This window comes from Parasteatoda tepidariorum, chromosome 10 (assembly GCF_982258835.1).
Source record: "Parasteatoda tepidariorum strain Cologne lab strain chromosome 10, Ptep-v5.0, whole genome shotgun sequence".
Taxonomy (NCBI): domain Eukaryota; kingdom Metazoa; phylum Arthropoda; class Arachnida; order Araneae; family Theridiidae; genus Parasteatoda; species Parasteatoda tepidariorum.
The window spans coordinates 6,826,252-6,890,725 of NC_141764.1; the positions used below are offsets into that span (position 1 = coordinate 6,826,252).

The 64,474-nt window shown below is 28.9% G+C and overlaps 1 protein-coding gene and 3 long non-coding RNA genes across 4 annotated transcripts; all 4 read right to left on the reverse strand.

Annotated features, from left to right (window-relative positions):
- Window positions 1–8,393: 8,393 nt before the first annotated feature.
- On the reverse strand, window positions 8,394–19,242 carry LOC147802113 (uncharacterized). Its single transcript, XR_015429959.1, has 3 exons — window positions 19,217–19,242; window positions 16,672–16,764; window positions 8,394–8,528 (listed from the first exon to the last, which is right to left on the reverse strand). It is a non-coding gene; the product is annotated as an uncharacterized LOC147802113 (long non-coding RNA).
- A 4,594-nt stretch (window positions 19,243–23,836) lies between these two features.
- LOC147802114 (uncharacterized) lies at window positions 23,837–29,713 on the reverse strand. Its single transcript, XR_015429958.1, has 5 exons — window positions 29,534–29,713; window positions 27,718–27,789; window positions 26,508–26,669; window positions 26,358–26,428; window positions 23,837–23,976 (listed from the first exon to the last, which is right to left on the reverse strand). It is a non-coding gene; the product is annotated as an uncharacterized LOC147802114 (long non-coding RNA).
- A 4,083-nt stretch (window positions 29,714–33,796) lies between these two features.
- Window positions 33,797–36,986, reverse strand: LOC147802115 (uncharacterized). Its single transcript, XR_015429960.1, has 2 exons — window positions 36,897–36,986; window positions 33,797–33,950 (listed from the first exon to the last, which is right to left on the reverse strand). It is a non-coding gene; the product is annotated as an uncharacterized LOC147802115 (long non-coding RNA).
- A 406-nt stretch (window positions 36,987–37,392) lies between these two features.
- LOC147802116 (uncharacterized) lies at window positions 37,393–40,956 on the reverse strand. Its single transcript, XM_087153991.1, has 3 exons — window positions 40,916–40,956; window positions 39,524–40,535; window positions 37,393–37,512 (listed from the first exon to the last, which is right to left on the reverse strand). Exon 2 carries the CDS (start codon window positions 40,506–40,508, stop codon window positions 39,579–39,581), a length of 930 nt encoding a protein of 309 aa, XP_087010117.1. The 5' UTR covers window positions 40,509–40,535; window positions 40,916–40,956; the 3' UTR covers window positions 37,393–37,512; window positions 39,524–39,578.
- Between the last annotated feature and the right edge of the window lie 23,518 nt (window positions 40,957–64,474).

A 64,474-nucleotide genomic window follows, 5' to 3' on the forward strand; every position in this document is an offset into this window, starting at 1 on the left:
AAATCAAACTCTTATTTTTGATAAAATTTTTTAACCTCATAATTAATCGTATTATTAGAATTAAACCCAAACAACCATTTTACAAATTCCAAATGAGGTATGAAAAAAAAACGTTTGTTAAATATATAAGGAATAATTTGACTATAATTTTATTGTCTTCGAATGAGGGTAATAGCAAACTCCTTGGGGATAATTTAAGTATGTGCAAGATAGCTCACCATCATCAGAAGAATCATAAGCTCACCAGACAAAAAATTAGTCAACCTAGTGCGTGAGCACCGATGAATCGTTAAATTTCGTTTGGTGACGCAGTGGTCAAGTGACGTGCTCAACTGCCCGCACACTGCTTCAACGTGATCAAAGGCAAGTAGCTATCGGTGTGATATTTTTGTTTGAAAAGGAAATTGTGTGTAAATATGGATAAGTGTAAGGATGTCATAGAGTGGCAAAAACTGGCAATTTGTTTGGTCATGCCCATGGTCATACTGTGAATGAAGTTGCTGGATTTATTGGTATTTCGATGCGGTCAACAATAACGGCCGACAAATATAGAATTATCTATAGGGTGTCTCAGAAAGTGTGCTATAGATTATGGTCTTTGCACGTGAAAGACTCGTTAATGAGTGATTTATGGTCTTTGGTATATATTGGTACTTTAGACCCCATTGAGAACGCAAAAAAAAGTTCAGAATATTCTAGGGTCTAGGAAGAGTTAAAAAATAGTATAAAAATTCTTCCAGGTGGTAGATACGATTTCTGTTTGCCATTTAAGTCAACAATAACGGCCGACAAATATAGAATTATCTATAGGGTGTCTCAGAAAGATATGCTATATATTATGGTCTTTGCACGTGAACGACTCGTTAATGAGTGATTTATGGTCTTTGGTATCTATTGGTATTTTAGACCCCATTGAGAACGCAAAAAAAAAGTTCAGAATATTCTAGGGTCTAGGAAGAGTTAAAAAATAGTATAAAAATTCTTCCAGGTGGTAGATACGAACTCAGTTTGCCATTTAAGTCAACAATAACGGCCGACAAATATAGAATTATCTAAAGGGTGTCTCAGAAAGATGTGCTTTAGATTATGGTCTTTGCACGTGAAAGACTCGGTAATGAGTGATTTATGGTCTTTGGTATCTATTGGTACTTTAGACCCCATTAAGAACGCAAAAAAAAGTTCAGAATATTCTAGGGTCTAAGAAGAGTTAAAAAAAAGTATAAAAATTCTTCCAGGTGGTAGATACTAACTCTGTTTGCCATTTAAGTCAACAATAACGGTCGACAAATATAGAATTATCTATAGGGTATCTCAGAAAGATGTGCTATATATTATGGTCTTTGCACGTGTACGACTCGTTAATGAGTGATTTATGGTCTTTGGTATATATTGGTACTTTAGACCCCATTGAGAACGCAAAAAAAAGTTCAGAATATTCTAGGGTCTAGGAAGAGTTAAAAAATAGTATAAAAATTCTTCCAGGTGGTAGATACGAACTCTGTTTGCCATTTAAGTCAACAATAACGGCCGACAAATATAGAATTATCTATAGGGTGTCTCAGAAAGATGTGCTATAGATTATGGTATTTGCTCGTGAAAGACTCGTTAATGAGTGATTTATGGTCTTTGGTATCTATTGGTACTTTAGACCCCATTGAGAACGCAAAAAAAAGTTCAGAATATTCTAGGGTCTAGGAAGAGTTAAAGAATAGTATAAAAATTCTTCCAGGTGGTAGATACGAACTCTGTTTGCCATTTAAGTCAACAATAACGGCCGACAAATATAGAATTATCTATAGGGTGTCTCAGAAAGTGTGCTATAGATTATGGTCTTTGCACGTGAAAGACTCGTTAATGAGTGATTTATGGTCTTTGGTATCTATTGGTACTTTAGACCCCATTGAGAACGCAAAAAAAAGTTCAGAATATTCTAGGGTCTAGGAAGAGTTAAAAAATAGTATAAAAATTCTTCCAGGTGGTAGATACGAACTCAGTTTGCCATTTAAGTCAACAATAACGGCCGACAAATATAGAATTATCTATAGGGTGTCTCAGAAAGATGTGCTTTAGATTATGGTCTTTGCACGTGAAAGACTCGGTAATGAGTGATTTATGGTCTTTGGTATCTATTGGTACTTTAGACCCCATTGAGAACGCAAAAAAAAGTTCAGAATATTCTAGGGTCTAAGAAGAGTTAAAAAATAGTATAAAAATTATTCCAGGTGGTAGATACTAACTCTGTTTGCCATTTAAGTCAACAATAACGGTCGACAAATATAGAATTATCTATAGGGTATCTCAGAAAGATGTGCTATATATTATGGTCTTTGCACGTGTACGACTCGTTAATGAGTGATTTATGGTCTTTGGTATCTATTGGTACTTTAGACCCCATTGAGAACGCAAAAAAAAGTTCAGAATATTCTAGGGTCTAGGAAAAGTTAAAAAATAGTATAAAAATTCTTCCAGGTGGTAGATACGAACTCTGTTTGCCATTTAAGTCAACAATAACGGCCGTCAAATATAGAATTATCTATAGGGTGTCTCAGAAAGATGTGCTATAGATTATGGTCTTTGCTCGTGAAAGACTCGTTAATGAATGATTTATGGTCTTTGGTATCTATTGGTACTTTAGACCCCATTGAGAACGCAAAAAAAAGTTCAGAATATTCTAGGGTCTAGGAAGAGTTAAAGAATAGTATAAAAATTCTTCCAGGTGGTAGATACGAACTCTGTTTGCCATTTAAGTCAACAATAACGGCCGACAAATATAGAATTATCTATAGGGTGTCTCAGAAAGTGTGCTATAGATTATGGTCTTTGTACGTGAAAGACTCGTTAATCAGTGATTTATGGTCTTTGGTATCTATTGGTACTTTAGACCCCATTGGGAACGCAAAAAAAAGTTCAGAATATTCTAGGGTTTAGGAAGAGTTAAAAAATAGTATAAAAATTCTTCCAGGTGGTAGATACGAACTCTGTTTGCCATATAAGTCAACAATAACGGTCGACAAATATAGAATTATCTATAGGGTGTCTCAGAAAGATGTGCTATATATTATGGTCTTTGCACGTGAACGACTCGTTAATGAGTGATTTATGGTCTTTGGTATCTATTGGTATTTTAGACCCCATTGAGAACGCAAAAAAGTTCAGAATATTCTAGGGTCTAGGAAGAGTTAAAAAATAGTATAAAAATTCTTCCAGGTGGTAGATACGAACTCTGTTTGCCATTTAAGTCAACAATAACGGCCGACAAATATAGAATTATCTATAGGGTGTCTCAGAAAGATGTGCTATAGATTATGGTCTTTGCACGTGAAAGACTCGTTAATGAGTGATTTATGGTCTTTGGTATCTATAGGTATTTTAGACCCATTGAGAACGCAAAAAAAAGTTCAGAATATTCTAGGGTCTAGGAAGAGTTAAAAAATAGTATAAAAATTCTTCCAGGTGGTAGATACGAACTCTTTTTGCCATTTAAGTCAACAATAACGGCCGACAAATATAGAATTATCTATAGGGTGTCTCGGAAAGATGTGCTATAGATTATGGTCTTTGCACGTGAAAGACTCGTTAATGAGTGATTTATGGTCTTTGGTATCTATTGGTATTTTAGACCCTATTGAGAAATCAAAAAAAAGTTCAGAATATTCTAGGGTCTAGGAAGAGTTAAAAAATAGTATAAAAATTCTTCCAGGTGGTATATACGAACTCTGTTTGCCATTTAAGTCAACAATAACGGCCGACAAATATAGAATTATATATAGGGTGTCTCAGAAAGATGTGCTATAGATTATGGTCTTTGCACGTGAAAGACTCGTTAATGAGTGATTTATGGTCTTTGGTATCTATTGGTACTTTAGACCCCATTGAGAACGCAAACAAAAGTTCAGAATATTCTAGGGTCTAGGAAGAGTTAAAAAATAGTATAAAAATTCTTCCAGGTGGTAGATACGAACTCTGTTTGCCATATAAGTCAACAATAACGGCCGACAAATATAGAATTATCTATAGGGTGTCTCAGAAAGATGTGCTATATATTATGGTCTTTGCACGTGAACGACTCGTTAATGAGTGATTTATGGTCATTGGTATCTATTGGTATTTTAGACCCCATTGAGAACGCAAAAAAAAGTTCAGAATATTCTAGGGTCTAGGAAGAGTTAAAAAATAGTATAAAAATTCTTCCAGGTGGTAGATACGAACTCTGTTTGCCATATAAGTCAACAATAACGGCCGACAAATATAGAATTATCTATAGGGTGTCTCAGAAAGATGTGCTATATATTATGGTCTTTGCACGTGAACGACTCGTTAATGAGTGATTTATGGTCATTGGTATCTATTGGTATTTTAGACCCCATTGAGAACGCAAAAAAAAGTTCAGAATATTCTAGGGTCTAGGAAGAGTTAAAAAATAGTATAAAAATTCTTCCAGGTGGTAGATACGAACTCTGTTTGCCATTTAAGTCAACAATAACGGCCGACAAATATAGAATTATCTATAGGGTGTCTCAGAAAGAAGTGCTATAGATTTTGGTCTTTGCACGTGAAAGACTCGTTAATGAGTGATTTATGGTCTTTGGTGGTATCTATTGGTACTTTAGACCCCATTGAGAACGCAAAAAAAAGTTCAGAATATTCTAGGGTCTAGGAAGAGTTAAAAAATAGTATAAAAATTCTTCCAGGTGGTAGATACGAACTCTTTTTGCCATTTAAGTCAACAATAACGGCCGACAAATATAGAATTATCTATAGGGTGTCTCAGAAAGATGTGCTTTAGATTATGGTCTTTGCACGTGAAAGACTCGGTAATGAGTGATTTATGGTCTTTGGTATCTATTGGTATTTTAGACCCTATTGAGAAATCAAAAAAAAGTTCAGAATATTCTAGGGTCTAGGAAGAGTTAAAAAATAGTATAAAAATTCTTCCAGGTGGTATATACGAACTCTGTTTGCCATTTAAGTCAACAATAACGGCCGACAAATATAGAATTATCTATAGGGTGTCTCAGAAAGATGTGCTATATATTATGGTCTTTGCACGTGAAAGACTCGTTAATGAGTGATTTATGGTATTTTGTATCTATAGGTATTTTAGACCCATTGAGAACGCAAAAAAAAAGTTGTAGATTTAATTGATGGGAGAGATGGAAAAGTGAAAGCTGTCAGATTAAAGACCAATATATTAATATATATAATAACCGAATTTATCCATTAAAACTTTGGGAAGAAATTTTACCAACTCATGCTCATGAGAAGGCTCCAGTGTCCACTGCTGACTTACCATCTGTACCACAACAGCCAGCAACATCGCCTCAACTAAAAAGAACTTAGTGATCTCTAAAAGTGCCAAATAGACTTGGCATGTTGTAAATATTTTGAGTTACTGTCCAGCATCTCAAAAGGGAGGAGTTTGTGGATTTATTTTTCACTCAGAGTTATATGTGTAGGCATTAGCCTTGAACCGGCAGATGGTTTTATGATTTCAGAGAGTGAAGAAATCTCGGAGTTTTGTCTGTTAACCTTCCGTTAGACGCGCACACCTTACAGGTGCATCTTTACTGCACCCCCACCTCCTTTGCCGTCAATAGATGTTTCCGGGGGATGAGCCTAATGTTATCTTCCTATCTTTGGATTACTCAAAGGTCCGTGTACTCCCGACCATCGAACATGTCGATGGAGAGTTTCAGCAACTCAAATTACCCCACAGGTGCAGCGGGACCATTGACGCAAGTTTTATAGATATAATATTTTTATGATTTAAATATATATATTTTATCTTATTTTCTGCCCTACTCAACGTAGCAGGTATAAATGATCAAGTTATATACACAAAAAATGGTTGCGAAGTGAAAAACCTCAGAATCTTCTTGCGTCAATTGGTTAAACATCTTGTGATGGATGAAATGATCCGACTCAGGTGCAAGAAAAATTTATCGTCAGTACTTCGCCTTCGATTGGCAGAAACAAACTTCTCAAGCCGCAGAAAATTCACTGTTTGAAAATCAAGCCAAGAAAAGAAAATTGTGCGAGCCATGTCAAAAAAGTAAACAATGAAAAAATAGAAAGTATACTTGTGCTACTTGAGGAAAATACTTATGTTTTAGTCATGTAACAACAATTTGTAAAGACCTCTTGCAAAAATTCTTGTTCGCATGAAGATAGTTCTGCATCAGACAGCCTCTCTAAGATATTATTTTTATACTAACATGTGATATTGAAATAAGTATACAAAATATACAAAACTATCGATATACAAAATTATCGATATACAAAATTATCGATATACAAAACTCTCCATGTTATTTTACAATTTTACTTCTCTTTGTTTTTCTTTATGTTGTGCAATTATTTGTGATACAGTTTTTTAATATATTTTACTAATTAAATAAGTTTTTTAATACTTTATCTACCTAAAGAATCTTAACTAGGTAACAATTAACTATTTGAACTAGAATAAATGTCACTTGACTTAAAAAAAAAACAAAAACACCTTACAGGTGCAACGCGATTCGGAACAAGTGCGCGTCTAACAGAAGGTTAATTTGATTGTCCATGTTTCTTTGTATTTGAGTCTTCCTTATTAAATGTGTTTGTGAATATTGTTACTGGTTTTCCTTTTGTATTGAAGTTCTTTTTGTTGCTTGTGGCCAGTTCTCAATTTATCTTAATGACTAAACATCTACCCGATGTTTTCATAAACAAAATTGTTTTACAATTAAATTAACTACCTGCTACAATTAAATTTTTTAAAAATTCAAAAACACATAATTGGTATCAAATAAAGACAAAAAGTAACAAACTTGTTCATCCCAAATAATGGAACTGCATCCCAAATAATGGAAAACCCTGAAAAAAGAAAATATTTTTAGTTATAATAAAAGAAGTTCGAGACATAAATTTTAAAGTACTTAAAGGATTATAAACGATCTTTTCAAATAATAGTATGTGACTTTTCATTATGTTTATTTAAACATTTCTTGAGAAGACGAGAGATCAAAACTACAATTTTTTCCTCAATGCATAACTGTTTATTATTCAAGCTAGACTAAATCCACAGGACCGTAAAATGACAACAAAAAAATTTGAACACTTCTTTGAAATTCTCAACCAGTGACCACTTTTAAACTTTTTAATTACTTGTATAGATTTACATTTTAATGTTTTACTATAAAAACTTATTGCTATTTTAATTTACCTATATATTACTATTTTTAGTTTTAAAAAACTACCATTCCAGTTTTTAAAAAAAATCCAACAAGGTTTCCATTACATCAAGTCTAATATTAATCTCCTAATTGTAATCTGTTGTAAAAAACTTAATAGTAATCAAATATTTTTTTAATGATTTTTAAAAAGAAAAGTCGCAGATTAAAAAATTTACAATGCATTTTAATATGTGAACCACAATTTTCGAATCTATTTCGAGCTAAAAAGTAGTTTATATAGATTTTAGAGATTATCTTTGCTATATCTGACGTTTCATCGAATTAGAGTGTTAAAAAATCACCCAAATTTATTAATCTTTCCAATATTTTTAAATTCATTCAAACATTAACCTTTAAGAAACTTAAGACTTATACCACTTTCAAAAATAATGACACATGCAATCTTTACAAGTTTTTAAATTGATTATTATTTTTTAAATGTAATATATTATAAGCTTATTGCTTTGTTAATAAATTTCAATTAATATTCTTGTATTGGTACTTGCAGCAGTATTGAAATGTCATTTAAAAATATAATAATTCATTTAGATTTTTCAGAATACAAATAAAGGAAGTGAAAATTTAATGTAGTCTCTCTTAGATATACATCGTCTGCAAAGAATAGTTATTTAATATGGACTATTTTTTTTCTTCAGTAAACCTGATAATTAGGCACATACTATTTTTTCCTAGCTCTGAAATACAATCTTCCAAACCATATTTTATTGCAAATATATTAAAATGAAATTTTATAAGGAAATAATCCTATTATGATTTAAAAAACAGGTGCTTAAAATTGTTCACGTATTTTTTTTTCTCATTTTCTGACTTTCTTTAGTAGGTAAGTTATTCCACAATGAAATATTTAAAATTCTGCAATTAAGATATAAATGCTAAAACTATATTGTTAGTTCAAAGAAAAATTTTTTTTACATTATTAATGATTGAAGATGAACTTTGTTAATAAACAGACAACAGTTATCAGTAGTGAATTTTTAATAATAACAAGTTAATATGATAAATTTCAGAAATTACTCACTTTAGCCAACATATTTATCATTTAAGGTTTAGTTTGTACAGGAATTTTTCACAATTAAAATATACGTGTTATTAAAAAAGCTTAATCATAAATATATGACCACATGCAGCGCGTATAATATTAAGGTAACGAATACAAACCTGGCATGTTTTTATTTGGACAAGCAGTTCTTTCTTGATGCCAGAAATTGGCACGAGGATTCTAGGGTTGTAGGTAGACATGCTAGTTTGTATTCATTCCAGCCACAATAAGGATCCATAACAGTCGGACATTCTCTGTAAATTTTTTGGAAAAACAGAACATATATTAACTTTGTAAATGAGTGGTTGTTTATTAACACAAAAAAAACAACAAAGTAAAACATCAAAAGCTGAAAAAAAATTTAGCATGGCATGTGACATTCATAATAGGAGCAGTAATAGCTTCATAATGTTAAAATATTTAACATTTTATCACGTTTATGTTCATCATAAATATACCTAATAATATAAAATTTTGATATCTTATAATAAAAAATTACTCAAATGTGGAGAAAAAAATTCTTTGTGTTTTTGCTATGCAGATTATACACAATATATTAAGAGGAAACACAACAACTAATGTTCTCTTGCGCCAGTTATATTTAGCTAACTATACTAATTTCAGATGAGGGAAAAGCTTGAAAGAAAAAAGGAGCAGCTGAACATATTTAAAGGATGCTATAGTAAATGAAATAGTTTAGTATAATTGAAATATCATCCTTAAATATCCCATATATTACGCTTTGAGTGATCACCATTTTTTAAAAGTCCGTAATAAGAAACAAAATTCCCTGTATTTTCTGAGTTTGTAAAGAAAGAAAAAAAAAAAAAAATATATATATATATATATATATATATATATATATATATATATATATAATATATATATATATATATATATATATAATATATATATATATATATAATATATATATAATATATATATATATATATAATATATATATATATATATAATATATATATATAATATATATATATATATATAATATATATATATATATATATATATATATATATATATATATATATATATATATATATATATAATAATAATAATAATTCTTTTATGGCTCATATTTATGATCTCACATACATGGACATTTAATTATCATACTTGCCTACTCTTACGCTCTTTAAAGAAGCGTTTTCTTAGCTGTAATGGAACTCCAATTGAAGTGATATTGAGAAAGTTCAATTATTTGACTAACATAGTGACACGAAGGCCAGACATAAGTATCTTTAAACTATTAAAACGTAGTTCTTCTCAAAATCAATGTAAATTGTTAAAACAGGACTCATCTACGAACATTGAAATAATTTTTTAGATTACACAGACCTAATTTGGAACAGAAGACCAAATTTTGAGTTTACCAATGTTCAACGCCATAGCCTTGTTATTTTGAACCCAACGTAGAGAATCATCATGGATAGGAAAAACTCCGGTAGATTTTACGTAATATAAATTTCATGATAATTGTTGCATAATGAACTAAATAAACATAGGGAGTTTTAAGGAGTTTTATAGTCATCAAAATAGAAAAACTGAAAAATTTTCCACTTATGATTGACATTAAACATACTTGAAATGTTATGTATTAAGTTTACTCCTTATTTTGAATATTAATAGGCATTTAATGCATAAAAGATAGTTAAAAGATTTTTTTTTAATTTAGAAAGAATTCCGAATAAAAATAAACAGAGCATTTTTTAGAACAAATAAAGTTTTGAACTGATTTCTATAAATGAGATTCTTGTCATTATGTATTAGTAATACTTATTTAAATATTTAAGCAAGCAAGCAATAATCTGTTCAAAAATTCTATTTCAGTAGGGATTTTTTTTTAGGAAATGTACTTAATTTTGGGGAATTTTCTAAAATGTACGAAAACCAGGATTTTAACAATTTTATTTAAACCAGTAGACCAGGAGAAACTGCCAAAATCCAGTAGTCTACTGAAAATCCTGTAGAGTTTGCAGCTATGATTATATTAGCCATGCATAAGCACTCATCAAGAGAGATTGGTTTCTTTTCAGGATGTTTAACCCTTTAACTATAAACCTCAACTCAACTTATAGCAAGATCGAACTTCATCTCTGAACAAATTGATTTATTTCAACACTTGTGGATAAGCACTATTCTGGCATGTTTTAGCATTCCTTCATTATAAATCTACAATTCAAAGTCCTGCAATGCATGCTTAGATAGAAGATTTATCTATCAGTCCATACAAACTAGTCACTAAAAGATATAACAAGTTCACACCCATTTACTGTGGTGTGTCCGATTCTAGGACTCAATCTTAATGGCTGGAGGGGGTGACCTCAAATATGCTAATTAATAAGTGCAGACAATAGGAATGTTAGGAAATCAGACACAAAAACGTACTTTCTCAGATTAAACATACCTTTTTTAGAATGAATTCAGATTTCTGACCCCCAAAATATAAGGGGTAGCTGCAATCTGGGAAATATGGTTCCCATTGTTTGGCTGAAGAGCGGTATTCAGTTTAAACCCTTTACTGTTAATTTTACTTTTTACGTACTTCGTCACATCAAAAACTTTTTTAGTGGATTGAATAATTTTTGCAAAAAAGAAATACTATCTATTTATTATTTTATCAAATAATAGACGAAAAAATTTTGAATTGTGAGATATAAAATTTTTTAGATCATTTTAAAGTATTTTACATCATGTCAAAATACAAAATATTTTAGCAAAATTGGGTAAATAGTTCGTGAAAAATCAAATTTTAAATATACAGGTTTTTTGAAATTAGATTTCTCAGGAACTATTCAACCGGTTTTGCTCCAATTTTGTATTTTGTGATGTAAAATTACATACTTTAAAATGATGTAAAAAATTTTATACCTTATAATTCTAAATTTTTCAACTAATATTTAATAAAATAATTAGTATTAATTAAAATTTACTTTTTGTATGCAGGGTTTATACAGAGATCAGAAGAAGAAATCCAAGGAGTATCCAAAAAGTCCAAAATTTTAAGGACTTATCAAAAATTAAAAATCTTTGTGTAAAAGAAAACTAAAAAGTTTTTTTTAAATTAAAAAACAGTTATTATAAGGAACTTGCAAAAACGTTTAGTTTGCATATTTTTTTTCTAGCCCTTTTGAAATTAATTTTAATTTTGTCAAACTTCATCAAGAAAAATAAATTTATCACTTTTACGCATAAATACATTTTCCAGGTTCAATTATTTTATTATAGAAAAAACAAAGGAATAAAAATTACAAAAATTGTTACAATTGTTATTGTTTACAGTAGATTTATATACATGGATACAGCATCATTTTATTATAGAAAAAAGAAACTATTAGAGGAATAAGAATCATAAATAAAATAAGAATACCTTGACAGATTTATTGCAAATATCCAGGCTGAAACTTATCCTTTTATGAAAGGCAGATTAAGGTTCATCAGTACTGTAAACATCCACAGTTTGTTTAGATGGCATATAGCCTTGGGCATGATTTATGGTAGCTTCAATCACACCATCGCAGATGGCCTGGAATAGATAAAACAAGTTTTAAAACCCAATATACTTTTTTTTAACACTTAAAGATAGAAATAAAGAATTTTTAAAACTTTCTAGCAAAACAAGCACAATACAGATACAACCAGAAATCTGTCATTGCCAGTTTTAATCTAAGTGAAAAAATGAGCAGAGGCATTTATTCCCTAAAGATGCTTTTAATAATCATCTAATTTCCAGTGGAACTAACCCGTATTTGTGCTACATGGAAAAGAAGACCACGAGAACCTCCCACGGTTAACCTGACGGCAAGGGAACTCTAACTCATGATCCGTCTACCACTGAGGATATTTCACGTCAGCACAGTGGTCGGTTCAAGCCGGAATTCGTATTGACCAGTCATTGAATCCCCTGAGCCATACAATCCATTGTATTTGATGTTTAAAAGTAGAAGATATTAACTAATATACCTTTTACTTGTATTTAGCGGAACCTTTTACTTGGAACCTTTTAGCGGAACCTTTTACTTACCTTTTACTTGGATTTACTTGTATTGAACAAGAAAGAGCACATGTCCCCGGTTGTGCTAAATTAATGAAAAAAAATTTTATATGCATCCAGGAACTATTTTTTATCTCTTTTTAATACACTTCTTTTTAATAATCCCTCTGCAGTTTCATTTGAAAATTACAGGCCCAATAATTACTAAAAAATTTTATCTCATTTACCTAATAATTGAATGTCTGTTATTGTTGTAATTTGCTATGCTTGTAGGTTTATTATTTTTTTTAAAAAAAAATTTTTTTCTCTAAATACATACATTTTTCAAGCTTAAAGTAAAATGATTGCTTTAAAATGTTCTAAATCAGGGATGGGCAAACTTTTTTGGTCGAGGGGCCAAAAATCAAGGAAAAAAAATGTTTGGTGGGCCAAGTAAAAACTTCAAAATTTAAGAAAAAAAGGTGATATGCTAGTTTTAATTTAAATATTTAATAAGATGAAGGAAATTGCGATTTCATTTTTAAAAGTTCCTTACAACAAGGTTGGAAGTGAGATGTGCTTATTTTAAGGAACAAGGCTAAATGCTTTGCTGTTAGTTTACTTCTGAAATGATTTTTTCTAAGGTTCATAGTTGAAAACTCTTGGTCCCATATATAAGATTAAGCAAACATGCACTGATTTTCTGAGCATGAAATATTAAATTTCGGAAACTAGCTTTTGGTAATGATTTGTAAAACTTTGGAATAGTATTTAGAAACGACTGCTTCAGATGATTGTTAGATTGTCCGCTCTTTGGAGCGGAAAATGCGCAGTCTGCCAAATGTGAAGTGCAATTTACCTATATTAAATTCCATAAGTCAGCTCCTCGAGAGAGACAAGCGCTAGTTGGAGTTAATCTACGGCTATTCTATAAAGAACTTCTGCTTTCAACATTTTACCAATTGAAGCTGCCTGAGCTAACTACTTCCATCAATTTATATTTTGTAGAACAAAAATAGAGAAAGCAAAAACTTCATCAGTACTTTGTTAAAAAAGGAAAAACAGAAATAATTTTAAACATCGTCGACAAGAAAATGGATGTATATTGTTTATATTTGCCACTGATCGGCAAATAAAAATTCCATCCGCGGGCCGGATAAAATCTTCTAGAGGGCCACAGTTCGTCCGCGGGGGCGTAGTTTGCCCATCCCTGTTCTAAATGAAGCTGATCGCATTTCAAAAAATAAAAATTTAGTTGCTTACCACTACCAAAATTTAATGCAAGCAAAGTATTGCTAAGTTGAAGATATTTCAAGATCACTTTCAGTTTAAATAAAGTGGATATAACAGATCGTAAAATAATTTAAATAAAGAAAAAATTCCAACTTTCATTAAAAATTCCTCGATTTTTTTTCAGGTTTTTTTCAAGTGTAAAAAAATTTATTGATAATTCTAGGTGGGTGGCCACCCTGTTAAATTAACAGTAGGAAATCAAAACAAATGAAATAATAAAAACAAAATAAACAAACAAATTAAAAATAAGATTATTTATACTTACAGACTGAATTTGGTCTGCATCAATGAAATGAAGTAGAACAAGGAGATGTATATAAATATCTTGTTCAGGCAATAATGACTGTTGACTGGATTTAGCATTCTTTATTCTGGTTGGTGTTTTGTTACCATTTGTATCCATATCCATAGGCTAAAAGTAAAAAAATCTTTAAATTCAGGTAGAAAAAAAACATGGAATTAAACATTTATGAATATCATTTATTATCGTCAAGTATATTGATAACACAATAGCCCTTAGTCAAGGGCTATTATCTATTACAAAAAAATTTTTCTTCCAATTGTTGAAAGTTTTTCATAAACATAAAATTAACAAAAAACAAAAATATTTTCTAAATAAGTAGTTTTTGGAAAGAAAAAAAAACTATATTATATAAGTCACCCCAAAATTAATTATATATGTCACCATAAGAAAATGTTACACACAATTTTAAATACATTTGACTTGTTCCTTCTACTTTATAAAACAATTACTTTATTCAATTATGTGAAAGAATGATTCAAAATTACAATTAGTAAAACTTATTGGTTGTAGAGGATAAGTAAGGTTATCGGAATTTTTCATATTTAAATAAAAATTATTTATAAATGTAAATTAACAAAAACACTTACAAGATTAATATAGATTATACTGAATGAATGAAATATTTCTAAAAAATTAAGTTAACTAAAAATAAATCTTAATAAACTCAGAATTGGCAAGTCTAAGGACAGAATGGACAGTTTAAACTGTCCTGTCCAAAACCAGTTTGTCTTTAACTGGACAATACCCTTTTATTCAAATTATGTCACAATTTTAAAAAAATATTGGGAAAAATGAAAGGTTAAGTTTTGAACAGGCAAAAGGAGGCTTTATATCTAAAACAAGAGGAGATATTTATTGAAAAATTAATCAAACTTTTGACTTGCTCTAAATTTCTGAAATCGTATAGGTATATAAGAATAATGTATTTATATGTATGTCTATTAAACTTCTATATCAATTTATTATTGTTTATTGTGAAAAAAATATTAAATTTTTAAAATACTTGTTTTAACTTGCATTACATTAATCACATGTAGACATTATATAGAAATACATCTAACTTTATAAATAAATATTGCATAAAAAGACATTTTAAATAAGTGTTGCAGCTGAATTAATCACTTATTAAGAATATATTCTAATCTTATCCATTGAACATTCAATTGATTTTGATATTTAATGAACTAACAATAAATATTTTTATTATGTATTTTGCAAATTTGAATAACAAAATTTGTTAAATAAAGTAAACAATGAAACCTGAGAAGTTAAAAATGTTGAAAGGAAAAGAGAAAATATTAAGTGGTAATATTATCAAGGATTATTACGTATCAAAATATAGTGCAATAAAAATATTAACTGACAAAGGAAAAATCCAAAAATAAAAATTTTATGATAAACTGTTTTAAGACATACTAAATATTTTACATATGTAGGGAATTTTAAGGATTTTTATTGTCATCAAAATACAAAACGTTTTTACTCTAATAACCAAATGGTCTGCAATATTTTACATTTATGTATGAATTTGAACTTTCTTTTATTATGCCAATTCATAATTTTAAATATGAAGACCCATTAGTTTTTGTGAAAATATTTAGTCCAGTTTTATGGAAGACATTAGTAGTGGTAAAGTTTCATTTGCGTTTCTTGTGTAGGACTGAGGAATGAAAACGCTCAAGAATTTTAAATAAGCAGTAAAACAAACAGGCACTCAGCAGATCCATAGCTGGTGATTTATCGATATATAAAATAGCCAATAACAAAGCTAATCCTGCATTATTAATATAAAATAATTTTCATACATCTTAATCACTCACAAAAAAAGATAGAAATAATATAACCCAGTAACTGAAAGATTTTTGTGGTTAAGAGAAATGCTTAAGAATATTGAGTTAAAAATAGAATAGGATATTCATTGCAGTTGTTCAACTCCATTAACCCACCCCCCCTGTATGAAAGAGTGACAGGCTCTGGTTTAGGCCAAAATTACAACCTGAGGATGAATGGTGCATGAATGTGTCCTCCCTACAAAACGGGTTATGGCACATCTGCATGACAGAAGTCGAATTCTTGGCCACAGATGCGCAACTGGAAAACAAGACGCGTGTACCTTTCGCCTTAAAATTGGCTTGTCAGTATTGGAAATTGGCATATGACAACAGCAGTATATATGATGGACAAGTAATTTGTTATTGATACTTTAGATTTTTTGGAATAAAAAGTTATAGCAAATTTTAAAATGAAAAAAAAAATAAAAAGATGAGTAAAAAAAAGCTGCAAATGAGTCTTACTTCATTATGTTCAGTAATACTTGTTTAAATATTTAAGCAAACTTAAAAATTGTGTAAAAATTCTATTTCATGAATATTTTTTTTAGAAAACTTACTCAATTTTAGAGAATTTACTAAAATATACAAGTAGCCAGGAGAATATTTACTATACAGTTAGACCAGGGCAAACTATCAAAATTCAGCAGACTACTGGTGAATCCAGAAGAGTTGGCAATTATGCACTTAGAAATTAAATAACTCCTGCCTAATATTAAAAGTTGTCTGTTTAAACTCATACCTACTCTGAAGTTAATAAATTTTTTTTTAAAAAAAAACTCATAAAATGTTTATGTTAGAGACAAAACACTATCAGTAATAATGAAATTATGCAAACAGAAATACAAAAAAATATTGTTACACATAGACAAAAGGTCATAAGTTTTAAAATATTTGACAATAAACTACTTGTAGTGTTTTCAAATTGATATATTAAAATTAACAGTTTAAAAAAAACTAAAGAAGAAAAATGATTTTACCAGAGAGTGATAAAGTTTCGAGATCAACTTTGGGAGTCTTTTCTTTCTCATCTGCATCCTCGGAAGTCATTTCAACCTCTTGAATTGCCATCACTATATTGAAAAATAAAAAGTAACCATATAGTCATTACATTATAATACAACATTTGATGCATTGTGCCTGAAACATAAATGAATAAGAATTTTTATTTCTTAAAATGAAAAACTAAAAAAAAAGCAACAAAATACTTAAATTTTTCTTAAACTTTTTCATACATGGTTAACATAATAAATTTAGAAGATTTAACTTACATCAAACCTGCAACCACAAATAAAATATTAATTGCAGCAATAAAAACCTACCATAAAGTACTAATTTGTCATGTTCATAAAAAGTAGTGAGATCTCCATAGATGTTATCTTTACCTGTACTTAGGTATTTTTGAATGCTGATAGGACTTTAAATAATAAAAAAAAAACAGGAAGGTAAGATAATTGGATGATTTTACGAAATAGTTCATTTTCTATTTCGAAAATTATTCAATATAACAAAGGTTTGAGATGAAACTCTTCGACATAGAAATTCAAATTAACATTGGATGGATACGTAACGCCAAGGGGAATATTATTTTTGACAAAACAAGGTTTTGGGTTATCGAAGTTTGAGTTACCGAACGTATACTGTAATTGCATAATAATCAGGGTTAAAAAGGTTTAGGACAGAATGGATTAATACACGGTTTAAACTGTGCTGTCCAAAACCCGTTTGTACAAAACTGTCTTAAACTGTCCAAAACCCTTTTACTCAAATTATGTCACAATTTTATCTGAACAATATTTAAAAGGCAAAATAAACATAGAACTAATAACATATTGATAACTAAATCTACTAGAGAATATTTGTTTTTAATTTAAACGCATAATGTTTTTTAATATTGTTTGACTCTTCGACTTAAACATTAAACAAAGGAAGATTAATCAGTAATCAAGTTCAATTGGTTCTCTCATTCAATAGTACATAACTGAAGTTGGACCTTGCCATACAGGTTGAGTTATTAAGGACTAAGTGCTTGGTTAGTCATAAACAGGTTTATTTATCTATAGCACTATTCAAGAATACTGTTATTTCATTCATGTTCAATTCTTTTAGCATAGTGGTGATACATCACTATTGTCAGTAACTGAAACTGATGTTATGCCCTTCAAAACTGTTAATACATTTTCAGTTATTTTGTATTTTCAATTTAAACTAATATATTTATATTTAAAAACAATTTTTTTAAAAATTAAAATAAAAGGTTGATTTTTAAACAAATTTAGTATTTTTTTAAAAAAATTATTATTTTTTAATATTGTATTATTTATTATTATGCAAAAACATTATTTATCAGTATTAAAAGCATATTTATATTTAAAGGATTAGGTATTCACTTTTGTTGTGCAATGAATTATGGAGGTTCAAAATTTATAAACCTTTTCCTATTATATTATATTATTTTCTTTTGATAAATTAAAGTAAATTGTATAAAAAATATCAAATATTTATTGATACAAGTAATTATTATGTGTACAATGGTTACACCTATAGAATTTTTACCTTTTACCGAAGTTCAAGGTTTTGGACACTTTAAGACAGTTTTATCCAGTTTAAGACAGTAAGACCAGTCCAAAACCAGTTTAGGATGTCCAAAACCCTGTAATTATTTGTTCGATGTTTGTAATCTATAACTGAATCGTCCAATTAAAAAAAAGGTTTTATACTCGACATTTTTGTTCAGAAACAGTAAATTAAATAGTTAGTTGGAATAAAAAGTGTTCACTGCCTCCATAGCAACTGAAAAGTTAAAATATTCAAAATAGTTTTTCATTTAAATTTGAATATTCTTCAGCTCTTATAGATAATCTGAGATAGTATTCAACTGCAGCAAGAAACAGAGTATTTCATAAAAGTTCAGACATGCACAATTTAAAAAGTTTTAGTAACATAAAAGTAATTGTGCGATAGTATAACTTATTGAGAAGATACAAACATTTGTTAACTGCACTTTTTTTATTATGATTCATCACTTAAAACCCTGTTTTAAAAATTTTACATTTTTCAGTATATTTTACTGAAAAAACCTGAAATATAACATTCTTACTAACATGTAATTACTACTCAGGGTTTTAAATTTGATAAATCTTTAAAAAAACTTTTATAGTTCTGCAACAAGAATGTAGAAATTAAAATGTGAAAGTTAACTGTGAAAGCTAAGCTTAATTTGACTTTAAATGAAAAAAAAAACCAAACCAAATTTGAGCCATGTCTGATGGTCGATTTCTTTACAATTTTATATATTGTGATAGATGAGTATATAAAAGAACAAACACTCACAGTAAGAAAAACATCTACTTTAAATACTTATCTAATGAAACTAAAAAATTCAGCAGAACAAAATTGAGAAATTGAAATTGAGACAAAAAATACACTAATACTCTTTCCTCGCAGCATGCTAATAAATAAATATTGTTTAGAACAATAAAACAAGCAAAAAGCAAATTAATTAAAATATATTAAATTATTTACTTAGAAGGTAATCTATTCATATATCCTTTTCCACTATCACTAAAAATTAAAACTCTGTCAGTAGCTAAGAAATCACCACCCATCCAACGTTCATCTCGAGGATTATCTGCAGAGCACAACAGCGAAAAATCCCCAGCATCATAAACCTTGGAAAACAAATATTATTTGTGATTTAATATTTTAAATCTACACAACAAAAACATTTGGCAATAAATAACTATTACATTTTATAAAAATGTATTGCCTTTAATTATTTACAGCCAAAAATATAATTGACATATGATTCAGTGGCATTAAATAATTACATCAATAGAAAAGAAACAAATCTGATGATTGCTCTCTAACATAATGTTTAAATAAATACTACCTAAATGTATGATAGTCATCCAGAGAGTAAATTTCTCAAGGCATATAAAAAATTATAATACTGTATATCCTAGTGTATAAGCAGACTATTTAAACCCAAAAAGTTTACAAAAATCTAGGAGTTGACTAATTCACCAGTAATAAAGTTGGACATTTGTTGATCATGAAATAGTGATGCATCATTATAAACAATGAGATGGATATGAATAACTCTGTATCAATTCAACCCTTTCAAAAACTATTAATATGCTATAATAAATGAATTTTGTATTTTTTTTTTCATCATATTTTCTTAAAATATTAAGGTTTTATTAGAAACAATACTTTAAAGTACGTTCAGAAAAAATTAAGAATAAGAAAGATTATTTTAATAAAAAGTATTTCAAAATATTTAACACAATGAAAATTCTTAAAACATATCATCAAGCTACAAATTTAAATATTTCAGAACATCACGAGTTGGATTCAGTAATGTTAACAGTATCATTACACGGAACTCCCTCAGTGATGGATTCTACTTCATCTGCTACGTCCATCCAAATAATTAGAATTTATGCACCTTTTAAAAAATTTTGCAATAGCATTTGAATTTCCATTTTGCTCAACACATAAAAAATTTGACACATCATGTCTATAGGAACAGTACGAATATTTCCTGTTTCTGAAAGGGTTTATTTTCTTTACATTAATCATTTATTTCAAGTTGATCGAATAATACCCTTGAAAGGTTTACTTAACCTTATATAACTAAACATTTGTCTAATAGACTATCAACTCATGCCAATTTTGAGATTTCCTGTTGATATTGTGATTACCCTAGTTTACTCACAGTACCTTCATAATTAGTAAGTCAAAGGTGATAAAAAGAGCTGCACATTTGCTACGTTTTGAAATTTACAATAATCATGGTCTAACAGTCAAATGTTTAGTCCATCAAAATCAACATTAAAGATATTTTGAATACTGAAAAGCCCACAGATTACACAACTAAAAGTGCTGCAAACAAACACAGAATTTTTCTTTCCATCTAAGAAATGCAGAATGGCAAAATATGTAAGCAAATACTGAAAGAAGGCTATTAGAGAATAGCACACTTTTAACATTTCCCATGAGTACAAATGATAATTTTAATAATATTTCAATTTTTAATTGAAATAATATAATACTTTTTCTTACGTTGTGCTAATTAGCTTGAAATAAAGTATGCCTTTTTAATTCGTAGTTTATTAGTCGAATGATTGGTTACAGATTAACACTGATTTAAGTTCAGTTATCTAAGGTTAATGATGCCTCATAGCATTTATTTGAGGACAATTGTATCATATCCAGAAACATCAATGTGAAATATTTTTAATTTGCAAAATTTTGCAGTTTTATTAAGTTTTGTATGCTTTTTCCTTCTTTAATTTTAAAAATGTTTAATTTTGGTTTTTTGAGTAGTCCACTTATACGCCCAGCATACCAAATATTAGCTATTTCCTAATCAAAAATAACAGATCGACTTACACACCAGAATATGTGGGCATAATAATCACTTGGAAAGATCTATACAGCAATATTTGAGCTACTTCTAACAAAGGAACACTGGTCATACTGTACGATATGTTTTTGTATTCCAGTATCATGGAAAATCTGTAGTCTGGAACTAGAACTGAAGTGCCATCCCTGAAATCAAGCAAATACTTGATGCATTGGTAACATAAAAGACCTCTATGCCAAATGAAATTCAGGTAAACAGTATCCACACTAAAATTAAGGTCACCTAGGACAGGAAAGGCATTCTGTTTGTTGACTTCTTGTTGGGGGTGCTGTGGTGAATGCTGAAAGTTATAGAGCAACCCTAGAAAACTTATGAGAAGCAATTCAGAATCAGAAGCATGATATGCTTACTGCTGGTATTGTCCTGCTCTATGAAATCACTCACTCACATATAATGAATTCCAGAAAAAATCTGTCATGAGGTGACTCCATTTCCAGCTAGCACACTTCGATCACACTGGACTACAAAAAGTTACCTACCATTCCTATTAAATGTTACAATTCTAGTGATATTTAAGTTGAGAAGTAACTGAAATATTGGTATATATTTTGCAATATATCTTTTCAGGTAATAAAATTTGTCTCCTTTAATGTGCTGTGGGTGACTTGATTTCTAGATAACCTTTGCATCCTGATCCTATTAGAATCATTTAAAGACTTTGCATATTACACTATTTCATTATTCGCAGATATATACATATAATGTATACATGTAATGTATGCATATATTATTTTTCTCACCATGGCAAAACATTTGACAAATTGCTTTTGAATTTCGCTGCATCTCTTTTACATACATTGATGAACTCGAAGCAAATATTTTATGGCATTCAACAACAAAATAAATTATTATTTAAGGTATGAAAAAATGTTAAATTAATAACATTATATGTGTTAGAGCTGATTATTTATAATTGGGTTGCGACGTGTGAGTGACTGATGTCGTATTTTTGACCACAGATAGCTCAGCTGAAAAACAAGTAATGCACAATATGCCCTAAATATGCTTGGTTCAAATAAGCAGGCTTGCTGGATTAGCAAGTGGCATTAGAAACAACACAACAGAGCTGATTATAGTTATACTAGGAGGCTTCGCCCCCTGCTCGCTGGCACTCACCAACCCCCGGAACTGCTTTCACAGTTCATTTCGGATCGCTTCGCAATCCAATGCTCGCTTTGCTCGCTCATTGGATACGTTCTTAACGTCTAGTTTTTGTATACTTTTTTGAATACTGAAGTTCCAAAAACTTTTCACTGTAGAAAATTCTAAACCTGTACATTTCAATATTAATTTGAAATTGCAAACAGTTCACATATTTTTCTTAATCACACTATTCTAAATTTCAGTTATTAAAAAAAGTAACTGTTGTAAGTTTTGTTTTAAAGTCTTTCCCACCAGAGGGCTAAAACCATGTGCTGTAAAACAATATGAAATAGTAGTCTGCCACTGAACGCCGGATGTAAAGCATCGGCTTTGATGAAGATAATTTTGTATTTTTAATTCTCTGAAGGGCGCCACCTTAATAATATGGAACTTGTAAAATAAATGTATATATTTTTGATTGTTGATAAAGCCCATCATTTTGTGTTTTCATCAGTGTTCAGAGGCAGAACAACTATAGGTTTTTTATTTTATCACAAAAAAATAAAATGTATAAAAAAACAAAGAAAAGAGTAAGAAAATGAGTATAGTCATAGAAAAAGTTAAAATTATAATATAGTATTTGTCAGTTAAAATAAAACTTTTTGTTTAAGTCATTGCTAACAATTCAAATTTCTCCGAGGCAATTCTAAAGTATAAATTAAGGTAGTATTGTTAAGTTGAAGCAAAATATTTTTAGTTTTGATGTCAACAATACAATTCAATTTTTCACAAAAACGATTGTTTCCATTGTTAAGTTCAATGTCAACAATTCAAATTTTTCTGAGGCAACTCTTAACCTCTAAATATTATTTTTTTTATGTACATATTTCTAAATGTCAGTATTCAGCCACAAAGCAACTTAATGTCCTCAAATTTAGCATGAAGTTGTAAAATGCGATGAAAGAGGGTCATAGCAATAATGAAATTAGAAGTAGTAAAGTTAGTACTGTAAAATTAAAACAATATTTTTAATCAATGAGCCAAGTTCTTCAAGAAGCAGTTGTAGAAGTAGGTTGTTTATTTAAAACTTTTTATAGAATTTCTTTAAGAACAAAATTGTTAATTTGGGCATTTGGCGATACAACATTTTTAGAATTGAAGGATTTGTTACGTCAAGCGCTCAGGTATCATAATTTTGATCTATTTGCGCTTCTATGTCATTTTGATTATGTTGCTAAGTTAACTTTCAAAAAAATCTATGGCTGGCAATAGCATTTTTATTTTTTAAGTTGTTTATATTTATTTCCTTTAGAATTCGTTATTTTTTTAGCGAAATGTTTTTAACCTAACAGAATTCTTTGCCGACTGTTTTCTCTATGAATGAAGAAAATAAAGTAAATATTTAACTGTTGTGAAAAGAATCTTATTTAGTTGTACAGAGTACTTCAGTCAAAATTTGGGAGCCACGTAAGAAAATTATATATATTAGATCAGAAACACATCATTAAAAGGCAGAATGCTTTGGTGTTTTCAAAACAAAGCAAACGTTGCCACCGGCGGAAAAGAAATACAGCCAAAATTTGGGAGCCACGTAAGAGAATTATATATAATAGATTTACCTGCAAATATTTGGGACAAACAATAAGAAGTGAGCTCGCCGCACTTTACTATACTCAATAAGAAGTGTCCTTTGATTAAAAGCACAACAGGTCAATTTCAGGGCATTCAGGCATCGAATTGGTTTTGACTCATCTTCATAAACAGGTTCATTCTATTAAAATAGAATATGTTTTTAAAAAAAACACTTAAATTAAGACAAAAATTCAAACAATATTTTATATAAATTGCAAAATAAATTAAAGCACTACAAATTATTAATTAGTATAATTCTTAAATTTCGAATAATACCTCATCCTTATAACTTGGATATATTTAGTATTGTTTGTGTATTAAAATTGAACATAAAATTAATAAGTTAAAAAAATTATTGCTGACCTCGCCCTAAAAGGTGAATAAAAATATAAGTAGCTATTAACGAAATATAAGTAGCAATATAAAGTTCCCAATATAAATTAAACAAAATATAAATTAAATAAGATATAAATTAAATGAAATATAAAATGAATTAAATATTTTTATGCATTCACCTAATTTATATTTGATGTACTCCAACTAATCTATTAATAACAGCAAAAATCTATAGTTGACAACAAGCCAGTTAAGGTAAGTCACAATTGTAAGTCCAACCCCAATTTTCAATAAGAGATTGATCAAAGGTACAAATTAATCATGAACAACATTATAATATTATTGTACTATGTTTCAACAATACTGTTTACTCAAAGTTATTTAATTGATTTAAAATTTAGACTTCTACATGAAATAATAATTACCTAAATTTAAGTTCAATAAACCATGAAATTTAATTTTTCTCATTCCAATTATTTTTTTAGAGTAACTACAAGTGCTTTAAATTAAAAGTCTACAAATTAAACATGTAACAAAATATTAATATTTATTTATATTACTAATAAAACATTTATTTATATTATTATATAAGTTGTAAAGAAAAGGAAATACCAGGCAACAACAAAAGTCAATTTTAAATCAATAAGGGCATAAATTACAATTTACAATTTAGCTTTACTTTAGTAAACTAGTATGCTTACTCTAGTATGGTTAATATAATTACAAAATAATAATAATAATAATAAATACTCGAAAAATTGGGCAAGCAAATGTTATATTTCTTCTTGGTCTGCACATGAAGAAAATCTAGAATGATATATTATTCTTTATGATAGAATTCTAACTTTTTCTGAATTTCAGTCTCATCATGTTGTTTTCTCACACTTAAACCAAACTTTACTTCACATTATTAAATAAGAAATCAGTACATCAAACTGAAAAACACATTTTACCTTTATTTTAACACTTAAGATATCTGTCTGGGAAAAAATTAGCTGCTTCGACAAAAATTTTATTATGATTAATATTTAAACTTTTGTTTATTAGCTTTCCAAAACTCTTTAATGAAACTCTTTCTCCGATTTTTAGAAATGAAGCTATATTTATTTTATCATATGTCGAGAGACAAAACAGAAAAGGAAGTAAACTCTTTAAAGTGAAACTATAATGCTGTTTGTTATGCTTTAAGTATTTTAATAATTTTCATTGAAATAAATAATATGCTCCAGGCAAATATAATTTCGGACATAAATTTTTGAAAAACTATTTTCCTTTTTTTTTTTTTTTTTGCTGTCAGAAGTTTTTAGCATTTTAAATGCATCTTCTGAAAAAAAAGTCGCATTTGAGAAAATTTAAATTCACTAACATGCAGTACAAAAAAAAGTTTATTTTAGAATTTTTTGAAACTTTGTATGCAGATTTGTATAACGTTAACTATGTTTTGAACTAAAAGCTAGGTCTAAGTGAGAATTTACTATTTTTATCAATTTTTTAAGTAAAAATGTTTAGAACATTTCTATTGAAAGTCAATATCAAACTATATATTTAGTTCCATTTCATTGTATAGGTGAAATGTTTTAAAAATTTTAAGTCAAAACATGAGTAGCAATATTATTGATCAAGAAAAAAATTTATTTCGATATTTATGCACTGCAATTTGTTTTAGAGCTGTTTGCCTGACATGAAAAATTGGCAGTTTTTAAGCTTAAATTTGAAAATTATTTTGAAAAAATATTTTATGAACTTTTAAAGTTTAATTTAAACTTAAAACTTCAGGACCCTTTTTTATTAAAATAAAATTTTAATTAATACTATTTCAAAAAAAAGTATCAAACCCAGTCGGATGTTTTGAAGTGAAAATTAACATATTTTGAAAATGATATTTGAAAATAGTCCTTGCAAAGCAATAGAAAAAATTTAAAAGACTTCTTTGGATAGAGATATATTTATAATGCTAAAAAAGTTTCACAACTTCCAAGAAAAGCTTTACAATTCAGCATGCTAACAAAAAGTATTTGAGTACTTTTTGAATGCATCCAGCATTTTGCAATTTTTTTTTCTATACTTCAACATATTTGACAAACTGTGCAAGATTATTTAACAAAAAAATTAAAATCAGAAAATATCCACACAAATTAGCCACAGAGAACTATTTTATTTATGAAAAAAAAAAGATATAATTACTTTAGCTTCATTTCCAGTAATTGTCCATACTTTGATATAATCTGAAGCAGACAAACCAACAACGATGTCATCTAGAATAAGGAAAAGAAATTAAAACTGGACAACAATTAAGCTTTTATCTTCTCTGTTAAGTTCAAGTGGCATATTTACCATGACTTTTCACAGGACGCGTATTGCACTCATTTAATCAGGGTTAACACGTGAGGATAAAGTGAATAGAATATCTAACGTGAGAATATCCATTACAAGAATCTCTGCATAATATCCATTGCAAAACAGCCGCACATCATTCGATTTAGACACATGATAAGACTGAAACACAAAAATTATAATTAGTTAACATAGTATAATAAAGGACTTTAAAATCAGTTTGAATAAAATTAATTTTTATAAAAATGACTGATTTGTTGCCTATCTGCACCCAATGTTCTTTTTTTATCGTCGACCACTTTAGCCGCCTTTTTATGAATGCTTAAATCATATGCAGTAATCTTAATCAAATATTGCAACCTTATTAAACTTGAAGTTCACTTGTATTACAGCCGGTTTTTAACACAAAAAAATTTATTTTATTGACTGCAGATCTATATTAAATGTTATCTCATTTATTTAAAAAATTAGTTAAATTTCCCACTAGTTAAGGTTGGAAAATTCTGGGGAAAGTGGCATTCATACATAGTGGGACACCATTTCTTAGCAATATTCGGAAATACAAAAATAATCACAAAATTTAAAGAGGTGTATAAGTAACAAAAAATTCAATTACATGATTTCTCTTTGTCGCAAGGCATGCAACACCGACCATACGAGCACAGAACGCGTGAGATGCCGACAGTGAAGGGGTTAACCTTTCCTAGTAGAGCAAAACTCCAATTCCACAAAAATTTGTTCAGTGGGGGGGGGGAAGAGAAGATGGTTTAGAAACATTCTTTATCACTAACACCAGATCCATATTAATTTTCCTAACTGATGCCAACAATTTAAATGGAAAGCTAATGCGTTTTACTATATGTATATCAGACAGTAAGCAATAGATTAACAAAACAAAAAATTGATAATGATTGATAAAAAAAAAATGAAAAAATGATTGATAAAAAAAATTAACTTTAACTTAAAGCTTAAACTTTAAAGAAAGAAATAACTAAAATATTAATAATAGCATACTACTTAGATATTGTGGATTCATCAAATTTAAATAGACCCACAATCAAAAGTTCCTTTAAAATTAGCTTATACTCCCAATGAAGAGTTTCCCATACCTTTTAGTTTCATTTAATATCAGACATGATTTGAAAACAATATCCTACTAAAAATGCATTTTAAAATATGAGAAAAATTTCAAAATAATAAAAAGTCATACATGAATGGCTGTGTGAATATACTGCAACTCTCAAGACAAACACCACCAGTTACATCCCATAAAGACATCTCTCTAAATAGTTAGAATAGAGATATTAAATTAAGTAAAATGTATAAATATATATTACAAAATCAAATGTATGGAATTATAAATAATTTTTTTTCCATCCTTGAATTAAAATTTAAAAACATGAGTTGAAGATAAATAAATTTTAATAATTTTTGTAATTAAAATTCATATATAGCTTATAATGTCGAAACAAAAGTACTAAAAAATTCAATTTAAATCATGTTTGATTAAAAAATACCAAGATATTTTGAAAAATATTTGCAATAGTACAATGAATGAGCAAAAAAATATGTATATCTAAGTTACAATAAGAATCCTTAACCTTCCTCGGCATCACGCCAAAACCATGAACTTTGGCAATAAACAGTTTCGTATTTTTAGTATGGTACTAACAATATTTCATATTTTGTTTCCCATGCGATGCAATGAATGAGCATAATAAAATACTTAGGATATTTTTACGAGAGCAAAATATAATAATTTTAACAAGATATATATAAATTTTTACAGTAGTATATGTAATTATATGACATGTGTAGAAATTGATTTTTTTTTAACCCTTTTGGATGCAAAAGGCCCAGTCTGTGTCGGAAAAAAATGCATATTACTAGCCGCTAGCAATTTAAAACTATTTATAGAAATAACAACTAGAAACTAAATGTACCTAAAACTAATGGTCCACAATATTTAACAACTATTTTTCAAATAACATAAACCTCAAGTAATAAATCTGCCTACTATGTATGGTGACAGTTGCTAATATAGTTAATCTTCATCTAACATTTCTTGTGTTGAGAAACACTATGTGTTTGCAATTCTTATTTTACCCTGATTGCAAACACAGCAAGCTTATAGTAATAATCCATAGGCTCATGTAGTTGGCTCACAGTGGGTCGCAGCTTTCAAGTCCGTTATTACATTGCCAGCGTGAGAAGAGCTGAGCAGCTGTAACTTTTTCTTACTGTATTAAAAAAATTATAATTTGGAGAAAAGACTATAGAGAAAGTACGTTTATTTTCTTAAAATTCAATGGTAATATAAGGTTGACTATGGGGGAAATAATAGTAAATCAATGGGTTAATCATGCAAGTTAAATTGTTAAATATCCCTTTAAAATTAAGATACAGCTTCCTAAATAAAAATTTCATTTTGGTAACAATAGTTTGTATTAAAATCTTATCAGTAAATGCTTAAAAAAATATTTTTTAATAACTTTTGCATTGAAACATGAAGCACAAAATTTTAACACCGAATAAATATTAAAAAAAAGTTTAATTACACTGTAAATATAATTCATGCATCAATCACTAATTTTCAACAATATTATCATCTAAACATCACAATTTGAAACAACATGACATTTCACAAACCCTTCTGTATAAACTGGTCTACTAGAAAACTATAAAAGTAATTATTGTCTTATATTGTCTTCATGAATTTGACAGACTTGATTGCTTTAACATCCCAAAACACAAAGGCCATTTCCTACTTAAATGACAAAAATTTGACAAGTTGAAAAAGTTTTCTAAATCACTATGACTTCATGATTTATACAACAGTTGATGGCCTCATGTAAATGGATCATACTATTTTTCTAAAAAATCCAAGAAGAGTTTTATTTGTCAGCCAGAAAGATGTCTGAATCACTTAAGAACCTCAGTCATTCTAAAATTTAATGCTATTTTTTTGGAAATATGGAATATTAAATGCAAACTTGTAGCCTGAAATATTGTAACATTATACATACCTGCAAACCTTTATCTGATGTTGATACATTCCAAGCACAAATATGACCATCATTACAGCCAGTAACTAAAGTTCTTTGATCATGAGTTAAATGAATAGCAGATACACAGTGTGTTGGGGCCTCATTACCCCATAATACAATAGGGACTACAAGTTGATTTGATATAGTCATGGTGGAATTGAACCTAAAAAATTTCACAAAAAAAACTGATCTAAAGATATAAATACAAGCAACAGATTTTAAAAAATTTCTTTCGTTCATAAATATATAACAGCTCTTTTATTATTACAAGAAGTCAAAATTAAAAATGAATAAATATTATATTTTATATCTATTATGTATTATAAGAGTAAAAGAGAATGAAACAAAATATTCTTACAGTATTTTTACATAAGTTCAGTTTCACTTCTTGCCAAGTGAATTTTTCTTTAAGAAAAGAATTAATTCTTAAAATTTTACTCACCCTACTGTACTGAGGAGTTGAAAAATAAAGTGCAAAGAAAAAAATATAGTTTTAAACATAGTGGAAAAAAATAATGTTTCTATTTTTAATAAACTAATCTGTAGTTTTAGGTTTTAAAAATCATTAGGTTTAAATCCACTCAACCAATTAAACAATACCATATTTATAAGAAATGGATGCATTGCGTTTGCAGGTAATGAGACAAGAAAAAAAACTATCAACTATGATGCTAAATTAGAGTACGTTTGCAAATAATTCATAAAAACCTTAATAGGGACACAGATTGATTGAATACAGTCACATCTGAAATTTTTCATAAGAAAAAAAAAAAACATCTGCATACAAGAAAAAATACAAAGGAGCATTATTCCACAACAGTACCTATTCATACCAACTATAATTATCCAGGTGCCTAGACAAGCTCTACATTAAATAACTCTAGACTACTCTACATTGTATTTAAATTAAGTACATACAAAAAAGAATAAAATATATAGCCATCCATACAGGGAAAATTATGATTGTGCCCTTCAAATTTGTTTCTTTCTGAAATATTTTTATGGTTTCTAGAGTGCTATTGCTTGTGACCATTGGGATAGAAGTTTGTGGCCATCTTGACAGAAGTACGGAAGGAAATCTTCGCAATACAAGAAACAATAGATCGTTAGCAAAATACTTTTCATTTATCCACTTAAATTCAAATACATTAATTTTAAACTTGTAGTGAATGACAGTTGATGTTAATACAGTTTTTTTTTCAAATATTAATTAATTAATTAAATAGTGATGAGCAAAAAACGAAATGGATATTTCTGATGGGTTAAGCGTTAATCATTGTTTTAAATTTTACAATAAGCAATTCAGTTTTTCGCATATTTTAATAATAACATCAGTAATAATTTGTAACTTATAGCTCTACCATTGATAAACACAAAATTTAGCTTAAATAATACAATTAGCTTAAATAATACAATTAGCTTAATAATACAATTAGCTTAAACAATTTTGCTTAAATAATACTAGTAATTTCCATTCTATTTAATAGATCTTTTTTTAAAATAAGTGAAAATTTAAATTGAATCAAACTTATTCAAATTAAACCTAACCAATTTCTTAAAAATTTAAAACTACAAATAACACGCTAATTTTTAATAATCAAATAGTGTTAAGTATGACTTCTCAAAAACTACTCTTTAATATATGTTGATTTTAAATCTCTATATAAAACAGAAATAAATAAATTATTTCTTATTTAAGTATTTATGAAAAAATTGTTAGTTTTCTGATACTATATTATATTTAAATTTTATTGTATTAAATAAATTATATTACTATTTAATTAATTCTGTTCTACTACAGTTAATTCCTAGAATATTAAATTTAAGCTTGAAATATATCTATGATACTTATTGCAGAACAATTCTATTAGTTTTTTTTCCATTTCATCCAGTTATTTACAATCCTGGAAGAAGCAACCAATAAGATTTGTTTTTTCTAAACTTATAACTCCATTTAAATCTCCCCATAGTATTAAAATAATTACATATTTTATTTTACAACATAACATTTAAAGTATATTTAAACAAATATCAAGTGTTAATAGAGTGCAAAACAACTATTAAAAAAGAGTTAGGTCATGTATACACATGTTTGCACATAAGCATCTCAAGACAATAAAATAACAACTTATTATTCACATACATACACTAACATAATGCGGCTAATCAGTAATATGTAATAGAAAAAAAAATTTATGAAAACTAAATTTTCTAAATTGCTTAACATCACATTCTGAACGTTTAGATGAAATTTCAATTTCTAAGCACATGATTGAAATCCAACTGTATGTATTAAAAACAAATTACCTCTAATAATAAAATCTAACACCTCTGAAAGCGAAGCATTTTTAGTCTTTGAATAAAAATTAATTTTATCAAATTATTGTTTATATATTTTGTGGAGTTAATTTTATTGGAGTTAACTTGTTAATGTATAAAAAATTTAAAATAAATGCAGCATATTTTTAAAAGTAAAAATTTTAATATATTCTACATAAATGTATTCAATATTATGTAACTAAAGAGTTTCAATATATAAAAATAAAATAAATAAAGACTATATTTTTTGTTGATTAAATACATTATCATTAAGTCAAAACGTGTTTAAATAATTTACATAGCTGCCAACATGGATAGGAAAAAATCCAGTAGATTTTACGAAATAATATAAATTTCATGATAATTGTCGCAAAGTGTACTAAATATTTTAAGCATAGGGAATTTTAGGGATCAAAATAGAAAAACTGCCACATTTTCCAGTTATGATTAAAATTAAATGAACTTGAAATGATATGTATAATGTTAACTCATAATTTTGAATAGTAAATAGGCATTTAATGCATCAAAGATAGTTAAAAGATTATTTAATTAATTTAAAAAGCAAATTCGGAATGAAAATAAACTTAATATTTTAGATAAATGAGGCTCGCTTCATTATGTATTAGTAACACTTCTTTTAATATTCAAGCAAGCAATAATCTGCGTAAAATTTTTATTTCAGGTGGGATTTTTTAAGGAAATTTACCCAATTTTAGGCAATTTTCTAAAATATACAAAAATCAGGATTTTTATGAAACCAGTTGACCAGGAGAAATTGGCAAAATCCAGTAGTCTACTGGAAAAACCAGTAGAGTTCGTAGTTATCAATCTAATGTTTTAAGAAGCATATCTTAAATTTAAATAAATAAATGAATAAAAAAAAGTGGAAATAATGCTTATTAATAAGAACTATTTCATAAAATTACATTGCTGATAAGGAAAAAAATAATAGCATCAATGAATTAAGTTTTCGTAATGCCATATAATGGATTGAAAAAGATTTGTGTTGAAATGAGTGATCATTATTAATTTCAAAAACTCCATGGACATTCATAGCCCTGAATTAACATTTCATTAGTGTGTTGTAAGGACAGTATAAGAAGCATATTAACTTATTTATAAATAAAAAATTTACTGTAATATTCAATTTCTCCTTTATTAATCGGTACTCTTTTAATCATGGATCTAATCATTCTCAACAAAAATCAAATACAGTAAAATACTTATAAAGCACCCCTGAAATTTTAAAGAAAGATTTGTGTTTTAGTAAGGAGCGATTAAACTGTATAGAGATTACAATCTGTAAAGTTACAAAATCAACATGTTTGCCTTGATATTTGTTAAAGTTATTAATAATCATATTTATAGAAACAATGTATAAAACCAAATAATTTAATTAAATAGATTTTAGAAATATAATTATAAGAAATAAATTTCTGGAATATACATTAGATAACTAATAATGCCTGCATTTGTTATATGTTTGTTTTTATGAAAAATGTCAGCACTATAGCAACATATGCAATCAATAAACAGTAGAGAAACAAAATGAAAAAGAATGGAATAAAAATGAGAAAATTTTCTTATGAAACAAGCAAAAATACAAAAATTTCCTCAATCTTTAAATTATCGAAAGAAAAACAGAATCATTGTAAAAAGTAATGTCTACATTCTTATTAAGCCCATCATCTTCCTGGTTTGCATACTTTACTAACCGGGAATGATAAAATAAAAAAGCCATATTTGCTATATATGATAAGAAAATATATTCTTATAAGAGAGGGTAATGGGAGGGAGCACTCATTTGGTATTGGTGCAGGGGACACTTCTGTTGAATAAATACACCAATCTGTTGAATAAATATACAAATTGGATAGTCACAATTTCTTGATAAAATAATGACAATTGAGAAAAATAATATACCTGGGTAGAACTATTTCCATACAATCGACGAGCAAGTAGCAACCCTGCCTCTATTGCAACAGCAATCAATTCTCGCTTTCCCACCAAAATATCACCAATTGCATAGATGTATGGAACATTAGTTTGTTTATTCACAACACGAATTTTACCATTTCTAAAATAGAAAGTAATAAATGTAGACAATTTCTGAATAAATTCATACAAATCATTATAATCTGGCAAGGTTGGCTGATTTAAACCAAATAAGTTTTAATTTTTTAAGAAACAAAGTTTGATTTTTCAAAAAACTTTTTCCAAAATTTAATTTTTCATTACTTATTTAATCAAAATAATCTTAGTATGAACAGAAGATGTCTATAACTTCTTTAAAAAAGTAGAGTGTCCCCAAACTTATGTTCGGATAGTTTTAAAAATAATCTAAATAATGTAGTTATTGAATGGGTCAAGACAAAGAGTGAAAGAAATTTTTTTTCCATTTTTTAATCGAGATAAAGATACATTATGACTACCACAATCAAAAGAATAAATAGGAATGAAGTGCTATACCGAATAGTTTTATACTAGTACTTTATACTCCCTTTGAGCACTTTCATTATATACTATTTTAGTTAATGCAGCATTACGTTAATAAGCATACTGTAAAATGTTAAGACCCATTATATTGAAACAAATGAAAAAAGTATGTTATTTTTTATTGATTATTACAGCATTAGAACTAAAATTCATTTTTAGTACTTTATTTAAAGTATTGCTTAATTTAACATTCTAATTTAATTCATAATTGAAATCCTGACTTAAATCAGTTTATTTAAAAAAAAAATATCAGTAATTTACATCAATTGCTTAAAAAATAATTAATTGAAAAATTTACATACTAATGTAAATAAATGATTTAAATTTTAATCAATTTAAATTCCAAAATTTTCAAAGTTTTAAAATTTATTGTTATTAAAAAGCTTCAGTCAGAAAAATCATGCTAATATTTGGCAGTCTAATGAACTCCATAAATTTTGAGTAGAAGTTCTAAAAATTTTATAATGCTTACAAATTTTTCAGATTGCAAAACATTTGCGAAAATAGTATAGTCTTCAATAAAAAGCATTATTTTATATGATGTAAGAACTTTTTTAAAAAAAGTGTTATGACTTAAAAAAATGCAGTCATGAAAAAGAAAATAAATAAATAAAAATTACATACTTGGGATTAACTTTTACACCAACAGTTTCTAATCCAATGCCAGTAGTACAGGAATCACCACCAATAGCTAATAATGCCTGAAAAATTTGTTGGTAAAAAATTTACAAAATAGCATAAGAAAATAAAGCATAATTGTATCAAGACATCAAGCATGATTACTTACTATATCATATTCATCAGCAATTTCTTCACCTGATTTTCAGCAGATTCATTTTTCTCAATCTATAAAATAAAGCAATTACAAACATTTAAGAAACAACCTATTCTGTACACATACAAATGGTCCTTATTTTTAAGAGCAAGCACATTGAACTAATAAAAAAAGAATTTAAAAAAAATTTATAATACACGAAAGAATAACAATATATTTCCATAAAATGTAGAGTAAATAAAAAAAAACTATTTCATAGGAAAACAATACAAAGTGCACAAAAAAAAATTTTATTTCAAAAGTATAATCAAGTTATGAATTTATTCCTCATAAATGTTCAATATGCAATAATTTTGTAATGCAATATACATCAAGGCTGAAATGTCCTTCTTACCGAACTTTAGGCACCATGTCTGTACCATCTGTACCAAAAAAGCCATATTTGCTATATATGATAAGGAAATATATTCTTATAAGAGAGGGTAATGGGAGGGAGCACTCATTTGGTATTGATGCAGGGGACACTAGTTCAGTTTAATACAAGACATGCACTCTATTTACTACCAGTACCAATCTGTTGAATAAATATACAAATTGGATAGTCACAATTTCTTGATAAAATAATGACAATTGAGAAAAATAATATACCTGGGTAGAACTATTTCCATACAATCGACGAGCAAGTAACAACCCTGCCTCTATTGCAACAGCAGTCAATTCTCGCTTTCCCACCAAAATATCATCAATTGCATAGATGTATGGAACATTAGTTTGTTTATTCACAACACGAATTTTACCATTTCTAAAATAGAAAGTAATAAATGTAGACAATTTCTGAATAAATTCATACAAATCATTATAATCTGGCAAGGTTGGCTGATTTAAACCAAATAAGTTTTAATTTTTTAAGAAACAAAGTTTGATTTTTCAAAAAACTTTTTCCAAAATTTAATTTTTCATTACTTATTTAATCAAAATAATCTTAGTATGAACAGAAGATGTCTATAACTTCTTTAAAAAAGTAGAGTGTCCCCAAACTTATGTTCGGATAGTTTTAAAAATAATCTAAATAATGTAGTTATTGAATGGGTCAAGACAAAGAGTGAAAGAAATTTTTTTTCCATTTTTTTATCGAGATAAAGATACATTATGACTACCACAATCAAACGAATAAATAGGAATGAAGTGCTATACCGAATACTTTTATACAAGTACTTTATACTCCCTTTGAGCATTTTCGTTATATACTATTTTAGTTAATGCAGCATTACGTTAATAAGCATACTGTAAAATGTTAAGCCCCATTATATTGAAACAAATGAAAAAAGTATGTTATTTTTTATTGATTATTACAGCATTAGAACTAAAATTCATTTTTAGTACTTTATTTAAAGCATTGCATCAGTATTTCCTAAAGTTATGAATTTGGCAGACCAAGCTTTGAACATGGAATTTTGTTCAGATAATGAAACAGATACTTATCCTTATAGTTAACAAAATTACAGCTTCAATCAAATTTAGGACAATATTTTAAAAAACATTTTTAATAAAATAAATGGTTGCTTTGTATACCATTTTAATATGATGTTTGCAAAAATATCAAGAAAGATAAATTTTTATTATTATTTCAAACTCGAATATTTTATAACAAAAAGACAATAACAAAAAGAGTAAATGTATCAGAACAATTTTATGTAATTTTAAATACTGTTGAAGCTTAAAAGCCATTTTAAAATCCAAATGCATATATACCTTTGTAGGAACACAAGGTCAGAGAAATTTTATGCCTTCCCCCTGCATGTAGTTGCCAATTCTTTCAGCCATGTCTTGATCGAAACCTCGAAGCAAGATAGAATGAACCGTGACATCCAACCCAATTCCTGCTATAAATTCAGCATATTCCAAAACAACATATGAAGATCCAATAAATAAGTTTTTCCAGGACTTTTCTCCAAAGAGAAGAGAACATCACTAACAAAGAAAAAAATAATAGCAATTAACATTTCACATAAAGTATGTTGAGATCATAATAGTTAACAAAAATGAAAAAAAAAATCTACGAATAACCTTTTGTAGGTTGATATTACTCCTCCCTTTAATAGGGTGAGTTGAAGCTTAAAAGTCATTTTAAAATCTAAATGTATAGATACCTTTGTAGGAACACAAGGTCTGAGAAATTTTATGCCTTCCCCTGCATGTAGTTGCCAATTCTTTCAGCCATGTCTTGATCGAAACCTCGAAGCAAGATAGAATGAACCGTGACATCCAACCCAATTCCTGCTATAAATTCAGCATATTCCAAAACAACATATGAAGATCCAATAAATAAGTTTTTCCAGGACTTTTCTCCAAAGAGAAGAGAACATCACTAACAAAGAAAAAAATAATAGCAATTAACATTTCATATAAAGTATGTTGAAATCATAATAGTTAACAAAATTGAAAAAAAAAAAATCTACGAATAACCTTTTGTAGGTTGATATTACTCCTCCCTTTAATAGGGCTAGTCAAGGCAAATCATTACCTTGCTACAAAGATGTTAAGTGAATAATTTTAACTTTAGTAGAAAAAAATTTCTGCAAAGGAACAATTATTACAAAGCAATCATCGGAGTTGCAGAGCGGCAGCGAACAGGGAGCTAAGCCCCTTAGTTATGACTTAATATTATAACAAAATTGATGAAGAAAAATTATTTTTATTTATTTTGAAACACTTTTCAATGCGAACTAAACATGGCATTTTTCATTTCATATGAGGTAGAAAACTAAAATGCAGCAATGAATATATTTAATAAAAGATATTATAATTTTATTTAACTTGGACCTCTCCTTAAATTAATTTAATTAGAATTAATTACTTTATCTTTATTTTATTTAAAGGTTGAAAACTAAAACGGTGATGTGTTACTTTTAAGTACATTTTTTCTAAAACTAAAAACTTTTATCCTAAATTAGATAAGGGGTAATAACAATAATTAAAAAGAATGAAAATGTTTGAAACCATTAAAGTAAACTAAATAATGAATCATAAAAAGAAATTAATATTAAGTGAAAATTAAAATGAGAATTCTTCTAGCCACTGTATCAAAGGTTAGGATTTAGAGAAATATTTATCCTAAACCATTATTTAAATTATTTACTATACTTTTAGTTTAATAAACAGTTGAAAACACAATTTTTTTTTTAATTTACTTCTTAGAAAAAAGTAAAAAAATAAGGTTTTATTAAAATGAAAGATGTTTTAAAAACAAATGAAAAGATAGATCATAAAAATAAACTATAGCAAATGAAAAGTAAAATCCAAATTCATTTACCCACCATATTCAAGAGCATTTAATAGTAAACAAAAACAATGCTTTTGCCACAGTGACAGTGAAAAGAATGAAAACTATATTCGAAACTAGAGAAAGAAGATCTCTAGCCAATCACGAAAGAGCGCTTGCAGCAGAAAATTTCAATGTGCGAAGGTAATTGGCCAAAATTAGGCGCAAGCCATATGTCCCCCCTTTTACTTACAATATTTGATTGCAAAATTTTAAGAGACTGAAAAGAACACAGGCCCGTAATATAAATAACATTTACAAAAAAAAATATTTTTTCTTAAAATATAAACGTCGCACTAGAGCTGCACAATGGGCTATTGGCCACGGTCTGGGAAACATCCCTGGAGGATGATCCGAAGATCATGCCATCACAATTTTGATCCTCTGCAGAGGGGACGGCACCCCCGCTTCGGTAGCCCGACGACCTGCACGCAAAGTCGAGCACTTTACGGTAGAACAGTTAAACGAGAATCCATACCGCACACCCTCGGTCCCTACGCAGACTGATCCAAGTGGTCACACCCGCACACTGACAACAGCCAGTGATGCTTGACTTCGGTGATCTGATGGGAAAGCTAGCTAAGGAGTTGACACACTTGCTAAGCTACAATTTACAGCGAAAAATACTTTTTTGTTACAAAATAAAACCTAACACGCAAAGAAAATAAAATAATAATAAAATAGAAGTAACCAAAGAAAATAAAATGGAAATAACCTTTCACGCTTCGCAATTTTAAGTAATGTGCTAAATAAATTTTATTTTATAAATCAATCTCAATCACTTAAATTTAATAGAAAACAAGTACCTATAGATAGATGCAAGTATTCTAATATGTTAAAATACAAAAACTATGAACGAATAAGTTTCACAGAATTCAGAAAAATAAATATTATTATCATAATATTTTATTCAGTTCTTTTCAAATATTTAAGTCTACGTAACTATACTTCGTTGGATTTCCAGTTAAAGGGAAAGTATAATAAGTTTTAACGGCAAATAATGGAACGCTGACACTTAAGGATGAATAATGTTCTAGATTCCAAAATAATAACTTACTTATGTCTCTTAGGGTTGTTGCAGAAGGAAGGATCTAAGCCGGAAGGATAAAAATTTAAGCCGGGTACTTTTTGGAGTACCTCGGTCTTTTGGGGAGGCTAAATGGAGGATCGGTCTTTAAGAACTGTTTGCTGGATTCAATTAAAAGTGCAAGCCTCGTGCTTCGCCTCCCAGGGTTTCCTCTTCGCCTCCGAGCCTGAGGCTGCTGAGGAACAGGTGGTGGTGTTGGCACTTGGGGGGCTTGCACTGGAGGTACTTGCACTGTTGGCGATGCTGATGGAGGTGATGCTGATGGAGGTGATGCTGATGGAGGTGATGCTTGTGGAGGTGCTGCTTGTGGAGGTGCTGCTTGTGGAGATGATGCTTGTGGAGGTGATGCTTGTGGAGGTGATGCTTGTGGAGGTGATGCTTGTGGAGGTGATACTAATGGAGGTGATGCTAATGGAGGTGATGCTAGTGGGGGTGATGCTAGTGGGGGTGGCGGCAATGTTGACGGTGGGGGTGGTGGCAGAGATGATGGTGGTGGAGAACTTATAGATGCCAACGGAGGAGAAATAGGTGATGTTGGGGGTGGGGAAGGCTGGAGGATCGCCGGTGGTGACGGCTGCGGGACAGGTGACAGATCCATCGTTGGAGAAGTAGGTGGTATTACTTCAGCTTCTTCAATAGGAAAGCTGTTGTTCAAGCTGTCCTGGATGGATCTTCTGAGCCCGGAGCTGCTCTCTTCTATATCAGCATCTAATCTGCTCCGGGCTTCCTCGAATGATAGACCTTGAGACACCCTGTCGATGAATCTTGTGGCCAGCATCACCATTGTCTCATTGGCCAAGGATGTGGCTATTAGGCTGGCTTCGTCTATCATTCGATTTCGTTGTTGGTTTCGTTGTCGCCTGTCCTGTTCCTCTTTTTGCCTCTGGAACTCGCGGGCACGCCTTCGTTCCTCCTTTGCAAATTCCACCGTCGTCCTCCTTCTCCTTTCGGCCATCTCTTTCTCCCGCCGCTGCTTACGGACCTAAAATGTATTCCAATATTATGATTACACATCAATCACATTTAGATTCAACAGTATTCAAACATATCAAAAATAAACAAGCCCTTCGTCATATTATCCAAGTGGATTTAAAGCCAATTTTTGTTTTAAATTAATTATTATTTTTTTTATGTTCATAATATTTTGATAAATTTTAAGTTTGGATTTGTTGAACATACTTGATTATTGCAAGCCCTGCTTAAACAAAATCCTAAGTTTGATAGAACAATTAAATAAAGACTTTTCGTTTAATTTTAAAAAGTTTTCTTACATCTTAATTAATTTCTGGATATTCATTTTTACTTATTTAATTTAACGTGCACCTATTTAAAAGTACTGTTTAATGAAAATTATATACTCACATCTTCTGGTGTCTCCACCCCTTGTGTCCGCCTAGAAGAAAATTCTTAGAGTCAAACAATGCACATTATAATTTTTATCATATTATATTTAATAACAAGGATATCATATTATATTTAATAACAAGGATATTTAATAACAACAAATAACGTACAAATTTGCAGACCTTACAATTCTATATTTTTTCAACCTTTTTTAAATTAAAAATGGTTATTAAAATGTATTTTGGCATGGTACTTATTATATTTAGGAAAAAAGTTTTATAGTTTGAAAAAAATTCTTTGGTTTGCTTGAATTATTAAAATGATGTTTAAGAAAGTGGAACTGAAATTTTTGACAGCTCTTCTGATTAAATCATTTGTACCCTATTTTTCAGATAGCGCTCTTATTTTTGTGTTTCAAATCAATGAGAAAAACGGTATTTAGAGAACGTCTGTTTGATTTTGTAAATTAGTGAAGACTAATTACCATATTTGGCACTTCAGTAAAATTTCGATCATTATAAAAAAATTTAATCAAGCCTATATGTATTTCTTTGATTTAAAGTCAATTACAAAACATTTGGTTGTAGAATTCTAAATAAACAATTCCCAGAATTCAGCTATTCAATTATTCAGTTATACATATTTAAATCAAGCAATATACCATATTTAGATGAAGGAGTTCACAAATAATGTTTTTTGCTGCTAAGATATCGTGATAGACTTTTTAAAACTGGACACAGTTCAAAAAGCATGTTAATGAACACAGCTAGAAATGTTTAGACACGCATTTCAAACTACAAATATGGACACAGAATTTCATTCTGTATTTTCAGCTTCTTTCATAAATATTGTTTTTTCTAAGAATTAAAGACAAAAATGTTTTTAATATGATATCGTTCATTAGCATAAATTACTTGGTATGTTGTATTAAATTAGTGTTTTTTCTTTTTAAGGAAAAAGAAAAGACTAAAAATCAACAGTTATTTATACAAGGTTGGCATAGATGACATACATTTGTAATGGTTGTAAATTTACGTCATTTGAATTTTGGGATTTAAAACTAAATATTTTTAGTTTAGAGTTTTGAATCGCTCAAAAAGTTACACCACGACCCCAAAGTTTGGGACTAATATCCTGTAATAGTTATGCTTAGTGTTTAAATAAGTAAGGAAAAGTAAGCACCTAATTCTTCTTTTGGTTCTTAAGCTTGGGTTTCAAAATAAAATAGAGCATTTTTTTTTCTACAGCCGTTTTCGTAAATATTTTAGAATCCGTATAAAAAAAGAAAACCAAAATTATGCATATAAGGTTATCAAATTAGTATTTGAGTGAGAGGAAAAAAACAAAACGTTGAGAAAACAGAAATGTTGAAAAACGATTATTATAGAGTTTCACCATCAAACTTTGATTTTTATTAAATACATTTTTCGCTACTCTAATTTATACACAACGTTATAAAACGTTAGAAGTGACATCAGAAATTCTTTTTAAAATTGCCACGCTATCATATGAACTCTAGAAAAAGAAACAAACAAAAAAAAAAAGATTATATACGAAAGCAAAACAGAAAAAATAAAAATCAATCTTAATTTTAAAAGTAAATCTTAAAGCTGGAAATCTCAGTTTTCCAATTTCCGTATTTTTAAGAAAAATTGAAAAAAGAAGAAGAATAAAGACTAATAGAAACTCTTAATTACCACGTCATAATGAAAACGCAAAAGTTTTTTTTTTTAAAAGAAAAAGTTAAATAAAAACCAAGAGAAAAATCATTCTTAGTTTATGAACGAAAAATCTATAAATCTCAATTTAATTATTTCAGAATGTCATATCTATATATATATTACTCTTACACGGCGATAAAAAAAAGCCTCATTACAACTCTCCGAATGGCAACGCTAGAAACTCAACCAATAATTGCCGCTAAAAATGTCACATGCCAAATCTAGGTTGGATGGCTCAACATATAGCGCTTCTAAAAACGGAAACTGAAATAACCAGAGTGTAAAATATTATGTGCTTATGCGCATCGTATTTTTTGTTAAATAATTTATTTATTATATATCAGTTTATAGATGGTAACGAGAAGAGTTTTGTGGTTGCTATGGTGACTAATTAGAAGGTAAATTGTTTTTTTGAGTGAGTGTGAGATTTATTTTTTGGAACTGCAATGCTGTAATTTTATTGTTTAGTTAATAAATCTTCCCTTTATATTAAACGTGATAGTAGTTTCCTTAATTATTTGATTCGAAGTCCTTGGAGTTTTATTTGAGGTCAGTTTATTTTGTATTTTTTGACAAGAGAGAGCATTCTCACCAAACGAGATTTCTTCCGAAATTCAATGTTTTGTTTATGCAGGGTTTTTCCATTGCAATTTCTCTTATTTAAATTTTTAATAGACTTAATTATAGCCAAAATTTTAACCTTTTTAAAGAGATATCAGTTTCAGAAATTTATATCTTAAGATTTTATACTATAGCACATTTCTAATAGGTTTAACGAATTACATGTCATTTATTTGAATTCAAATTTATTTTAATGACTTAGTATTTACTTAAAAGATGTAATTTTTTAAAAAAAAAATAGTTGTTATATGGATTTGATTGATTGTTTTGAATTCTAAAAATTTTGTGCATTTGCAATGTACCTAAGTTAGTAGCGAGCGAAGCGAGCTTGGTTTGCGAAGCAAACCATATAAGATTGCGTAGCAATTTTCGGGGGTTGGCGAGCGCTAGCGAGCAGGGGGCACAGCCCACTAGTATTTAGAAAAAAGTGTAAATAAAAAAATATATCGTTCATTAGAAACGCTCTTTAAGAAATATTTCGTCATAACAAATACGCTGATAAGAAGAAAAGTAAATAATAAAAAAATACAAAAGAGAAACAGAAAATAATTATCCTTAGTTCTTAAAATATAGATTAAATTTTGAAAATTACCATTATATATCTTACCGAGCAGAAAAAAAGTGATAATAAAGGAATAAAGTCTATTAGAAATTCCCTGTTAAAATTCTATTCTACAATAAAAACAACAAAAACGAAGCTAACATTTTCAATTCAACAAAACAAAAGTGTTGAAAAGATGTTGACATTGAATGCCTAAAAATAATCTTTAAGGAAAAAAAAAGTAGTACCAAACTCGGGGTTTAGTATAAAGTTATGCAGCTTCTATTCTTTAAATTTCGCATTGTCCTTCAGAGCATAAATTTACAAGTTTTAGAGTTTAATAAATATGAATAAAAACTACTTCGAATAATGCATAACAAAAAATATAATATTAGATAAACTTTTATTAAATTTTTTCATAAAAAATATTTGGCCAAACATATATACTTTACTATACAAACTACATTTTTCAAAATAATGCCAGCGGAGAAGAAATTTAAGTTTTTATAAATACAATGAAAAAAATTAAATTAACAGTTAAATAATTATTTGAATTATTATTTTTAAAACATTAGTTTCTTACAAATTTTCCATTGTACCAGCATTAACTGAAATTATTTAGGAAAGAAAGGAAACCGATCGCAAAGAAATTCTATACTTAAGCAAAATTAATCTAGTTTAGAAATGATGTGTAATAATAAGTGATTTTTTGCGAGAGCTAACTTTTCAGGTAAACTTTAGTCCGACGTTTCAACTTTGGGATTCAGTTTCTTCTTAAAAAAGAACTATTTTTCAATCATGTTCAGATTCTTAAATAGGAGGATCCAACCACATTCACTGCTCAGAAAATCTGTTACTATTTGATAAAATAATTAAATTAAATATATTGAATGGACAAACATATTTTCATAACTATAGAAGTTTCCTTTAAAAACTAGTTTCTTTTTTCCCCAAACATTTCAACTATTGCGGCGGGCAAGATCCTTCTCAAATATCCGATTGAAATTCTCAAAAGGAAATTTCAGATTCATGGAAGCCGATTGCTCTTCTTCACTGAGCAATAACCGTCGGGAGGAACCACATGGATTTATCAAAACTTAGTAATTCCTCAAAATACAACAAAAGCTGTAATCGATTCGAGGTTGCTTCGGGGATAGAGCGTTTACCTCACAATAAGCTGAACCAGGTTCGAATCCTAGCGATGCTTGTTTGATACGAATTCCGCACCCGCTTCGCACTGACCACGGTGCGGACATAAGACAGTGGTAGACAGGTCGTGGGTTAGCCTGTCAGGTTAACGTGGAAATGCGGGTCCCAATTTCTCCCAATACTTGATCCAGGAGTTCCCTCTGGATTAGGTTCAAAATTACAAGGCTATGAAGTTGAACATTCGTGGCTCAAAATTGGGTTGACTGTCCAACGACGGTTAAAACAAGCAGATAATTTCTTCTTCATTTGTCCCTCTTCACATTGACACAAGACTTAGTATTTCCGCATTGAAAAAAAGAGATTTTCATTTAAACCAAATTTCAGGAAAAATTAATTCGTGAATATTTAAAAAATAAATAAATAAAAAGAATTCACTTTTGCGCAATGGACTAAAATAATGAATAACCAATTTGAAGAATTTAAATGATTTTAAAATTAATTAATTTTAACCCTTTGGTGGAGATGGGAAACTAATGTCCCTTATATACATATATATATATATATTTTTTTGATGCTCTAATTATAAGTAAAAATATTTTGGTACTTTCGAATTGTAAAAAATAATCGAATAGTTACTGAACTTAGATTTTTAGAATTTTGTTTGGTCTAAAACATAAGGCCCTCCCATCCGGAAAAATGCATTTTTTTCTTTCCCCTTCATATTCACATATTTATCAATATTTGATATTGTAAATTAAATAAATTTCAATGAGGAATTGTTTCTTTTATGTTTAACCAGAAAATTAAGTGCAAATTGTTTGAAAGTAAACCATGTTTTGAAAATTTAACCCTTAACGCAAAACGGGAAAGTAAGATGCTGCATTTCATAACTATAAGAATACTAAATATAATATTTTAACTTATTTTGACCTGAATTTTTACGGGAAAAGGTACGAAAAATAGGCGTTAAAATGTATGCCGTAAAAATTATTTCTTAATTAATATATTTTTCCCCACCTACAATCAGCACTCAAATAAAATTTAAATGATTAAAAGTTGTATTCTAAGTAAAATACGATTATGAAGAGAGCTGCATAATTATTAAGTTCGCAAAAAGAATAAATTTATTTATTAACTTATCTTTTTAATGTAAATCGCTTTAAAATAATTACTTTGTAAGAAACAGGAAAAGAAAAAAAAAGATAACTTTTGTACATAAGAAAAAAAATATAACTTTTTTTTAAAAACTTTTACTGGTTTTAATCGGTACTGGATTGGAGATTGATTATTCTCTGGTTCAGGTCAAAATTACAATCTGTGGATGAATGAATGGCATCGCCCTATAAGCGAGTGTGACGTATGGGTGTGGCACAAGTCAAATTCTTGGCCATAAATGGAGCCACAGGTAAACAAAAACAATAGCATCTCATGCCTGCGATTCTAATAAGCATTTCTTAAAGGGGAACCGGGATGACTGAGGTGATGGATCGCCTTCCAATGAGGTTCGAATTCAGGCAATGGCTGGTCGATATGTATCCAGCTTGCACCGACCACAGTTCTCATCCTCAGTGGTAGATGGATCATTGGTTAGAGTCCCGTTTGGCTAACCATAGGAGGTTCTCGTCCTCTCCATGTAACTCAAATACGGGTTAGGCAAGGCAAAAAGTCCTTCACGAAAGCGAATTTCTCCCAATACTTGGAACAAGAATTCCCTTGTCTTATGGATTGTCTTGAAAATATTAAAGCTACGTTAGTAGTCGAATACCCAAACATTTTAACAGATGTTCAACGACGGTTATTAAATAAAAAAGGTAAAGCTTATACTGTACTTACATTTTCTTCCGAGCACCCTCCTGGGAAGATCCAGAAGGGCCGGCGGCTGCTCCAGAACCTGAAGGTCCTGATGGTACATCACTAGATGACGGGGAGCTTCTTTTCATCTTTCTGATCTAAAATTATCAAAAATTATTTTAGAATACACGAAACTTTTAGCATTTAAAAAGTAATAAAACAAATTTTTCCCATTATTAAATGGTGATCACAGATAATATCTGGTCAACATTTCCAGTTGATTAATTATTATTTGCATTTCTGAAGTAATTGACATTCAGTTCTTATTAATGGCGATTTTTATTCTTGAGATTTGAACTATCGTTGAGTAATTGAAAAAAAAATGAAGATAGCCGAAGAAACGTTATACAAATTTATAATTTTTTGCAAAGATCTTGCTTATTATTTGTGTGACCATGAAAAACTAATTGATACAAGACTGTTTTAAGTTACAAGTAAACTAAATACATAACTTACCAGTGAATAAGAGTATATAAATAAGTATTGAAAATAAAATGTGATTACGTGAATATGAATTTCAATGAAAAAATTAATAAATAGCGGGAAGAGCTTTTAAATAAAGGGAAACGCGATGGATGATTATTAAAATTGCATGAATGCGAATGATTTTTGGCTTACAAACTTGGGTGAAGGTGATTCACGATGTTTAGCATTTTAAGTGCATGAATTGTGAAGTGCAATTTAAAACTCGTGAATGTGAATCACGCTTTATTTTTAACTCACTAATACAGGAATCTTTGGCCTTTAAACCACCGCATGAATGCGAATAGCGATGTGGGATTTATAAATCGCGTGCCTAAACTGCATATTATTTATATATGAAATGCGTTTATACGAGGGTTCGCATGTGCTAATCGAGATTAAATTTGGGTCAGTAATTTCTAAATAGAGACAAAATGAATAGCAAAAATGAAAAATAATAAGGTGCGGGACACAAGTGAAGCAGTGAGTCATAAATAACGTGAATATTAATCATGAATCACTTTAATAAAAATCACGATGTCTACTTCATAAATCACGTTAAGACGAATTTTAATGCGAATTGTGTCAAAACGCGATGTATAAATTGCAAGTGTAATGCTAGTCATTCGACGACTCTGGATCGCAACTGTGATTAGTATATTGAAATTAAATTACGAAGCACGATGAATAAATCGGGTCAAAATGAATTACAAAAAATAAGATTCGAAAAACCTGTCATTAATCGCGTATATATTAATCGTAAATCACGAAAGTGATTCCACTTCGCAAGCTGCAATAACTTCGTAAATTGTGAAAATGAGATTCGTAATTCAAATGGAATAAAAGCGAATCTGAAGAACTAAGTTTCGTTTAGCGATAAAATTAAGCGTAGAAAATTGAACAGAAACTATAAAACCATAAATCTCCCTTATTAACAAAAGTAAAATAAGAAATAGCAAGAATAAGTTGAACACAAAGATTTTAAAATTCGAATGAGCTATCGAGCACAATCAAATTTTTCTTAAATCTATACACAAATAAATAACTAAACTTTTATACCATCATAGAACCATATAGAAATAAAAATTCTTACTAACGTAATCTGGTACTTCGTTTAGCATATAAGTTTACCATTTTCGACAAAAAATTTTATTTTGCAATATTTTAACCGTAATTCTAATTTTACTTCTAATTACATCTCTCACTAGAAATAATTTTGTTGTTATTCACGTTTATGATCGTTAATTTTCAAACTTCAGGTTTTGCATTATTTCTAAATCCAGAATTTTCTGGGAAATTTTTTTGTACTTCCAACATCCATTTTATTAATTACATTTTTCATCTCCATTAATCATCTAGATTAAAAAAAAATTTCCTGGTTCAGGCGACAAAATTTTCTAATCACGTCAATAAAAAGATATTTCATTTAACATCTCGCCAAAACAATTCGGCATTTAGTGTCTAATCATGCTTTGGCGTTAATGCCCCCCAACATCGAATTTCCTTCTGTATTTTTTCAGGCAAATGTTTTGAATTCGCAAATTTTTCTTATATGCCGATTACTTTTTCTATCCATCATCCTTTTTTTTAACGTTTTTTTTTTTCTCATTTTTTAGTCCCTCATATTTTAGTTACCGTATTTTTTCGTTATACATCTATAGACTAAAAACCTTTTTTTTATATACTTTTAGAGACTAGAGCACTTAAAGTTTGACCCTATATTTCTATTTATCCTTTCTTCTTGATTGATTGAATGTAGGGTTTAATGGCACAAAATCCAAAACAGGACATGTTACGCCGAACAATGCAGTAAAATATTTCGCACAGAACACTTTAGTTGTACAATTACTTATAAGTGTTAAAATGGCATAAGTAGGTGAATAGAATCAGATAAAAGGTATAAATGAAATCAGATAAAATGTATGAATACAATATAAAACACCCGAATTAATTGAAATGGTATGAAGGTGATCGGTTGCTTGCAGAAAGGAATAAAATTGTGAATGTATTAAAAGCTTTACATACAAGTTAAGAATACCATACCAACAGCATGTAAATACGTATATACAGAACCTTAATTCTTAGAATGACAGAGGAGTGATCATTTAGTTATTTGGGTATTTACCTCGAAACTCCAAGTAGGTATAAGGTAACCTTATGCTTGTATAAGGTATCCAAGTTTCATTTTTTTAAAATTACTTTGACCGTCTTAATAGCAAGCAGAGCCTTCGGGCATGGAAATGTTATCGGCCCTAACCTGTCATTCTCTTTTAAAATAAAACTAAAAAACTTCACATACATTAAAAAAAGCATTTTATAAGACATACAACAGTTTTAATAAACTTTAAAAATAATTGTATTACTCCAAAAACTCCTACATCAAAAAAAGCATTTTTAAACTATGCATATTTTTAAAAAAATTGAGATGTTTGCCAATTGCAATTCTCAAAAAATATTTAAATAAATAAATTTAAATAATGAATATAATCTTTTCTTTTGCTTATTTGCAGTTGTTCTGCTTTTGTTTTGAATAATTTAACTATTTACAGCGTTAGTAATACACAAAAATTCACACAAATCATGCTTATTTCGAGAATACGAAAATCACACTTTGAATAACTTTTGATTCAATGATTGGAGTTTTAAATACTGGAGCATAATCTTAATAGTTCAAGGATGCAAAGCAAGCAAGTTAATTTGCGCTGTTCGTATTTTTAGTTGCGAAATCAAAAAACCTTCAAAATCAAAATTTAGACACAAATTGCCAAGTTTGAACGAAATCAATCGAATTGTTCCTAGATAAAAAATAAAAAAAACTTGATTCATAATTTTTATTTCGAAATCTATGCGATTCATTATGCTCAAATTTGGACTTCGTCATTTTTACTGACATAGAATAAAAAGGTATAAATTTTAATGTGATTTACAGTTCAAGATTTTTTTACCATAACTGAATAAAATAACTGAATCAATTGTTCAAAAAATGTTTAGAACAAAGAATTTTTTTCCGGATCTTGCAAGTGAAAAAGTGAACTCAGCATTAAGAAACCCAATCACACTTCCTGCCTTCCAGATAGTGTCCAACTCTTTCCTAGTTTATTGAATTATAGAAGAATACTAAAGTCTGAATACCTAAATAAAAAGTACGTTTATTGAAAGAAAATAATGCATTTTTGTGTCTGCCTTCGTAAATATGCCTGAATTAATTGGCATTTTTAAGACTCTCAAATCACTAAGATTGAGTCCCAGTAAAGTAATAAACCGAATAGTTTAATAGTTACTAAAAAAGTATGTTAGATTATCAGAATTATATTTGAATAAAAGTATAATATCCAAAAAAAGTAGTTTTGTTTCATTCATGGTCAAAAAGTTTAATCAATAACTGATTTCGTAAATTAAAGAAATTTCAATTATGAATAATTGTTTCTCATAGATCTAAATAACTGTAAAATTATTGTTTGGATAATTTGAAAAGTTGTAGTTGGGAAGTGAGCAGTGTTTGAAAGGTTTTACCTGCAACACAGAAATGGACACCGGTGTTTGACGCTAAATATATTTTGCTCTTACTTTGACCAAAATTAAGACATAATTAAACCCCTATGTGTTTAAAAATGAAGGTTTTTTGGTTTACACTGTTTCTTTATTTATTTAAAACTAAAAATAAAAAAAAAATTAAAAAAAGAAAGAAATTGTCACGAATTTGAAATAATTATACCATTAAAGATATTTCACATAAATATATTTTAATTATTAATTAATATTTTCACTAAAGAGTACAAAGTATTCACTTTCCTTGAATAAAATTGTTATCAAAATAGTTGTTGTTGTTGCCAATTCCCATCTGGTCTGACGGGGTCAGACCAGATCAATGAATCCGTTGATATTGAGAAAATCCGAAACCAGAATGGGAGAGGAATGAATATCGTTCCAGTCCAGCCCTAAACAGATCAAGATGTGCTCAGGTGATGCCTGGTTTTGTTGGCATTTAGGGCAAAGAGGAAAGATCAACTGAGCGCCGCTCGCATCAAAATAGTAAAAAAGAAGAATTGAATTATGAGTATTTACAGTTTATTATAATCTTTTATTTCTACCTTGAGTATCAATGATTTTATGGGACCCTTCAAAAAGTATGTACATCCCGAATGGGGGGGAGTGGATTTACTATTTGGTACGGTTTTGTACGATGGGGAGGGGGTGAGGTATTATACAAAGTACGTACATTATAAGCATACACCAAATTTAAATTTGACTTTTTCCTACACATGTATTATATATATGTGGAATACAAATCCACGAAGCAACCATCTCTATCACGTGATAGCAAGGACACTACATTTACATTATTCTTACTTGTACACCATGTAGATGAAATCAGTTTGAATGTCTGGCTCGAGTAGGACGCCAGCAGAAATTTTAGCTTATTTTTGTTAATATATTTTATTAAGTTTAGCGTATCTCCTTTCATTTAAAACCCTCTCTTCACCCCCTTTATTCCACATATATATGTTAGTTCTTGTATTTTTTTTCACACGGCGACCACTTGTTACAATGAGTAAATCAGTTCTCAAAAAAAGTTGTCTCGCAAAATAAAAAATTGCAAACTAACTTTCCCCGAAACTTTTTCTAATACCGGGTGAAAACATCCTCCTCCAATCACAGCACTATTATTGTTTAAATAATTTAAATGAATAAATTATTTTAAATAAATATTTAATTTTATTTTAAACATACTTATTAATTTTTATGAAAAAGGGGGGTAGACTAATAAAATGTATGTACTCTAAGGGAAGTAAGACCTTATGTACGGTTATGTACGAAGGGGGTTAAAACTATGTTTTTCTCTTACCTCGTGCGCTCAACGAACGTAAAGAGAAATCTAGTTTCCATGACAGCGTTAAACGTTAAACGCAACCTTGTTGGAAGTCGCATTAAAAGTTTCACTTCAAAAACTCATCCCTGCCCAAATGATTGAAAATGAAATGAAAAGAATATTTTATCAGATTATAGTCCTCTTTGTTAATGAATGTGTGATGAATGCAATAAAAAGAGTTTGAACTACGATCACCAAAACACTCAGAATTTCAAGAGTTTGGGGCTAATTTAGATTTTGTTACATTTTTGCAGTTTTTGGACAATATATCTCAGAAAATTTTTTTTTAAAGAAATACTGTTTTTTATTTATTTTTTTAACAGCTAAATTTTGAAAGAGGTACGTTTTTAGACACTTTGTCTCAACTCTATCAACCCGGTTACAGCTACTAAATAATATGGAATATTGATTGAAAAATTGTCAATTGTTTTTTAAAAGCTATGATGTATATATTTTTTGTAAGAAGTAAGAAAATATTTTGTAAGTAAGAAAATGCATATATACATATATATATACTCTGCTTAAATATATATAAATATATAATATTAACAAACATATGCATGAACTTGTGTAAACTAAATAAAAGAAGTGACTTAAAAGTTTATACTATTTAAGCAGGGCCGGATTAAGCGGGGCCCTAGGCCATTCAAATTTTTGGAGCCCTTCGATTAAGTTCTTTTTCTCGTATGTTTTTTATTTATTCAAAAATAAAGGTATTTATATATCTTTTCATTTAAGAAAGCATATTTAAAATTGAAATAAATAATAGTAAATAAAATTTTACTTTATTTCGTTAAATTAGAACTAAAAAATATTCATAGCATTTTGAAATTTTTTTTATATATATTTGAAATAGATTTTTTTTTTAAAAAAAATCATAGTTTTTCTTAATTTTTTTAAATTTATTATCAAAAAATCCATTTTAAGGGAGCCCCTAATCATTGGGGGCCCCAGGCTATGGCCTAGTCTCGCCTAATGGGAAACCCGGCACTGCATTTAAGAACTGTACAACACTGAACCATTGACTAAATCATTTATCAGTTCTTTCCATAAATTGTGATTTAGCAAAGGACTTACAATCTTAATAGTATGCAGGGCCCCCGGGCATAAAAATGTTTTAGACCCTTATAACATGCTATAATGTTTAAAAACGAACTAGAAAACTTCACATACATGAAGTAAATCATTTTTAAGATATGATGCAATAATTTTAACATACTTAAACACATTTTGATAGCCCCAAAAACTCAAATAAAGCATTTTTAAACTATGCATAATTTAAAAAAAAAAATTTGAGATGATAACCATTTGTAATGCTCAAATAATAAAATAATTCTCAAAACCATGGAAGTTAATTAAAATAATTAAATGAAACAAACATAAAGGCATAAACAATTCAAAAGGTATGAATTATCTTGTCAAACTAAACAGTTATTAAAACATCTTTCAATGACCTAAATAAATTTACCTAAAATTTTCATTGGAACGTAGAAAAATAGATTTCAGTTCCCTTTTTAAGTTTTTTTGGTGATAAACTATTCAAATTATTCGTGTTTGCATAATAAACAATTACTATTTGAAGAAAAAAATATGCACACTTTATGCAATAGAATATATTTATTAAAAAAAATATATATATAAGGTAATGTTGCTTATTCTAATCTTTCTTTAATGCAATTTATGAAAAGTTAGATTCTCAAGGGTCCTCTGAGTACCTAGGGCCCCCGGGCACTGCCCGGATGTGCCCATGCATAAAGACGGCACTGGTGATGAGCAAATAAAGGAATTTGCAGCACAAAAATGCAGAAAGGTTGCTTTATAATTTATATAACATAACTACACATGACCTGTCAATTTCTTTTGCAACAATGCTGTACAGTTTCTGTTTGTATACACAAATAAAAATAAATAAATAAAATTATTTTATTGTCCTATTTTTTTCTATATACTTATCTACATCACTATAGAAAAGAGTTTTTTGACAAAAATGGCTATTAGGGCCCCTAAGTAGTTTCAGCCCAGGGCCCCACAAATTCACGATCCGCCCACGCCATCCCTGATTTAAAGCAATCTTTTCAGAGTTTTCAAGAATTTTTCATAAACTTTCATTTCAACCAAAGAATTTTTCATAATTTTGTATCGAATCGTTTTTGACAGCTAATGAAAAAATTGAGATTCGATAATCGAAAAAAGTTTTTCTAGCATTTTTCAAAATAATTACTACTTAGAATATTACGAAAAACAATTTACATTTTCAAGATAATCAATGGATTCGAATTATTGATCCAAATCGCATGCTTTGATCAGTAATTTGAATCACTATTCAAATCATGTGATTTCGATCAATATTTGAATCAAGTGAATTAAATAACTGATTAAAACGAATCATTCGAATGACTGATTCTTATGAAGTGATTCCCATCACTGATTCGAATTATACGATTCGGATCACCATTTGAATCAAGTAATTCTGATTTGCGATTCAAATCATGTGATTCAAACACCGATTTGCATCACGTGATTCGGATCACAAGAACTGATTCAAATCTCATTTTGAATCTAGCAACTTGGATCACTGATTCGAATAACATGACATAAACGACTTCACATTTCAAATTACGTGATTCGAATCAAATACTACAACAACAAAAAAATTCGGAATTTCAAAAAACTAGAAAAAAATTTACTTATCTATCACTATTTTTCTTTTAACTAATATCGATCGAAAAAAATACATAATTCTTTCTCATTAATAAATTCTTTGAAGTAACTAAATATACTTATTATATCTTTCGTATAATTATATTGTTTATGTTGCTAATTGTTATAAAGTATGGTACATTTTAAGAAATTCCAAAAGAAATATTTTATTCATTTTTATTTATTTTTTATCTGAATTCCGCGAATTCTTTAATTGAAAAATCTTAAGCCCTTAATAATGAATCCGTAAGGATCTGTCTGGTTTTACAAGAAATTTTTAACTGTATATGACATAGCTTCACTGTGAAATAAAACTAACTGAAATTTAAGAAATTCTATAAGTTTTGTTTGTTCTACCAGTTATTCTAAATTAATCGTTATAATTTAACTGCTAGAATCAAATTTTATTTGAATCAGTAAGTGATTTGAATCAGTAGGGGAATCGAATCAGTGGTGCGAATCATAAGGTGGAGTGATTCTATAGATTTGAATCACTTAGATTATTCGTTTTGCCCATCTCTATTCAGAATTAGATGCTGTTTTTTACAAAAAATAAAATTTACTACTAGCTGACCGATAATGCAAGTAAATATTAAAATGAAATATTTTTATATCAAAACTCATTTATTGAATGATAATAGTAATTTTTTACTTAACTATTCAAAACTATTATTATTTTTTAACAATGTAGAAATAAAAACGTATCAAAACGTTCTACCCGGAATATTTCAATTATTAGAAGCAGTAATAACTTTCTTAAACAACACAAGTTTTGTTTAGCAAATCCAAAGTTTCTGCGATTGAATAATTCCCCAAAAAAAGAAAAGAAAAACTATAGATTAGCTTATTCTTGCTTTATAATGTTTATCATAACAGTTTCAATCGTTTCCAGACAGCTACAAGAAGTCAAATAATAATTTTCGCAACTGCTTGGATGGCTAAGTTTTAACTTTAATTTCAAATTTCTTTTGACTACAGAATTAATTTCACTACTATATTCGTCATAATATAAAAAATAAGCCAATGGTTAGATAGAATATATTGCTATTATGTAGGAAAATGCTTGATAAATTTAATACGTCGCTCAATAACTGAGCTATCCGAGTAAAATTGATTTATTTTTGTATTTTAACACCTATCAAACAAATTAAAATTGAATTAAAAAAATTTAAAGTGCATTTTGTCCATGCAGAGTAAACCTAATTTTATAACAGCTGAAAGAAAATACAGTCGAACTTCTATTTAACGAACTTCCATTTTGCGAACTTCTCTATTTTGTGATTTTTTTTTCGAATAGAACAAGGAACATTTTGGAAAAATCTCGTCGTAATAATAACTTCCAAATAGCGAAGTGAATTTTCTATATAACGAACTTTTCTTTAAAATCCACTTTACCTGTTTCCCAAAATATTTCAAAACATTTCGAACTTGTTAACACATTTTGTGGAGGAAACGACCTTGTATATATTTTCGAAGTTACTTAACTTTTAGAGAAAGCAGTAAAATCCCTTTTTGTTTGAATTTCAAACGAAAAACTCAGACAAAATTAACGGATTTTATCAGTAGTAATTGAACTGATCGCATGTGGTAATGCATGTTCAAAATTATTTCTCAAATAAATGCAGCTATAATTTCATACCTAAATTTAGCTTTTTTTTTTTTTAGTTGAAAATGTATGTACTGGATAATGTTTTACTCTATTATTGTTTTTCATTCGGATTTCGTTTATGGTTAAGATTTACAAAGTAAATAGTAGATAATAGTCTACAAAATAAAGGTGTATCTATTGCGATTTTAATTATGTCTATAGTGTTTATGAATTTAAAACCTGTTTTGTGTTATTTAAGTATTTCAAAGAGTGATCTTCTTTCTAACGAATTTTCCATATAGCGAACTTATTATCGGGATTTAGCGATTTCGTTAAATAGAGGACTGACTGCATACTTCCTAATAAATCAACAACAACAAAAACATTGCGAGTTACTAAGTCTTATTGAATAAATTTCTCACAAACATTTTAATAAATACTAAAAACGTTTTTTAAAAAAAGTTCAAATTAAAGATCAAACGTACTCACCAAAAATAACGATAGTTACTTATCAAAAAATTAAAGTAGTAATTAAATTAATAATTAACTAATTTTATTATTCAAAAATAGCTTTTAAATATCTCAATAGGTCACTTTACAAAAAATTTGTAATAGAACTGACCGAATACTATTTTGTAAATAATGAAAACAATTAAAGGGTTACCAGATTAAGTTTGAAAAACGCCAAATCTCAAAATACAACAACGCCAAATCACAAATTACGTGCTTACATTTATACTAGCGAAGTCAGGAGGAGAAAAAAAAATTTTTACAAAACTTTTGAAATGCTCAATTAAGGACACATTTTTTAAATTTTTTTTAAAAAAAATCATTCTTTCAACTGATTTTGAACAGTGTTGTGGTGACAATTTTTTCAGAAGGGGAACCTTAAAAACTCCAAACTTTCAACCAGACTTTTTTATTTCTTTTCTTTTTTTAAAAGAGTTTTAGAAACCTACGTTATTAACTGCATTTAGGTGAATCTGTTTACCAAATTACAACCGTTATAAAGTAAGTTTTTTTCCAACTTAATTTAATTTTAAATACTATTTTAATGCTAAATAAAAAAAAAATCAATTATTACAAAATGTGAGCCTCTTATACGTAGTAAAAATTTTAAGATATATTTAAAATAATTCTCGGAACTAATATTTTGCTTGTTTTAAAAAAAAAAAATTGTGCTTTATGACTCAGATAGTTTTATTGAAGCGAAAAAGAAGTCATTTTCAATCTTAATTTGAAATTATGGTTTCGGTTTTTTCATGTCAAATATGCGATTTTTGACTAAAAGCATTAGGTCTGTGAACTTTTCATTTAGGATCCAGTTAAAAATACGTATTTAAGAAAATGGACACAAAAAAAAAAAACGGCTTTTTCAACAACTGAACGAACAATTTCGTACTTATGCTTTTTTAAGCACTAAGCATAATCAATGTGGACAAAATCCCAGTCAGGATAGCTAGGTAAATTACAGTTGTAACTTTTTAAGCGATTTGTTCGAGCTCAGCACACTAAACAATTAAGTGGTTTTTATAAAACTAAATTCGTCTTTAAAGTCAACTCAATATCACTATCATTAATTTATAAGAACCGGTAAAAGATTCTAAATAACAACTGTTGTCTTTAAAAACCTTCTCAAAAAAGACTAATCCCGTAGTGGACTGATCGTAAAAACAGGGTTCCCAATAGAACACCGCAGTCAAGTTGTGGTCAGTTAGCGGGTGGGTGACCACCTGCGTAGGGACTGAAGGTGAGCCTCGGTCCCCATTAAACTGTTCTACCGTAAAGTGCTCGACTTCGCACGCAGGTCGTCGGCCTACCAAAGCAGGGGAGTCATCCCCTCGGTATAGGATCAAAATTGGCATGGCATGTCTTCGGATCATCCTCAGGTATGTTTCCCAGACTGTTGCCAATAATCCATTGTGCAACTCTAGTGCGACGTAAATGAAGTACTTACCTACCTACCAAAAAAGACGATTGTATAAAAATGCACTATAGTGATTTAGGCTAATGGACATCATAGTCATTATAGTTGGCCAGACAGCCCAATGTGAGCCAATGCCTTCCTCAGGAGATTTCTCCATGTCGGTTTCCGATTTATCTCCAATTCTTTTCATTAATTTCGAGAAAATCAGACTCCACTGAGTCAGCCTATTTCAATCGCGGCCTTCCCCGCTTTCTTGTTCCAGTGGGTATAAAAAACCGTCTAATGGACTTCACATTTCATTATTAATATCCACGGTCTTTTTTAAATTGTTTAAAATTTTTAAAAAGTGTCCTTATGTTGAAAAGAAGTAACCATTGTAAAAAATGGCCAGTAGCAACATTTCATAATTTTGACTTATACTAACAATTAGCTTACATTATTCAAAAACGTACTTTTTTTTTAATTAAAACATTTTTTTATCAACGACTATGGATATTTTTGACTATCTATTTTAAACCGTTGACCCAATTCTGAGTTTACGACTATAGACTCCGTAGCCTTATAATTTTGAACCCAACTGCGAAGACACGGTATGAAGTATCGGGAGAAACTAGCCTTCGTGGAAAACTTTTAGATGGAACTAAGCCCGCATTTTCGTTACATGGAGAGGAAAACCACGAAAACATACTACGGTTAGCAAGTCGGGAAGGGGATTTTAACCCAGTATATTCGCAATCAACAGTTTCTATCATAGACTAATTATCTGTATTCATTAAAATACTGGATTATCTTTATTAACTAATTCTCTAAACATAACAAAACAACTAGTTCTCTAAACATATATAAATGTAGTTGAGCAATAGCATGCTGGATATTTTTTGGCAACTAAAACCCACCACCAAAAATATGAATTTCCTGAAGTAAATACTGGGAAAAAATAACTATAGCAGATTGTAATTGGAAAACCTAGAATAACCACATGTTAAACGAGTATGAAGATCAGGTTTAAAATGTATAGAAACACCAAGAAACCATTTTTTTTTCTTCAAATAAACTTTAAAGAAAACCATCTTACTCTATTTTCAGAAAAATCATGAATATATTAGGTAGGCTCATCGCCAATCTAAGCAGTACATGATTTTATAACTGTATGAGCTTAAATCTATAAAATTCATTGTCTTGAAAACATTACTTAACATTATTTCTTTCATTGAATTAAAATTGTCACCCGTTCACAATGCGAACTGTCACGCTGTCAGACTTAGTGTTTTGATATAAAATGTTTAGCACTGCAGCTCTCTTACAATTGAAAATTAAAAAAAAATATTATTAAGAGACAAGTACTAGAGTCACATTCATCTCAAAGGGATTTAAATTTTGTTATGCTTAATCTAAAAGTATTATAAACGGCAAATATTTATGAAGGTATAAAAGATTCACAGTTTTCATTTTGTTCTTCATTTGAAGATTGTTCAACATTTAAATTTAATAAAGACACGGAATTTCTTTGCACATTATTTTTCGTTTCTTGAAGACGTGTCAGGTTCTGTAGCTGATAAAAGTGTTTAAGGCTTTTATATTTTCTTGTGCAGGTTTTGTTCGATTTCTTGTCTTTAGATTTTCCAGAATCTAATAAAAGCACGAAATATTATGCGCACTATTTGATATATTATTTTCTGTGGATTCGTCCTCCATACGTTTTTCGGATTCTGCGTTCAATAAAGGCAAACCAAAACTGAGACGTGATCAATTGCTAATACTTTAATGAATTCATTCATATTTAAATTTATTTCCTACAAAGCCTAATAAATATTAAGAAGTATTCATGATACAAAAGTATATATGATTGAAAAATTTTCAAAATTTACGAGACCAATTACACATACTCACAAATATAATTTTCTACCAATAAGAATTGTTCACTTTTTTATTTATAATCATTATTATTTTGTAATTACAAATAGTATAGAGCACAAACAAGTAATTCAAGCAAGGAGTTAATCATTTTAGAAAACTAATGTCTCATACGTTTACCTGTTATTTGAAAGGTGAAAAAAATTTAGACCCGATATAACTTGAATATAATTTGGTTAGGTCTTGAATAACTTGAATATCAAGTTTCTATTTAATAAAAGGAAAAACATTTTCCTTGAATTTAAGTGGTGCCGAAATCAAATTTATCCAGACTTACCAGATTCATTGCAGAACAGGATTAAAGTTTAGAGATTGTTGCGTATCGATAGGCTTCAATAATATGATTATTTCCTCTAGAAATGCATCTGACAATCCAAAAAAGTTTTGCACTATAGGATATGGAGAATTAAAGTTAGTTTTCAACTTTTGTAACTTAAGTGTATTCTTTGCATAACTGAACTTCAATTTTCGTATTTAATTCATTCAATGAGATCTCGGAAGGGAAAACTTGACGTCTGTAATTTAGAATAATTTCTACGACTTCCGTTAGAAAAACCGTACTATTAATACAACAATTCGAAATAAGCGTACATTGAAATTTTGACTGGCTATAACTGAAGAGAACAATGATGCAAGTAACTTGAAAGATTTGAACAAAAAGCGATCATGCTTTTGTTACTGCTTGCAATCAATTTGCGAAGTTACAAGAATACGAGAAAATTGAAAGTAAGGAAATCCACACTGTTAATAATAAAATAGTCGTTGTTTGGACTACATTGTTCGACTTGGATTTTCATATAAGTTTTGCTCAACTCTTAAATAAATTTGTGAGCAGTATAATTATTCCCTTTGAAAAGACAGTATAGTATGCTATAATACAATATTTGACCTAGTTTGAAAATGTTAGGTTAATATTTAGGAGAGATATGGGGCCGTTTATATACATTATATGAGCGTCAGTTTATTACTTTAACACTTTCTTTCATTACGCACTTATAAAAGTAAAAAATAATAAGTTTAAGTAAAGGAATATTTTATTTACGCAACATTATTGCAAAATAAATAATAAAAAAAATTCTTTTAAATATTGACTAAGTTTGGGGTTCGAACCCTGAAGCCTCAAGACTAGCAATTTGTTGCTTCCTATTGCTTTAACCATTTGGACACACTAAGTATTCGACCTATAACAAACTTTTTATGTAATTTCCCATGGTTTGTCAATATAGAACCATATAGTTCCACATCGTGACAAATTCTGGGCTGCCTTGTTTGTCTATAATTATTATTAGTATAGTATAATATATTATCTGTCCGATTTTGAGAAATATAATTTAATATTAAAGAGAGATAAGAGGCCATTTATATATACAGTAAAGTGAGCAACAATTTCCGACTTTTAACGGTATTATCGTTAAAAGTTGTACATACATACTTACACGCGATGAAATATATGCAGACATACCTACATATTATGCCACATTGTAGGCCTCTTGATTTTTCTATACTTATTTCCTATGGTATGATAGCATAGTACATTGTAATTAGGACTGGGCCATACAAGAAATTTTATATCGTGATGCATCGTCAGTTTTGCATCGCGATATAGCGATGTATCGCGATATAGTATTTTTGAAATTCATTTACTTATAAGGCAGGGAAAGTCGGATTTCTATCAAAACTTCATACTGAGATTGACTTAAATCAATTTATGAATATGATGTATATGTTTTGCTTAAGAAAGATATTAATGTTATATTGTCTAAAAATGATCGCGCAAATAACGAAAGATTTCTTAGCTTAAAATTAAATAATAAAAAAATAAATAAAATTGAAATTTATCAATATATTTACCTAACAATATAGAAAGAAAATTAAAAAAATAAGTTCGTTAAAAATTATTTGTATGCTTAAAACAAAGTGCTAAATAAATTAAACAAAACAAAAAACACTTTTAAAACAACACTACTTTTTATCGTTATTATTTCACATAAATAATAAAGTTAAATTGAATAATTACCGAATTCTGAACGAAAAAACAAAGTAAGGTTTAATTTCTTAAAAATAAAAACAAAAGATTTATGATATTCGATAATATATTCAACTGACAATATTGAAATGAAATTAAAAAAACACGATTATACTTTTTAATAAAACGAAGTGCTAAATGATTTTAAAAAAAGAAGTCGCAAACATTACTAATTTTTTTGAATAAACAAAGTTGATTGACTTATGACCAAATCCAAAAGAGGAAAAATAAGTTTTGTTATAATTTCATTTATAAAAATGAAAACAACTAAAGATTTATAAATTTAAAATCAGTAATAAAAACCCATTAAATTATTATTTTATCCAAAAAGTTTTTAATAAATTAAAATAAAGTAAAAAATAGCCTAACAAATTTAACTACTTTTTAATTTAATTCTTTATGGGCACCTTAAATCAGATTTCCGTTTGTAATAAATTCAATAATGTAAAATAATACTTAAACATGTAATATCAAAATTAATTTTCACATTTAAAAATAAAAAAGAAAGTTTTGTTTCAAAAAAACAATTTACCTAATTAATTAAGAAACACTTCTTTATATATTCTTTTCAATAATAGATTACGTTCAGAACAAGGTAACGACGATCACAAAGATAGTCCCACTGAAAATAATCTACAAGAAACGATATCAAGTCGCGACAAAAGTAAAAAAAAACTAAGAGATGCGGAAACGAACATGCGAGATCACGATATATGTTCTCAAAACTGATTCTGATTCTACCGTTCATCAATCAATGCCGTTTCAATATAACGATACGAACATCGTCTTCCCCAGCGCGAGTTGGCATCGGAACGTAAGAGATCCTTGCGTGTCTTGTATCGCTATATCGTATATCGCTATATCGTTATATCGTATATCGCTATATCGTATATCGCTATATCGTATATCGCTATATCGTTATATCGTATATCGCTATATCGTATATCACTATATCGTATATCGCTATATCGTTCGTCTTCTTTACTTGACGACTTAAATCAGATTTCTGACGCATCGCCTGGAACTAAAGTCGCTGTATCGGCCTGCCGATACAAGCGTTAAATCGATGTGTCGCGATATATCGATTTATGGCCCAGTCCTAATTGTAATATAAAATCTGATCGAGTTTGAAACTTGTAAATTAATATTAAGAGGAGATATGGAATCATATGCATATATTCAGTATATGAGTAACAATTTCTTACTTTTAACACTTTCATTATGTTACCTCACTTAGAAAAGGGAGAAAAAAAATAATTTTAAGTAAATAAATATTTTATTTATGTTACAAAATTGCAAAAACCGTTTTTTTTTTACTAAATATTATTTTTAAATATTGACAAGATAAATTTTCTATTATTCGAAACCCGGACCCTCGGGACTCGTAATTTGTTGCTTTCCTATCAATTTGCCCATTCTTGCACACTTTGCTGTCCTCCCTAGGAAAAAGCTTTTTTAAGTAATTTCCTGCGGTATGTCAATGGAGCCACCTCCCTCATTTATAACTGTGCCTCATCATTGGACCTCTAAATTTTTTTTCTTCAATTATTGTCTTTCGTGTGTGTAGGGAGAGTAGTTATCGGCATTGTCAACTTTCATCTATGAAAAGGTACCCCACCTTAGAATCGAGTTAACATGTCTTAAATACTAGTGAACCAGAATTATAGCTATGATAGACAAGATGAACAGTTACCACTAGTTGATTCATTGATGTTTTGTGAGAAGACGGGAGAGCTGTATTAAGATCACCGTATTTTGGAATGCTGATTGTGAGAGCTGTATTACGTTCATGGTCGTGGTCACTCCTGTGTTGCGTTTAGCAGTCGAGTGAATGCGTTGTACGTAGCAACAGCGCGAGGAGGTGGATAATGTCGTAGGCACAAGTCAACTGTTCAATGGGGACCATCCATCAATGTTGGCGTGTTCAAATCAAAGTAGGACTTTCTGTCAAGGTAGGCGTGTTCACATCACGTCCGAAAGTCACCAATGACGAGTGAGAAATTACAGACAATGTCAACTTTCATCTATCAAAAGGTACCCCAACATAGAATCGTGTTAACATGTCTTATATACTAGTGAATTGGAACTATATTTTTGTAGTGGTAGATACACTACAGCGTGGTAAAATATTATCTTATAATATAATGTCTGACCGAATTTGAAAATTATTGGTTAATATTAGAAGAAGATATGGGGCCATTTATATG

Excerpts from the sequence above, each read along its gene's own strand:
- LOC147802116 (XM_087153991.1), bottom strand. The coding sequence starts at position 40,508 with ATGGCCGAAAGGAGAAGGAGGACGACGGTGGAATTTGCAAAGGAGGAA.